Genomic DNA, 70,693 nt, shown 5'->3' on the forward strand with positions numbered 1-70,693 from the left:
TTATTATTATTATTATTATTTTAATGAATTTTTTATTATATTATGTTAATCACCATACAGTACATCCCCGGATTCCGATGTAAAGTTCGATGCTTCATTAGTTGCGTATAACACCCAGTGCACCATGCAATACGTGCCCTCCTTACTACCCATCACCAGTCTATCCCATTCCCCCACCCCCTCCCCTCTGAAGTCTTCAGTTTGTTTCTCATAGTCCATAGTCTCTCATGTTTCATTCCCCCTTCTGATTACCCCCCTTTTCTTTATCCCTTTCTTCCCCTACCGATCATCCTAGTTCTTATGTTCCATAGATGAGAGAAATCATATGATAATTGTCTTTCTCTGCTTGACTTATTTCACTTAGCATTATCTCCTCCAGTGCCGTCCATGTTGCAGCAAATGTTGAGAATTCGTTCTTTCTGATAGCTGAGTAATATTCCATTGTATATGGACCACAGCTTCTTAATCCAGTCATCTGTTGAAGGGCATCTCGGCTCCTTCCATGATTTGGCTATTGGGGACAATGCTGCTATGCACATTGGGGTGCATATGGCCCTTCTCTTTACTACGTCTGTATCTTTGGGGTAAACACCCAGTAGTGCAATGGCTGGGTCATAGGGTAGTTCAATGTTTAACTTTTTAAGGGACCTCCACACTGTTTTCCATAGTGGCTGTACCAACTTGTGTTCCCACCAACAATGTAGGAGGGATCCCCTTTCTCCACAGCCTCTCCAACAATTGTTGTTTCTTGGGGATGGCGTATTATTGATGCCGGGAGCCAGATCCCACCTGTGATGGTGGCTGGGCCAGAGGTGCTCTCTGGTTGTTGAGGGCGCCTTCCAGGAAGTTTTCGGTGACTGCTTTCTTCTTGGAGCTGTTTTGAGGGACACACTTTGTTGAAGCTCTCTTTCTATCTTGGTGTGTTTGTCCTAAAACATATCCCAGATTGGCAAGAAACCCCCCCCCCCAATCTCTGTGGCAAGAGCTCTTCTAACGTCCTGTGCTGTAAACGAGAGTTTGTGGCTTTCCTGTTTAAAACACAACTATAAATTTTATAGGACCTTTCTTGTTTTTTGTTTTTTTTTTTTCTTTCTTTTTTTTAGTTCTTTCTCCAGGGCCTGGATTTCCTGCGGGTTCCTTTTTCCTTCCTCATGCAGCTTCTGTTCTTTTCCCTTCCTGCTTGTCTGTCTGTGCATGAACGTGATGTGTTGCCCATGGCCTTCTCAGGGCCTGCGTGGTGCTGCCTTCATGCCCCAGGTGGGCATCAACCCAGGGCAGGGAGCACCCCCTCCTTCATTGCTTCGTGCCCTCTTCCAGTTCTGTCCTGTGGGACGCGTGCTCCTGCGCGGGACCGGAAGGCCGCATCTTTTTCAAACCACTCTCTTTCTTCCCGACTCTGTGTTGCAGAGCCACGACCTGCTGCCGGTGGCCTCCTGAAGGCTTGTGTGATGTTCTTCTCGATTTTTGGGTAGTGTTTGAGCCATACGCTTTCCTTGTTCTTCTTGCTACGGCCTAGTGATACGTTCTCCCCTCTCCTGGTGGAAGAGAAAGAGGCAGCCCCTTTCAAGCCCGTGTGGACAGTATTTTTGTCTTGGGATGAGAATGATCTGACACGATCTTCAAAGTTTGTATTTTCTCATCTTGGCATTGCACTGCTTTCTGACTCCTGGCGCACTGGATGCTGGCGTGGGGGTGAGCCGCGGTAAATGGCCCGAGGAAGTGGGCGTGTTTACACCAGCGGACTCCTGTCCAGTCTCCCTGGTGGAGGGATGTGGTGCAGGTCTCAACTCTCCAGAGCTTTTGGAGCCTCCTTACCTTTTGGGGCCAATTTCTTTTGCCTGTGGCTCTTCAGCTCCTTACCGTTTAATCCAGCTGTGGCTTCAGCTGCGTCGTCTTTGATGAAATATCCTGTCTTCTGAGGAGTGTCTCCTGACTTCAGTGATTTTTCACGAAACCAGAGGCCGAGAAAAAGTGACACCCCCCCCGAAAGGGAGTCGCGAGCAGCAGCCCCCCTTCTAGGGACAGAGGTCACCGTTAGAGTGGGGCAAAGACTCTGTCCTCGAGGCTGTGCACCCCTTCAGCCTTTCCTTTCTGTGTGCTGACAGTACCCCTGGGGGGTGTGCTGCCCAGTCCCCACACGGCCCCAAAGCCAGGGTGCAGCTGCTTGGGGTTTTGTGATTTAGAGTGTGGTTTTGTTGTGGGGAAGAGGAGCTCTTCAAAACTTCACTTTGGTTTTTAAAATTACTGTGGAAACCTTGCTTTTCCTTTAACCGTTTAGGTTCTGTTTGCAATTTCTGCTCTAACAAATTTTAGCGATCCCTTTGAAGGGGGAGTTAGTGAGATTCTGGGTCCTGTTTGGAGCGGTTAGTGGTGAGAGCTCATCCCCTGCTCGTGGAAGGACAGGCTGACGGGTCACTGACCCGCTGACCAGGCCTGGGCGTTGCAGGCCAGCCTGTCCTGTTGGGTCTTGGGCTGGTGGTTAGCAGCTCATTAGTCTCTCCATGTCCCAGAGAGGTGGGGGTAGGGTGGGGCGGGGCTGGCTTCAGGAACTTGCGACCTCTGCTTGGTTTAATGCTCTGTTGTCATTGTCTTGAAATTCTTCTTTATTTTTGGGAGAAGGAGGCCATGTGTTTTCTTTTAGCACCGGGCCCCACAAATCACTGACCTGGTTAGTCCTGAAGAGGGGCAGTCACAGACTGGAGTGTGTCCCTGGAATATTGGTGAGGGCAGCGGGGAAGAAGGGACAGCTCACTGAGGGAGTTTTGGAGAGAGGCTGGGCTGAGGAGCGGGGTTGAGGCTGGGTGCGGATGGGAAGGAAAGGAGCCATCTTAAAATCACTGGGATGAGGAGGATGAGATTAGGCATTTTGTATGGGACTCAAGGCAAGAACATCCTGTGATTATTGGCCATCTCATCAGACTGGGAGCCCCAGGCAGGCGGGGATGGATGTGCTTGGGTTCTTCACTCTGTGACCCCCAGGATGGGTGCAACACAATTCAGAGCCTGTAGTTAACCCTCCAAAGGATAGTTGTCAGACAATGACAGACTTCGTAACTCATTTGAATGACAGTGGAATGTGCTTCTTTGGTAAGTGGCAAGTTTTCTCCTGGTCAGGGCACTGTTTAAGCAGAAACCAGCTCCTCATCTGATGTTGATCGTTGATGGTTTTCATGTTGGTCTAACGTGATGGAGCATGCACGCACTCTTTGGTACATACCTCCCGGTGGCCCTGAACTCGTGGACCACTCTGTGCCTTTTGAGGAACTTTGTTCTCTCAGCATCTGGCCCTCCAGTCAGGATTCTTTGTGTCTCTGCTGGGTTCCTTTTTCCTAACCCTCACTGCCTCCCTGGATGGCCACCATGGCACTCTAACTCATGCACCTTAAAAATGTCCACTTAATGGGATGACGGAGCCTTCCTGCACGTGTATCCCACCCAGCCAGCACTCCCACCCTCATCCCTGCCACTGAACAAACCATTTGGTCACCAGTGAGGTGGTCTGAGCATAGTAAAGATGCTCACGTGGCCTCTGAGCTCTCTACCTACGCCGACCTGCCTTGCTTGTCCTGCAAGGAGCTCCCTCCCAGGCCATGGGTGCAGATTCTCCCCTGTTCCTTACTGTGCCTGAATTTGCTGGAATAAGTCCTCCGGGTGAGAGGTCTCCAGGAAGGAGATGATGCTGGGATCTATGAGAGGGTCTGTGTGTGGTCTTCGCTCCATCCTGGGCAGCTGCAGCTGGGTGGGGGAGCCCACAGGTACTTTCTTTTCGGTGAGGGGAGGCTTGGGGACTCCCCTCCCCTATGCAGAGGGTGAGTTTAAGCACATTCCTCAGTCCCTGGCAGGTCATTATCAATGATCTATGTGGGGTCCCTCTCTTGGTGTTGTAATCCCTTTGGATGAGATTTCCCATGGCCATTCCTCTCCCTCAGAGACAATCATTTGAGATGCTCAATGGGTGTCTTTTTTTTTTCTTTTCTTTTTTTAATGCTCTAATGAAACACCATTGCTGTCTTGTGTATAAGCACTTTTAATTCACATAGATGGTGTTGTTATGCCAGTTCTTACTCTGTTTCCTTCCTCCTTCTGCACTGTGTTTTAAGATGCGGTCTTCCCCTCTCCATTCTTAAAACCTATTGAGATCACCCAAAGAGCTTTTGTTTATGTGGGTTAAAACTATTGATGCTCGCCACATTAGAAATCAAAACAGACATTTACAAATATGTATTGATTCATTTGCAAATAGAAATGGTGAACACATTGCAAGTTAAGATAAATAATATTTTAGCATTATTATGAAAATAGTTTTGACCCTGCAGACTCCCTGTCCTGGAGTAAGGTGTCAGTTTGTTCCAGAATGCAAAAGGATACTGTGAAGGATAAAGTTTGGAAAGTGAATTTTATTTGTATTGCTTTATAAAACCTGGATCTGAGGAGAAACTGTGAAATATATTGTATTTTAGCAAAGTTTGCTCAGGTTTGATGGGCTTGCCTCCTTGGCTTACTGATCATTGCCTGCAGTATGGAAGGTTATTCTAGATAGCAGAGACTCTGGGTCTTACCAGAACAATTTTTGGTGCTTTAAGTTGAATTTGTCCTATCCTAGAATAGGTGATTTTAAAACACAAAGAACAAATACTCATCACTTATGAACATGCCATATGTATATATATGTATATGTATATAAACAGGCATTTCCTGTTTATTTTACTTATTTTATAATCCATACCTGCCTAGGCTTTTTCTTTTTTTAAGAAAATGAAGATGATATGCACCTACGGGTCAGTGGTTTTTCGTATATTATTAGGTCGTGCAACCGTCCCCACTCTCTAATTCTGCCTGATTCCAGATAGAATTAATTCCTAATTAAGGACTTCCTCATTGGTAAGGCCCTAATTAATCCCCAGTTCCTAATTTGAAAATGGGCCCCCCTCCCCCCCCCCCCGCCCCTGGCAACCATTACTCTACTTCCGGTCTCAATGAATTTGTCTGTCGTGGCCATTCGGTAAACTTGGACTCACCCAAGCTGTGGCCTTTTTTTGTCTGGCCTCTTTTACATAGCGTCATGTTTTTGAGGTTCATCTATGTTGTAGCACGTGTCAGCACTTCATTGCAATTTGTGGGCGACTAATCCCATTGTAGGGATGTATTTTGTTAACCCATCGGTTGATGGACATTAGACTTGCTTCCACTCTTTGGCTATTATGAATAATGCTGCTGTGAACACTGTGTGCAAGTTTTTATGGGGACAAATGTCTTCTAAATACTCCCGGCTCCATTTACTTTTAACAGTTGGCACTTCACGCCCCGGGTTGTTTCTCAGGCACCTGTGATCATATGTTAATCAAGTGTCCAAAGCTCTTCTGACAACTCTTTAGATGTTTGCCTTCCCAAATAATTTAATAAATGTAGGGGGGAAAACATGAAAGGGAACTTTTTAGGATATCTTTTACACCTACGGTGACCTTCAAGATGTCCCAGAGGAGCCCTGGAAAATCACCAAGATTTGGTTTTGCTCCTTATTAAAAGAGAGCCGTTAGAAATAATTAGGTTGGTGATGTGTTGCTGTTGTAAAATTTGCACAAGAGGACTTGTCAGATGAGAAGACATGTTCCGCTTTCCTGAAGTTAAGCTTATACGGATGAAATGTGAGTGTAAGTATTTTAGGAAAACCGTGTGTGAGTATGTGTGAGTAATGGGAAGTCCCTGGAGATTTGTCAGTGCCCTCACTGCCCACCTGTGTGTACCCTCAGGGGAAGCACCCACCTAAAGTTTTAGGAAATAGTTCTGTACTGTCCCCAAATAGAGACATGTCCTCTCCTCCATTCTGGCGATACTGGTGAGAGTAATGGACAAACCACAGCTATGCAGGCTTCATCATCCTACAGGTGTTTAAAGTCAAGCTTCCTTGGGAGGCTCTGCTCTAAGCCCCAGGTTGCAGTTTGTATGTCTGTGACAAAGGACGGTCCTACAGCCTCATGAAGAATGACTGTACCAGGTACTTCCAACCATCCTGCCTTTAAAGAATAGACTCTTGGGTGTAGGCTTTGGAGCAGACGTCACTTGAGCACCTCTCAGACTAGCCCTGTGGGCTGCGTCAGTATTTCCAGGACACTGTTCGTTCCAGAAGCAAGACAGCGTTATGAAAGCCAACTGCTGATCCACGATCCAGGGGAACAAGAAGGAATTACGGAGGACTGCATGAAATGATGTGGGAATTTTATTGTGGTCTTGTGTTTAAACTCCTGGTAATGTTTTATTGCTCTATTTTCTGGTTTTACGGGGAAGCCTTTTCTCTTCCTTGGGCTCCCTGTAATCCACGCAGTTTAGTAGAACCTGCTTTTGGAAACAGAAATAAGGCATTTAAAAATGATACTTGGTTTCCACTGGTGTGTGAGGGTATCTCATTTCACTAATGGCTAATGACGTCAATCTTTTATGTGTGTGTTCACTGTTCATAGACGCTTTTCAGTGTCTTCCCTGCCTCTGCCAGGGGGTCAGTGTGCGCTGCTCAGCTCCTCAGCCATGGCAGACAGAGTTGTCCCCTTGGGGTGTCTGCCTGGTTTGGAGGACTGCCATCCCTGCATGAGGGGGCAGTGCACCAGGTGGGCACCTTCTCTGAGAGCCGAGTAGGTCTTCCCAAGTTTGGAACCAGCTGAGTCCCTGAGAGTCCCGGGGCAGCCGCGGAACTCCCAGTTGGGAAGTTAGAGGAAGCCGCTGGCACTGTGGCCCTGGCAACCGCGGTAGCTATGATCCCACCGCTGTCATTTGGTGACACTGTGGTGCCGGACAGTGTGCTGTGTGCAGCTAGGATTATCCCCGGCCTCCCAGAAACACTGAGGAGGATAGGATCTTACCCACATTTTCTTGTGTGAGTGGGTGGCCCGTGTCTCTGCTGGTGTATTCATCTGCTACTGCTGCTGTAACCAGGTATCACAGACTTGGTGCCTTAAAACAGCACACACCTACTATCTTACGGCTCTGGGGGCCAGAAGTCCAACATGGGCTAACATCAAAGTATCAGGGGCTTCTGCAGGCTCTAAGGGAGAATGTTTTCACGCTTTGCCGAGTTTCTAGCTGCCTCCTGCTTCCACCTTGAAAGCCAGTGGTGGCTGGCTGAGCCTTTTTCACGGTGCATCACTTGCCCTCTGCCTCCCTCTTTCCCATCTAAGGACCGTTGGGATTACTTGGGGCACCGGGGTAACCTCCCTAAAGTCAGCTGATTAGCAACCTTAACTCCTTCTAGGACCTTAATTCCCCTTTGCCAGGTAAGAGAATGTGTTGACTATGTCCTGACATCTTTGGGGGCCCATAATGCTGGGGAGTGTTGGGGCACTGGGTAGGGAAGCTGGGAGGAATGGGGGGTGCGGGTGGAGCAGGCATGGGCAGGACCTGTGCAGGGGAGCTTGCCGCCCTTGGGCTCTGGCTGGGGGAGCGGCCAGAACACGTACCAGGTCAGGTGCTCATGGTGCCACAGGTGAAAATGCTGCCAGGGAGGAGCTATGGGGTGATGGGGTGCAATGGGCTACAGTTTAATCAGGGTGGGCCTCACTGAGGAGGTTCTTTATATGAAAGTAGGATCCATCGCATAGGATTGCTGCGGCATGAAGTGAGGTAATGTCAAAAATGCATCCTGTAGACAGTGAATGATCGCATTAAAAAAATTAGTTATCTATTCTAGGATCTCAGCTCTGGGGACCCATGGGCCAGGCTGGTCCTCTGCCGCAGGGCATCTGATGAGTGGTGGGGTTAATTCGATTTTGAGGAGGAGAGGTTACATTTGTGGTGGTGGTCTAGACCTCCTGGTTGGAGGTGCCCTCTGCTTGGAGGACATCAGTTGGTCCCACTGTTGCCACACCCAGCGGGTGTCCCTACTAGAGCGAATGTCGATCCAGTCTGTGGGATCCATGCGCTGGCTTTGCCCCACACTGGCCCTGAGACGTGGGGCTCTCCCTTAACCTCTGCAATCCTGAGTTTCCTTGTCTGTGCAGTGGAGGTGGTCACAGCACCTCTCCGAAGAGTGAGGGATATCTCAGGTCAACTGTGTAGCGTAATACCTGGCACTCAGTCAGCCTCAGTGAAGGGATCGCTGCTGTCATTATCTCGTAGGCGGAGGAACACACGTGGAGCAAAGAAGGGACAGGCTGACGAAGAGAGAGGCCAGGAATGGCGAGGGAAAGCCCAGAGTACTGGGGTCCTAGCCCCTGCTTTTTGTGGTTACGGCCCTGCTTTTTGTGGTTACTCCCCCGCTGGGTGGTCCCAACACCCCCCGCCCATAGAACAGGTTCTTTCCTTGTCAAGAAGTGCTAAGTGCAGAGAGAAGTCGACCACTTGACCAGAACTGGGTGAGCTTCCACGCAGAACGTTTCCACTTTATTGTCTGTAAACTCTTCTTTGGTAAACAAGGAGACAAGGAACCCACAGAGCAAAGGAGCACGCTGAGTCCAGAAGACAAAGGGCCAGCACCCTACACGAACAGGGGCTCTTGAGAAGACAGCTACGCCATTAGCAAGGTGGTGGGTGGAACTCGGGAGTTTGGGTGGGAGGTGGCATGGGAGAGAGGGGAGGGGAGTGGGAAGGAAGAGTCAGGCTTGGTGGGACCCAGAAGCCTAGATCATACAGCAGAGGAGCTCATGCAGCACAGCGAAGAGGGGCAGGGAAGCTCCGCCCATGCCCCGCCCACCGCCCACGCGGGTGGTGACCTTCTGCGGCAGAGCGGCAGTGCCGGGTCAGGTCAGGTCCGGGGAATTGGGACCGGGCTCCCGGAGGCCCGTCAGCAACCCACCCTACATCCCTTCTTTCCTGCTCTGCAGGCTAGTGTGTGCAGGTGGCAGGGGCGGAGGAGGGGCGCTCACGATCTCGGGGTCCGGGGAGAAGTGGCAGGGCAGCGGGGGCAGGGTTTGGGGGAGACGGAGAAACAGCCCCCGCCCACCCTTTACATGGGGGGCTCGCTGCAGAGGACGATCTCCAGGTCTTTGCGATAGAGCTTCCCCGCCTCAGCCAAGGACATGACGCTCTTTCTGTAGTTGGTGAGCTGTTGGATATTCATTTCCTAGGAGACACAGGGAGAGAGTTAGAGCCACTCACTGGATGGCTCCCGCGGGGTGTCCCATCTGCTCATTGATAAACACGTCCGCCAGAACCTTTCTCTTCTCCCATCCCAGCAAACATGGGCTTTGGAGTCAGAAAGCCCTGCGTTAAACCCTCTTTCTCTTACTGGCTGCATTGCTTTGGGGAAGTATTCAACCTTTCTGAGTCTCATCTCAGCTGCCTCATCTGTAAAATGGGTACACGAACAGTATCTTCCTCATTGAGGTGTTAGGAGGGTTAGCTGAGGGAATGAATGCGAACACGGGGTAGCACGGCCCCTGACACATAGCATGCACTCCAAAATCGGCTAGTCCCTATCTCTGCATGACTTGTATCAACTCCCCACCTCCCTTGGCCTCCGGCAGTCGGTGTGGGTCCTTGCAGGTGAGGAAGAGAATGTCGGGGAAGCTCCCTGGTCTTGTCTGTGGGCCCCATGGACCATACTTCCCTAAACCTCACCCATTTAAACGAGGAATCCTAACTCCTGCCTCCTCCAGCAGCAAAGCTCACCTGCCTACTTCTTGTTCAGTGGCTTCTGTGGCCCTTCAGAGGCCACAAAGACAGGTGACCCACGGACATAGGGCCACCGTCTCATGTAAAATGGAGGCTGACATTAAACAGAACATCAATACCTAATATGCTTTGTGTTGAATACATGCTTTACAGTAATTGTTTTGGATACAAATAATAGGTCTGAAATACAGCGAAGCCATCAATCACTTGTACTATCTTTTTGTCTCCTTTCCTTCCTCTCTCCCTCCCTTGCACTCTCCCTCCCCTGCCCCTTCCCTCTTGTCTTCTTGTCTTGAAAATGTTGGCAGATCTTTCTTTCTCCTTCCTTCCTCCCTCTCTCCCTTCCTTCCTTCCTTTTTCTTTTTTTCACCTCCCCTTTCAGGCTAATGGTCTTTATCTCTGTTCAGCTAATGAAAAAACTGAAGCAAAAACTATGGTATTTGCCAGAGGACTGGACCAAGTCTGCAGCCACAAATACCCTTAGTCTCCCGAGTCCTGAAGTCTGTCTAATTCTTTGCCTGGCTCACCTGTCCTCAGTCACCTCTTTTTTTGGCGCGCAAAGGTCAGTCCTTTTTTGTGTTTCAGGACATCCCCTCACGTTACTGATGCCTGGTTTTGTGCCAGCACCCACCCCGAGGGCACTCTGCAAGCATCGCTAGCTTTGGGGAGCATCTTCCCTAAAGTTGTGAAGTCCCTGGAAATATCACCCAGTTCGTAATACCATTCTAATTAGGAGCCAAGGAAGGGATCCCATCGATCATCCTGGAGCTGGAGAACCACTGCAGCCCCCACCCTGATTCAATGTGGCAGCAAGAATCTTAGCAGCATGAAGGGAGAGGGCTGCTCACTTTCTATGTCTCGAAGTTCTGCTCGAAGCAGAGGAACGCTTTAGTGAGCTGCAGTGGCCTCAGGAGTGGCGCGAAAGACTGAGGTTTGATCTCCCCAGCCTGTCCCTCAGGAGCCTCAAACATGAATCTGCTCAGAATCCGTATCACAGAGCTCACACCATCCAAATGGAATGCGTGTCTGCCCTGTGCGTCCGCAAAAAACAGCCGCTCCCTTCCCAGCACACGTGCTGCTGTTTCTAGTCCTTGGCTTGCTCTAGTGGTTCATGCTCTCCATCCCCAGGGGCCTCATCCTGAGCTCAGTATAGGTGGAAGACTCCCAGGTAAACGACTGTATTAATATCCTTGTTCTCCAACCTTCGGAGTTGCTTCCTAGCCCCAACACCTGACTGTTTTTGTCTCCACATCTGAGTGAACCTGTGCGGCCATAGCAGTTGTATTTTGTGGTAACTAAGAAAGAACCTGGGGGCTCCTGGATGGCTCAGTCAGTTAAGCGTGTGCCTTCGGCTCAGGTCATGATCCCGAGGCCCTGGGATGAAGCCCCGTGTCGGGCTCCCTGCTTGGCGAAGAGTCTGCTTCTCCCTCTCTTTCTCCCTCTGCTCGTCCCCCCCCACCCCTCTGCTTGTGCTCTCTCTCACAAATAAATTAATCTTAAAAAGAAAGAAAGAAAGAAAGAAAGAAAGAGCCTAGTTAGGTGATAAGCAGAAAATTCAGGTCACTCTCCAGATTTATGTTTGCCTTCAGGGTCAATCAACCTCAGATGCAGAGCGGGGCCATATGGAGAATAATGATGCCTCATTAATACAATTACAGTTAAAGATATTTTCCACTAGAATGCCCAACATTCCTTGGACACATAAGGGTGCATAGATCACTTTCTCCTAGTTTGGTGCCAGGAAAGAGCCTGTCAAGTTCAAATACCTGGTGAAGACATCCTTCTTTCTAAGAAGTATGTGCTTACTTACAATTTATTTTCTGCCTCTTTCAAAAAGCACTTGTAGGTAACAAAAAAAAAATAAATGTGGGATGAAAGAAATGAAGAATGATATTCAGGACAAAGATGAAGTGGTCAGAAAGCAGCTGGAAGGGCAGACAGAAGCTGCAGTGAATTTTTTCCCCTGAAATTGAGCAGTAAATTTAGCTTTTGCCTGGCAGCTAAAGTGGTTAGGCAACTCGAGGAAGTATGGAGTGTTCATCATCTAATTAAAACAGCAAAACCATTTGCTCAGAGAAACGCATTTTCCAGGAGGTGAAGGAAGGCGGCTGCAAAGACAACTGCGGGCTCCTGGTCCCCCTGCGGGCCCCCCGCCCCGACCCCATGCCCCCAGACGGACGAGCCCGCTGCCGCACGAGGTCTCTCTGGGAAGCAATGCCACCAGGCAAAGTTAATAGTTCAGTTCTCCACCTTTTGCCTTTTCTTTGAGGGAAACAAATGCTTCCGTGACTCCTCTTAGCCTCTTGCCCACCTCCAGACTCTGCATTTATTTTTATTTTTTTAAAGATTTTATCTATTCATTTGAGTGAGTGAGCATGCATGCACAGGTGGGGGGAGAGGCAGAGGGAGAAATAGCTTCACCTCCCATCGGCCCCTTCTTTCCCAAAACTTTTTTTTCCCAAAATTTAAATTCCATTAATATATAATATTACTAGTTTCAGAGGTTCTCCCAAATCTCTCCTTGTGGGAGAAGTCTTTTCTGATGGCAGTCAGGCTGCCAGTGCCTTGTCATCGCGTCACTCCAGAGAGCCAAAACGTGGGAGCACCCCGAGTAGCTGTTGATGGATGAACAGATAAAAGGTGGTGGACACAAACACTGGAATATTACTCGGCCTTAAAAAGGAAGGACATCAGCATTGCTACAACATGGACGAACCCAGAGGACGTTGTGCTCAGTGAGGTAGGCCAGTCACAGAAAGACAAGTCCTGAATGCCGCTGTTTCTAGAAGGTATCTAGAGAAGTCAAATTTGAGACAAAGTAGAATGGTGGGGGCCAGGGGACCAGGGGAGGGAGGAGTGGAGGGTGGTTGTTTACTGGGCACAGAGTTTCCGTTTTGCAAGAGGAAGAGAGTTCTGGACGTGGCGGTGGTGGTGGCTGCCCAGCAGTGTGGATGTATTCAATACTGCTCAAGGTTCGCTCAAAAATGGTGAACATGCTCAACTTTGTGTCATGTGATTTTACTACAATTAAAAGAAACCAACCAATCCACTAGTCATCCAGCCAGAAACAAAACAACAGCCCCCAAACTGCCATTGCCTAGTTCTGAGTGATCAGGGGAGAGCAAAATGCACCCCCCATTCCTTTCCAGCTCCCCCCTCCCTCAGGAGACTTTCTCCTGCCCTAGGGCCACCTGCCTAGGCCTGCGGGCTCAGTTAGCTTACCTTCTTGTTTTTCTCATACAGGTCCTTCAGAAGGGCGTCCAGCTCATTCTCATCAATGTAACCACTCCCGTCCTGGGGGGGGGGGCAGAGGCAGCACAGAGCTCTAGCTTCAGGCCCCACCACCCCTGACCTGGCCTCCCGAGTCCCCCAACTCTTCCCAGGAACCCTGCAGGGGCTGACCTTCCCCCTCCTCTGTGCAGAAGGCGTTCACACTGTGTGGTGTCAAAGTAACACCTCACTGCTGACTTCCCCAGCCAAGGGAGGAACGGTGCATGTCAGGGCAAATTTGGCGTTCTGGGGTTTTTCATTTGCATTGAAACTATGAGGTTCCAGAAGCATTTAGCTAACTCCCTAAGATGTCAGGATGAACGTAGGGGCTATGTAAAGCTTAGTCCCCACACTTTGGTTATAAGGAAGACTTTCGGAGTCACACAGGTGGGGGCAGCAAAGGAAGGGGTGATGGGTGGTAGGGAGGTCCTCTCCCTCCCAGCTTCCTAGCAAAACAGTTGGCTTCAAAGCACATTTATGAGCTGGCAGTGAGGGAGCAGTCCTGAGCCCCTCCTTGCTCTGAAAGACAAAGCGAAGCCATGTGGCTGGGGCACCCCTGCTGAGGGGGCCCCTGCCTTTCCCTCCCACGCTGTTCTCGCTCTTACCTTGTCATAAAATGTGAAGATCGCGTTGAACTCCTCTGAAGTCAGCTTCATGCCCTGTAAGGCCCGAGGTATTAAAGAGAGAAGCAAAAGAGAGAGAGAGAGTGTGTGTGTGCGCGCGTGTGCAAGTGTGCGTAGCGAGTGAGTGCAAGTGCTTGTGTGTGCATGAATGAATGCATGTGTCTGTGTGCATGTGAGTGAGCGCATATGTGCGTGTGTGCACATGTGTGTGCGTGTATGCATGCGTGTACAGGCGAGTACATGTGGCTGCATGTGTGTGAGCGAGCCTGTGTGTCTGCGTGTGTGCACGTGTGTGCTGGAGGGTGGATGGGAAGGTGGCAGAGTGAAGTGCGTGGGGATGAGGGAAGGAAGGAATTGAAGAAAAGCAGAGTGGCTCTTTTACCTGAAATTTAAGCAGGAAGTTTTCCTGTACAGGCAAGAGTCTGGAAAGGAAGTGTTAGAGCAGAGCTTAGGAGACAGAGTAGAGGCAAGAACAACGGGGAAGTGGGGGGATGTGAAGCCCGTAGTTCTGGAAGCCGTCCCTGAGCACTGAGGAATTGGTGGCAAGTTCTACAGGAGGGAGGCGGACACGGAGGTGCTGAGATTCTATCTAGCTTTGTCCTGAGCTTCATGACACCTGACCTGTCACTTTCCCCACCGACTGGTCTTCAAGCCAGGGAGGGTGGCACGGAACGGTCTGCAGAGGTGCTGGGCAAAGTGACCCTGGGGGTGGGCTCGGGCACTTACCGGGACATCTCCGAGAGGCCCAGTTTGCCATCCCCGTTCAAGTCGAACATCCGTAGCTGTTGGGGACAGACAGAGGTGCCTGGGTGATTGGCTTTGACCTCTCATGTGGGACCTTGACCCGCCATCCCCTTGGACTGAAGAGGAAGGGAGATGGGTGGGTGTGCTCTGCCCCCTCTGAGGTCACCTGGAGGCCAGAGACCAGCATGGTCTAAATTTGTCCCTGCCCCTCCCTCCCCTTCTCAGGGCCGGGGCCCCAGAAGCCCGGCAGGCCAACACCTGTCTCCAAGCCTATCCTCTCCCAGAGCTGGGGAGGTTGTCATGGAAACAGATGCTCTGTCTCTTCCTCGCTCCATGAGGATCTCAGACAGAGGGTGTGTGGGGCCAGGGACCGGCATGCCTTTTGCCAGTCGCCAAGGGGAGTCACTTCACTGGGGCCTGAAGAATCAGCCAACAACAGACCCTGAACCCTGAATCCCTCTGGCTGGGGGCCCCAGTCCTGTGCTTCTGGAGGGGGGAGGGACCCTTCTGACCACTCACTATGGTTTGGGTGTATTCTTGCAGCTTGGGTTCATCATAGGGCCGGTTCGCCTTCTTCAGCAGGTCAGACAGAAATCCCTAGAACACAAAAGGTCCCTTCAGAGCTCCTGACTCAGTCAATCAGCCCCTCCCTCATTACTTGTTCCTTCAGTCAGTCAACATTTTTCCGGAGGCCTACCATTTGTATGGCTTACATCCCTTATAATTCCCTAATCCCTGAGGTTTGTGGAATGACCATGAAGGCCTGGAGGTAGCACCTGGATGCAACAGGTAGAAACTGGCTCTGGGGCCTCAGAGAGCCCCCAGGACGCAGGGCTACTCAGTGCCTGGGGATCGCTAGTTCCCGAGGAGTGATGGGGTAGATGTACAAGCCAGGAGGCCGGTCTGCTGCAGTTGCCTTGAAGGTGCCTATCCCGGGCACTGAGGTGCGAAGGGGTGCAGTCTGGTCAGTCTCCATGGCCCTGCGGCTCCTCGCTACTGATTCACATGGCTGTCCTGAACACGCCCACCGAGTCGGAGCCGGGCTTCAGTGTTCCTGAGCAGACCACAAACCCATGTCCCTCACCCAACGTCTCCTCCCTTCCCAGGTTCCCTAAACCTACCACCACTCTGGCCTCAGTCCCATTCTCCGTGCCTTCCATACCCTTCCCAAGGCCCATCCTACCTCGAGCTCGTTGGCTTCAATGTAGCCACTTCTGTCTGTGTCATACTTCCGCCAAGCCTGCAATGGGAACGCCAACCTATTTGCAAAGACCTGTCAACACCTATGAGCCTCCTTGCAATTCCCTTTAATGGACCAGGTTGGGTCTTGATGTTCAAGAGTGTTACCGGGGGATGGGACATGGAGATGGTCTAGCCCATTCCCTTCTGTGTCACAGGTGAAGAAATAGGGGAAAGTGTCTTGGCCAAGGTCACACAGAAAAGGAATGTCTCCCTACTCTAACTGGCCTGGGTCTCTTTTGAATCATTTTGTAACTAGGATTATGGTTTTCTTTTGTTTTTTTGTAACTAGGGTTATGGTTTTCTTTTGTTTTTTTGGACAGGGTTCTGGTGGATCTGATTTTTGCTGTGGGTATCCAGCATGTTCTTCTACTGCTCTGGAAGCTTCTCATTCTCTGGGTGGGGCCTGGGGCAAGGGTAAGAACCTTCTGGAAGGGGCAGACTTAGGCTTTGGTTCATTGTCACTGTGCTCCCTCGTCCATCCCTCCATCATGGGGCACGCAGCATCCACGTCTCAAGGGGAGAATTGGTAGTGTCCTCAGCTTGTTTAGACTATCCCAAGGCTACTCCCCATCTGGTGGTAAAAAGCATTCCTTTCTCTGTTTTCTAAGGAAACCAGCCCTCTCCCTGCTCAATCCAGAGTGCCCCATTTCCCCGAATCTTTGAGCTATGTTGGTCAGCCTGATCAAATTTCTTCAATTTTCTTTCAAGGCTTCTTCCTTTGACTTTTTCTCTCCTCTCCCTTGGCTCCAAAGTGCACAACGCACGCAGGTGTCACCTGGTTTACTAAGAATCAGCAAGCACTCATTGTTTTGCCAAATTTGGATCCCTGCGTCCCTTCCCTTCTCCATGTCATGTCTCCCTTTTATTGTCCAGAGGGTGAGTTTATAGATATCTGAGGATCTTTCTTCCATACCAGCAAGCAAGGCTGTGTAATTCTCATGAGATAGTGGTGGCTCAGGAAATTTGGTAGATTCTTTTTTTTTTTTTTTTGGATCCTGATTTTTTAAAAAGTTATAAGACATGAGCAAATCCCAACAAAAGGGTAGACTTATACCACAGACAACTTGGATAGATGGTATTTGATCAGGGGAGTGTCTTTTCTCTGGGGGAAAAATGCTTTGGTTCCATCCAAATATTCCTTCCTGTGCCCAGAAAGCCTAACCCTGAGAAAGTACTAATACGTGCAGATTTACAAATATGACTTTACCAACCACCGGCATGTACTTAGTGCCTTAGAATTTAGTTCATCTGAGTCTTGACTGGGAAAAAAGGCAGATACTCCCTAAGTTGCCTAAAAGGGGGGTAACCTGGGGTGCCTAGGTGGCTCAGTAGAGTGTCTGCCTTCGGCTCAAGTCATGATCCCAGGGTCCTGGGATCCATCCCCGCACTGGGCTCCTTGCTTAGCTGGAAGTCTGCTTCTCCCTCTGCCTGCTGCTCCCCCTGCTTGTGCTCTCTCTCTCTGACAAATAAATAAATAAAACATATATATTTTTTAAAAAGGAGGGTAACCTGAAGGGACCCCAGTCCTCACTCAGAGCAAAGCATCGCTTTGCTTTTTGCTTTTTTTGGGGGGGAGAGATCCTCCCAGCCGGTCTGACCTCCTGCCCTCCCTGGCCCCGCCCCCACCCCAGGCTCTCGCCGCTCACTTCTCTTCCCTCCAGCACTTTGTGCTCCTGCATCAGTGGGTCATTCTCTTCCCATTCAAGGAAAAGAGTTCAAGGGACCTGGGCTCTGTGAAATCTCAAAGAAATCCTGAGGCGTCACTAAAATTAGAAATTACAATGTTGTGCTTAGCAGTGGGACGGAGCTATCTGCCTGCACTAGCCTTCCAGGGCGGCAGAGGGACCAATTCATGTTTCCAGCTGATAAAAATGGAACAAATGGCCAACCCCAGGGGGGTGGTGCTGTGGGATGATGGGGTCCCGGGAAACTCAGATGGGGGTGTTGGCCCAGCAGTTATACTGTGGATTAAAGGATAAAGACAGATAAGAATGTGGAATCATGCCAACAATGCAGAGAGAAACCACTAATGACTTTGAGAGAGGGGGACAGAGACAGAGAAAGGTATTTTTTGCTTCTCTTTAAGCATTTCCAGCTGCCTCACCCCCACAAACTATCGTCATCCCTATTTTCCAGATCAGAGGTGGAAGAGCGGCCAATCTTTGGCTGCCTCCCTCCCCATCACGGTGGGGGCCATCAGGCATAACGCTCCCTTTTCTACAGACAGAAAAATCAAGGCTCACAAAAGCAGCAGTCTGACAAGGAGATGCAGACTTCCCCCAGACAGGCAAGAGAAGGAGTAAGAACAGAATCCAGAATGTCGATGACCAGCTTGTGGAATCTTGCCATCTTGGAAAAACTGGAGAAAATCCTTTAAAGCATCATAAAATTAAATCCATATCTGATGCTTAGACAAGCTGCCACTTAAAAAATGACTTTTCTGCCCTGAGAATCGGTTTTCTCACCAACTTTCTACCCATGTGGGGAACTCCAAGCCGTGTGGGATTCTTGGCTAACTCTCCATTAGTTTTAGGCAGTAAATCACGGGGAAGGGATTACCGGTGTCTGGACATGGATTTAACACGAGGACAGGCAATTCGAGTCAAGTTGAAGGCCAGTCATTATCATAGCAGGCAGTGTGTGGCTGGTATGGGTTGAGTTTCACTCTGAGGGACACATAATATTGACCAGCTAGGGTGCAGGGTCCAGAAAAATACCAAGAAATAATTGGTAGTTTGCTGGGCATCAGGATTAGTAATGTATTTGGTTGAACCATATGGAATTTCCAATTTTTGTAAATCAAAAATTGTCAAATATCAATAATTTCACATGGTTTCATCTATCGGTTGAATATTCTAAAAAAAAATATGCGAGTTTGGATGGTCTCCTTCACTTGAAGATTTCAAAGAATTTCTGTTGCAAAGATCTATTTTAAAGGGGGGGCACTGACATGTAGACCACAGTCAAGAATCTGCAAACTTTAAGTCCCCCCACCCACCCCGGGCTTTTCCAGCTTTGGGATGGCACATAAATCCATGCTCCCCACACATGCTCCTTGCACCCCTGACTTCAGGGACACCAATGTTATTGAGAACAAAGTATGTGAGATCTGGAAGCCAAATGACATGAAACAGGTCTCTTCGCTGCAGGATTTCTCAGAGAACGTAAGATGTAAATGCCCATGACCAATTCCCGAAGGGGAGATAAGCGTGTACTTGCCCATACTTACTTCTCACCGTATCCTGTACAGTCTTACATGCACGTATCATTTGGAGATCTTGCTGACATGTAGATTGTGAGTCAGGGGGTCAGGGACTTTTTGTTTCTCACACGCAGTCAGGGACCACACTGAGTAGTGGAGCTCTAAGGGGCTTAGCATCGCCCAGGGGACCACTCCCAGGCATTTGGTGGCGAGGGGGGCTGGTGTGGACCTGGCTCTGAATACGGGAGAAAGGCAGCGCCTTGGCCTCACCTCCATAAACTCGGTGCTGGAGCCCACGTGCTGCCTAAAGCACAGAAGGAAGTTTTCCTCAGTCGGCAGGATCTGCGCCAGCTGTGGGGGCCAGAGAGTGACAGAGACATTACAGACAGGCCCACCAGGGAGCGGGGCAGACTTGCCTAGAGGGAGGGTGGTGAATGGCGAGCGGCAAGGCAGCGTGGGAGCTGTGTTTTGCTTTTCTTCCTCAGAACAGCCCTTCAAAAGGGGAGAAGGATGTTCTGAGAAGGGCATCTGGGTCGCCCCACATCTTAGGTGTGAGCCGCTGGAGGGACAGACAGTGATGCCACTTTAAAAATACAAGTACCCAGGGGCGCCTGGGTGGCACAGCGGTTAAGCATCTGCCTTCGGCTCAGGGCATGATCCCAGCGTTATGGGATCGAGCCCCACATCAGGCTCCTCTGCTATGAGCCTGCTTCTTCCTCTCCCACTCCCCCTGCTTGTGTTTCCTCTCTTGCTGGCTGTCTCTATCTCTGTCGAATAAATAAAAATAAAATATTAAAAAAAATACAAGTACCCAGTCTTCAAAAGAATACTTAACAGATGATTCCATTTATATAAAATTCTAAAAAATGCAAACTAATCTGAGATGAGTGGTTGCCTGGGATTCCTAACGGTGATAGAAATGCTGTATCTCGATCGTGGTGGTAATTACATGGCTGTGCACAACATCTAATCTCACAGAACTCTGCTCTTCCAATCAACGCAGCTTACTGTATGTAAATTACACCTCAACAAATCTGATTTTTAGAAAATGCAAAAATACCCTTGTTCAGCAAACACTGCTGGCTGTCCCCCACTTATTTTGCCCCCCACCCCCGCTTCCTTGGGTCACAGGCAAATCCTGATTGGTCTGAGTCAGCTAAATGTGCTAATCCCATTTCCCTTGCCCAGGACTGGCTTACGAGCACGCATGTGATCGAGTTCTGGCCACTGAGATGTGAGGGGAGGTCTGCTCAAAGTACTCCAGGTTTCCTTGCTCCCAGGAGGGGTCAAATGCTGTGTATCCTTTCTGCATCGGGACATGGGTGTATCCAGATGTGATGGAGGGAACAGTAGACCAGCCTGAGGATGAAGCTGTTTTGGGGCGGGGGGCGGGGTGGAGAACTCCAGAGAAGCAGGGCTGGGGACCTGGCCTCCTTCATCTGGAACCATCCCTTCCCATGGCTTGTTGCATTAGGAGCCTCTCATGGATTAAGCCAGGAGTAGGTAAACAATGGCCCGTGAGCCAAATCTGGCCCAGTGCCTGTTTCTATAAATGAACTTGTCTTGGAACATGGCCATGCCCATTCATTTACATACCGTCTGTGGCTGCTTTTGTGCCACCGTGGTAGAGTTGAAAGAATTGTGACAGAAACTATATGGCCTACAAATCCTAGAACATTTACCATAATCGGGATCTTTCCAGAAAAAAGTCTGGTGACCCCTGGTTTAAGCCCATTTGAGTCAGGATTTTCTGAGATTTGCAGCTTAGACATCTATACTCTTGGTGCCCTTCCCAGATGCCCCTTAGCTAGGCTGGTGGGCCATCCCTGATGCTGTGAAGGATGTCTGCTAATGGCTCGGAGCTGCCCTCCAACAAACCCCTGCTGCCCCAGTCCCCCACCTCCACCTCCCCGACCTGGAGGAGGCAGCCTGTGTCCAATGACTGACTGAACTGGGGGTATGAAGGACCACCCCATCCCTTGCCCCAAGGTGAGACCAACTTTGGCACAATTCACACCCTAGAGCTCCCGGTGAGATCAGGCCAAGACCTGGCTCCAGCTGAGACCACATCCTTCCTTTAGCTCCTTCCTCTGCCTTTTCCTGCTGCGCTCTTTCCTTCCTCTGAGAGTTCTCTTTCAAGAGACCCCATCCACTTGAATCTCTGTCTCAGTCTCTGCTTCCGGGGCACTGACCTAAGGCAGCATCACACCCCACCCACCCTGGGAGGGGCTATGCCCTCATTCCTGTGCTGCTGTTGTTATTTGTGAGCCCTGGACCACACACCACACACCGATGGCCAGAGATGTTTGGTTAGGCTGGCACACACGCGTATGTACTGTGTACGTATGAATGTATGTGTGTGTATGTGTATATACATAAGTTGTTTAATTAAACCAGGAAGCCATTAAACAGAGGTGGTCTTAATGCCTTAGTAGCCTATGTGAACAAACCCAAGCTGAAACGGTCAGAACAGCCAACGGGGCATTCCCACATGATGCAACCGCTTGAGCTATAGCCAATCGAATAACCTCCTGGCTCTGCTCCCACCTCTTCTCTGTAAGAGTCTTTCCCCAGCTACTGTTGGTGGGGTGTTCCTAACCGCTTCTGGTCTGGCACTGCCCCATTTGAATCAATTTTTGCTCAGATACACTCTTTACATTTTTAATATGTCTCAGTTTCTGTCTTAGCAATGTGTATTTATGCAAATATAAGTGTATGAGTATGTGTATATATATTTCATATAAATGATACATGCTATATATGTAAATTACACGTTTAAAAATTAAGTAGGTAAGTAAAACTGTTGCCTTTGGATGCCTTTCGGAGGGCATGGAAACTCTTGTTCTCCAGTTGTCATGCTCTTTCCCTTGCAGTAGCTGCTGGGACCCTGAGAGCATGTAAGGTCTCCATCCTTGTCTTAGGTCAGTGTTTGTTGCTTCTTTCCTTGTGAGACAAAGAAAAAGTCCCACCTGTTCTCATTGGTCAGCCTCAGTGCTGGAGGTGGGGTGGGGCTTCCAGACCACCCCCCCATTTAGAGGCCTAGAAGGACACTTGTGCTTGGTGGAGTAGACATGACAGATATTCCCCCCCCCCCACATAGCTCTTGACCAGGACAGGGGGGCTCACCTCTGCCATCTCGATTTTGCCGTCCGAGTTCTTGTCATACTTCTGCATGAACTCCTTCATCTTCTCCCCAAAGTTGTCACTCTTTGACATCTGGGGAAAGACAGAGGGGGGCTGACTGTGCCGCTGGGCCCCACGGGAGCCACAGATCTCTCACCCACTCGGTGAGAGAATCATTCTGCACCCCAAATCTGCAGCCACAGAACCAGGCCGCCGACGCTCTGAGTGGTCAGGGCTGCTCTCTTCTCCTTCCCAAGATCCCTCCAAGTCCAAGCGATCTCTCCTTTGAGGTTCAGTCACATGAGGACATATCCCCCCTTCCCATGTAATTCATGCAATTAAACTGCCCCTCTGCCTTTGAGACGGGATAAACCACAGCTCTTATCAGAACGGCGAGGACTTATCCCCATCACTCAGATGTGAGAATTGAGGCCCCAACATTTTACCAAGGCAGCTTCTCATACAACCTGACTTATTCCAGGACCCGCCAGTAGGTTCTAGCACTGCCCCCGAGCAAGGTAAATCGCACAGTTTCTTCTTTCAGGTCTAAAGGCAATTCGTGACATTTTTCACTCTGATTTTATGCTGGGAGGAAGGTGAGGAGAAAGTGTTCGTATAGCTGAGAGGTAATTTAAATGATCCATTAGATTATTGTGACTACTCCAATGGCCTAGAACTTCAAGAGTTCCTTTAGCCCATCACTGCCTACCTTAAATCTAAGGCTCTCTGAAATTCTCCAACCTTGGCCTGTTTGGGGGGTTGCTAAATGACTCTGTGCATTAATGCGCTCTTCCTCATCCCTAATCGACGGTCAGTCTGCTCAAGCCGCTGATGCCTCTTCTTGCCTTCTCTGACGGCTTCTGGGTGGGCTGGACGCTTCTTCGGATTGGGCCCAGGACAATTCTACCAATTCTGCAGGTTAGGAGTCTTTTCTGTGTACCCTTCTATTGCTTTCTACCTGGGAACCGGTTTCAGGTTGCCAGGATTGATTCATCAGTATTTATTGCCTTACATTTACAAGTGCGCACGGAATGATCCTAGGCCCCTATCACAAATGGGGTCAGCCGATGTAGCTTGCACAACAGCTCCCGTGAGGTGAGTGGCCTGTCCATTCTACACACCAATGCAGGCTGAGGTGAAGTGTCTTCTCCCGAGGTCACCCGCTGGTGTAGCTAGAAGTGGAACTCGTGGCTTGGCTTCCAAGGCCAATATTCCTTCTGCCCTATAACAGCTGCTCTGAACACCCGTCCTGGATGGTGTCAGTTGAGATTGTTGTTGACAGACTTGAGAATCACCCCTGATGCCGTCTGAGGAAGGGAGTGACTAAGATTTCAGACTAGAAGCACTTCATAAAAACACATTCCTCTGCCTATCCCCTGATCCCAGAATCAGTTTTGAAGCCTGTGTTTTCTGTGATCCAGGCTTCATTACCCTAGTAATGAGGGGTGATGGGGGCACAGTTGATAAACAAACCCATGAATCACCACCATCGCCTAAGCCCATGGCTGGACCTCCTGCTCGCTGGGGCGCTCTGCGGGGCTCTGGACCAGGAGCTCGCCAGTGGATTTGTGACTCGTCTCCCAAACTGCCCCATGAGGACTTGCTAAGAAGCAGTGGATTGGCCAAGAGACACACGGCAGGGGAGAGTGGGGAGACCCCCAGAGGACCAGCGGGAGCTGGGGGAAGATAATGGGTGACTGTGTATATCTGAGAACCAGACATGGGAATCCCAGTAAACTGGCTCCAATTACCTCAGCTTTTCAGTATTTCAGACAGTCCTCTCCAGGCTTTAGTGAACTTAATAGTGCCAGCTTGTGACTACAGGCCCCACAGGGACCCTGCCATCAAGGGTCTGGACATGATTTGGAGTTGCTTCAGGCAGGCTAAGAAAGGCAGTCTGACACCCCCACGGATGAGGCCAGTCCATGCCCTCTGGTTCAGATGTTAGCTTGGAGCAATTCTGTTTTCCTCTGGGTCCTCGCTGAGGATTCCAGATTCAGTTGGTCTAGAACAGTCGTTCTCTGATGGGGATTATTCTGTGCCCCCCACAGGAGACGTTTGGTAATCTCTCGAGACATTTAGCCAGTGGTGTTGGTATGCATCCTATAATGCGCAGGACAGCCCTGCCGCAACAAAGAATTATCCAGCCCTGTCAAAAGTGCCAAGGCTGAGAAACTTTGGTCTAGGATAAAGACACTTTAAACCCCTGAGGCATCCAATTGAGTCATGACCCCCCTGAGAATCTTAGATAGGCTCTGGACTATTCCTTAGGAAAAAAAAAATACCTTTTATACGCATATACACAGACACAAAGCTTTGTAGTTTGGGGGGGGGCGTTCAGTCACCCCTGGTATCCATTTGTGAACTCCTCTCAATCCCAGACACCCAAAGATATTGCAGGAAGGTTCTCTTTTTAAGGGATTAGTCCAATTAAAAAAATCCTTACAAGTAAAAGAAAAACTTCGAAGATCAAGACCAGAGATGTCAGGCTGGCTTAGGAGATGCACAGCTTGGGACAGACAATGTTGACCAAAGCCATGATCAGGATGATAGAAAAAGCAAACAATGGGACAGAGTACTGGGCTTACCATGCCAGAGCCTTTTCTTGCCTTCTCCAGCTCTTGGAAAAAGTTTTCTAGCTCTTTACCTTCAATATACCCATTTCCTGTGAAGAAAGCAAAGGAAAAAAAAAAAAAGCAATTGACCTCAGAGCTGAATAGTAAGACTGATGGGGGCGGGGGAGGGACGGGGAAGTCAGGGGCTTCATGGAGAACTTCTCCTCACTGGTAAACAAGCAGGTGTGTGGGTTGGCCTCCGTGCAGCGTTAGGGCCGTGGGTCCTGCTGTCAGGGTGTTTGCAACTGTATAGGGGCAAGATTAGTAACCGCATGTCTTTGGGGTATGCTCTCAGTAGTCAGAGAACACTGGGAGGGACCAGCATCTGGGCCAAGCTGGTAGAAGTGGGCAGAACCGGAACTGTCCACACCTGGCTGGGCAAGGAGCAGGAGCTGGAATGCAACAGGGGGCAACACGTCATCAGCATCTGGGCTTGCCAGCAGGTGGCAGGCCCTGTTCACAGGAGCGAATGAGGCCCGAGACAGAATTTAGGTCTCTGGAGTGGGAGGGTATGTTGAGTTAAGAGTGTCCCCCCGGCTCCCCCGTCCATGTCCACCTAGAACCTCAGGATGTGACCTCACTTGGAAATAGAGTAAGTAGTTAAGATGAGGCCATACGAGATTAGGGAAGGCCCTAATCCAATGACTTGTGTCCTTGTAAGACGGCCACGTGGAGACACAGAGAGACACATAGGGAAGAAGACGATGTAAAGACAAAGATTGGAGTGATGTATCTCCAAGCTAAGGAATGCCATGCATTGCTGGCAACCACTAGGAGCTAGGAGAGAGACCCGGAAGGATTGTCCCCGAGAGCCTCCAGAAGGAAGCAATGCTACCTTAGTTTTGGACTTCCAGCCTCCAGAATACAACCTCTGTTGTTTTAAGCCACCCAGTCTGTGGCACTTACTTAGAGCAGCTCTGGGAAACTAACAGAAGGGAAGAGTGGGAAGATAAAGGCAGGGTGTCTGTCCTTCGGTCTGGGGGCACCTGCGAGTGTCGGTCACGGGATTATGAGGAAGGGAGGTGACCTGCTTCATGGCCATGAACAGAGGAGGCTGTGAGGTCTGTGAACGCAGAGTAAAACCCTGTTCTGCTCACTCACTGCCTGTAGGACTTTGGGAAAGTCATTTAACCTGTGTCAGCTGCAAAATGAGTTATGACACTTAAATGGGACTTTGTATGTAAAGCTCACCAAGTCGCACCCATTATGAGTGGACCGTAAATGTGGCTGTTGTTTCCAGTTCATTGACCAGAACCTGTGTAGAAGATGGAATGAATCCGGATGAAAACTGCAATGATCAGGACCAGGCCCCAAGGCCAGTGCCTGACTTTGAAGATCATATAAGTGGTGAGAGGCCCTTTAGGTTCTCAAGTCTTGAACCCAGAAGGCTTACAGACTGGGTGAGCTGAGCCCATGGCAAGGTCACTGGTCCCTGCTGTGATTGAGAGGAGGCATTTGTGGGTGGGAAATCGGGCTGAAGGCAGTGCTTCCCCAAACTAGAATCTCCTGGGATCTTTAAAAAAAAAAAATAGATGGATGTCTGGCTCCCACTCCCAGACACACTGATGTAATTGGTTTGGGGTGTGAACTAAACGTCATGATTTTTTTTTTTTAAGCTCCCCAGGTGATTTCGATGTGCAGCCAGTTTGGAAACCACTGGCCTAAAGTCAAGTTTCAAATCTGATTTAAAACAATTGAGCAAGGCTGTTATGAAGAGAATAGTCAACTGGTAGCTTCCTTCAAGGGCAAATGGAATTACAAACGAAACAAAGAAAATAAAAAAGGGGCATTTATCCTGGCCTTTGGGGGTGGGATGGGCTGGGGGTTTTTCCCACCCTCTCCCCCTAGCACCCCCTGAGAATTTAGATTCCCAGTAAATAACCGCAGATGCGCCCCCTAGTGGAGAAGATGCGACAATAAACATTGCATGGAGAGACGCCCGTGAGATAAATGATGTATTTTTGTCTGCAGGGAAAAGATGTGCTTATATTTAGGGGACGGGGAAAGGGGACTTGAGCTCCCTTTTTTTCCCTGGCATAGGGTGGTCACCATTCTTGGGATCGTTGGAATTTCACAAGCGTGTGTCTAATGGCCTGTGAGGCCAGCTGGAGAGGGGGCGTGAGGGGAAGCGCCAAGGGCTTTCTAGGCAGAAGGCAGTCTAGCTGATGATGCCTCTGAGTTGAAGGAACAAGTGCTTTTTCTCTTCCTCGTCACTCCCTGCAGTGATCTGGAGGATGGGTTCGAGGGAGCAGCCCGGCACTCAGCTCTGACTGTCCCCCCTCTCCACCCTCAGAGCCGGCCCTGCTCTGCCACTTCCCCACCAGCTCCGGCACCTGCTATGGAGGGGGGTGGGGGCGGGCTACCCACAGTTCTTGCAGAGGCACCCACACCCAGTTCCTCTCCTGCCTCTATTACTCACTGCTTCGCTCTGGGATGTCACCTCTCTGGAACTGTTTCCTCACCTATGAAACAGGGATAATGAGGGTGCCTTCCTCCTATGGTTGGCGGTGAAGACTCCATGCGGGTAAGAACACATGGACTGTGCTGGCCCACGGTGAGCCTCCAAAATGCCTGCGGTCATTACCCCCATGGCTGGTGTTTCTGCCGGCTGCGCAGGCCGGGGGACACCTTGGCCTTGAGCTGCTTGCCTTAGGCCGGGAAGATGTGGGGTGCAGGAGGCCAAAGCAGGTGAGGCCAGCACTGAGCCATGCCCCAGCAATATGAACAGGAAGAGGAAAAGGAGAAGAGTACAGACCTGTATGACCCACCTTTTCCTTGGGGTTTCTCTGAAACTTACAAAGAATAAACGTATTTATGTTTATTCTTGTTCTAGAAGGGTTTTAAGGTGGTTTAATAACCTCCCAAACCAGACAGTCAGCCAGCGCCTTGCCCAGCAGGAGAGCATGGACACTGGTGAACATCAGTAGCGGCTCACAGATAACAACACTTTCAATTTTTCAAAGCATATTTGCTTCTTTCTTTGTTTCAGGAGATAATTTGAAGGCTTACTATGTGTCAGGCCCTGTGTAGGTTGCCACGGAGGGGGGATATGACAATGTACAGGATCAAGCTCCCGTCTTCCAAGTTGTCACAATCCTTCCAGACACACAGGATCACAACAGGGCAGAGGAGAATCCTCTTCTTGTGACAAAGAAACTTGAGGCACAGAGAAGGTAAGCAATCGATTCAGGAACACACAGCAAGGCAGGACCAGAATTGGAGTATCCTAATTCCTGATGTAGGTTTCATTCATTCGTTCGTTCATTCACTCAACGTTTCTTGAGCATCCTCTTTGTGCCTGCTCTATGCTATACTAGGCACCAGGGGTGTAAAAATGAGCTAGACAAGGTCTGCCAGGGTGGGGCTTATGTTCTAATTGGGTGGGGATGGGGTGGGCAGGGAAGGCCTCTCTGAGAAGCCCCAGCTACTGGGCAGAGGAGGAGAAAGGGAGGAATGAACGGGGGGGGGGGGGAGGGGAGGAGCAAGGAGGGTGCCATGGTAGAAAGAGTTCCCCTCCCTGAAACCACCTTGCACAGCCTAGAAAGCGGGAGCGTCTCAGAGGCTGGCAAGCCCCTCGCACCCTGCTAGGAATCCCACCACCACTTCCTCTCCGTGCTCCCAACAGAGACAAAAGTGGCTCAATTCAACAGACCTATACTGTTGGAAGTAAACAACAGTTCAACTCTGTGCCCGGTGCTCGGGGAGCGATAGACAAGTCCTAGATGTGGGCTTATTCCCCAGGAGCATTTCATGGTCTAGTGGGGCAAAGCAGCCTAACAAGAAATACCGGGATCTACCAGCTGAAGGCAGAGGGAGAGGGGCAGAGATGGGATAGGGAGCCAGGGGCTGTGGGGCCCAGAAAAGGCATCCTCCATCACTGGGGGAAAAGGCCGTTGCTACTTGGTCTCCCTCAGAGCCACCCCCATCCATCCTCCAGGCGGTAGCTGCTATCCCCGTCAGGGGTGGAGGATGGGTTGACCTACATCCTTCCAGAGCAGACTTCAGCACTAGACAAATGGATTGCTTTTTCTCTGACCCTTGTATCAGGGCGTGGGGTGACTGGCCACCAAGCAAATCTCCTGTGGACGGACACTGATAAGAATGTGGTTACCATAGCAACCACCACTCCTTACCTTCCTATCAAACCACATCCTGAGAACATTAGGAAGAGGGGGCTGGTGGGAGTCAGGGACCCTGTGTCTTTCCTTATTATACTCTTGCTACCATTCTTCACCACCACTGTGCCTCAGTTTCCCCCAGTTGAAACTGAGACAACCCTTCTTGCGGGTCCCCAGGTGGCTCAGTCAGTTAAGTGTCTGATTTTGGCTCAGGTCAGGATCTTAGAGTCCTGGAATTGAGCCCTTTGTCTGTCTTCTTTGTGCAAGCTTAGCGAGAAGTCTGCTGATCACAGGCACCTGGAAAGCCTTGATCAAAGGATGCTCTGCCCCCCCCACCCCCGCTGGAAACATTGAGATTCGTGTGTACAGATTTTCTAACAATTGAACAGGTAAGAGAAACCGGAGTAAGAGGTAGAATTCTGCTAGCAAGTCAATCTCTCTGAGCCTCTATTTCTTGATCTCTAAAATGGGAAAACCGTTTATGCCCTTTCTACTTTATGGAGCTGTTGTGAGAGCCACACAAGGTAATGTTGTAAGAACATTCTGGAAAATGTAGAACTCACATGAATGGAAAGCATCATTTTTAACCTCTGTCCTCTGACCCAGTCCATGGCTGTAAACTCTTCAGCTCAAAGAGTAGAGAGTACTGGTGTTCAGCCCAGCCTGTCTATGAGGGGCACCTGGGAAGCTTTTAAAACAACACCATTGCCTGAGCCCCACCCTTAGAACTTCTGATTTAATTGATGGGGTGGGGACTTCTTGTGGGCCTGTTTTCAAAGCTCTCTAGGTGATTCTAACGTGCAGTCAGGGTTAAGGACCGTTTTATGGTGAGTCTCAAGTGTTAAGGTGTCCAAGAATTACCTGGGGATCTTATTAAAGTGGAGAGTCTAATTTAGTAGGTCTGGAGGATAAGGGCTTGCTGTTCCAAGTGTGGTCTGTGGAACAGCAGCATTGGAATTACCTGGGAGCTTGTTAGAAATGCAGAATCCCAGCCCTTACCCAAGAACTCCCAAGGCAGAAGCGCTGGGAGTGAGACCCTGAAGTCTGTGTTTTCAGAAGGCCTCCTACACGTTCAAGTTTGAGAACTACGGGCCTCGCCGCAGTAGCACTCACCAGTCCGTGTTTCCCCGCGATGCACAGGTTAGAGAAATCCAGGACAGGAGTTGCCAAGTTTCAGACTTCTCGTTAAGAAAGTGTTCCTGAGACCAAGCCCCCTGGTTGTCTATCCAGAGTTCAAATGGATGGAAAGGTGAATAGCCCTCTACCCCCCAAGGCTGAGCACTGTTCTGGACAGTCAAACCCCAACCTCTGGGGCAAGAAATTGGCTTCCTCAGATTTCCGCCCTGATATTAATATTACTTTCCGGGGTATGCACCGTTTACAAGGAGCGTCCCCTCCCCACCCCATCTGGTCTCCAGGACTTGGCCAGGTAAGCAGACCGGTGAGGATGCTGGAGAGGAGGAGTTTGAGGGGAAAAGAGATTAGTCACAGCCAACAGCCTGGTGTCCTGTTCATCCCATGGCCGACCTCTGCCCACACCTGCATTTGTCGTGGCTCTCTTTGTCAGTCATATGAACACACACACACACACACACACACACACACACACACACACACACGCTCCTGCACATTCTTCTCCCAGTGGCTTCCAGGGCTGAAAAAACACAGAATGTTCAAACCTGACTTTTAGTCTGTGTTTCTGGGCCATGCTGCTTCAGACACAGTGGTTGTGGCCCTGGGCCTGTGGACATCTGGCAGCCCAACGCTGGGCCGGTTCCCAGGCTTGGGGGAGACCGGAAGGCTGGGGCAGATTGGACAGCAGAGAGCCCAGGAGGAGCGGGGGAGGGCCAAGCGAGGCCAGAGGCCCCAGATGGGCCCGGCTGGGCCAAGGCGGGCATGGGATGCAATGGGCCAGGAGAGCTGCCAGGAGAGGCACTATTTTTGAAGAGCCTCACGCCTGCTCTAGTAATCCGGGCTCCCCAGGTGTTGGAAGAGATTTCCCTGAGGGGTCTTCTTAGCCTTGGAAACCTCCCTCCGGGGTTCAGCCAGGACAGCCACTCATGTCTGGAGGGGAATAAACAAGGTGAGCGGGGAGGGACGTCGGCTCCCTGGGCTGGTGGCTGCCCTGGTGAGGCGGGCATAAGCGTCTTGTTTGTGAAACCTGGTCCCAGGGCTGCCTCCCTGGGGAGCCCCAGCTCCTCACAGACACAGCACCTCCCTGGCTGGTGCAATACCCCCAGAGGCAGGCTGCAGGGCCCAGGGCACACACGCAGGCCACCGGCGCAGGGGCACCCAGCACGCTGCAGACACACCACACAAAAGGGCACTGTTAGCAAAGCATCTGGGGGTTTAGGGGTGAACACGGAGTGGGGGGACTGATTCCTAGGGCTCACCTCGGGTGGGGCAGGATGCTTCTCCCCAAGAACCCCACATCCTGCCATCACGACCCCCAAGCCCATCCCTTGCTGTCCCAGATGAGACACACAGACCCCACAGAGATTCACTGACAACGTTAAAAGACAGCTCTGACCTCAACTCCCCGCACTGGACCCCTCGGACTTTCTTGTGCCAAGAAGTGATTGTTTTTAGGAGTCCTATAATCATCTCAGGGCATAGCACAGTGATAGTGCCTTGTACATGTTGTAGTGTTTGTGTAAATACTTAATATACACCAGGTATTCTGTAACCCTGTTTGGGCGAGTCTTTTTTACTGTCCAAGAGCCTTCACGTAGTATCCCAGGGCAAGCTGCGCGGACCTCTCTCCACCTTGGAGAGGCCCTACGGCTTTGCTCTCCTCCCCTCTCCCTGCAGGCACACGGACTTAGCAGTGAGGCCCTGGCAGGCCTGCCTGGGTGCTCAGGTCTGGCAGGTGTTCATCGTGCGAGGGTTGGGGGGATGCTTCTGTTACTACCATCGGGTGTAGGAGGACAGACGAGGGAAGACAGGGCGGGGCCTTCCTCTCACTAACTTTCAAAGGTCTCGAGGCCCCCCTATGGATAGGGAAAGAGGCTCACTCCCTGCAAGAGGCTTTGAGAACCCCCCACGTCACCAGGGCCATCTGGAGGCAGGTAAATGCCCAGAAGAGTCTGGGCAGATTCCCACACCTGGAGATATACATCTTTTCACATCTTTACTGTTTTGCAGATTCACCCAAGAAACATAAGCTCTTATAAAATTTTCAAACACTCCAGGAATTAACTTAGTCAAAGCAAATGCCTTTTAATTTTTACCTCATCCCCTCTGTAGAGAGAACCACCATTGTCTATTCCCTATAACATGTGATATTCTTTCAAATATCTTCCAGCGTACGTGCTTCGTGAATAATGAAAATGGGTTCGTACAGTAATAGTGTGCTGGTACCATTAAAAAAAATATCTTAATAGTACATCTTGGACATTTTCCCACATCGTGGAAAAGCTCCACCTCCCTCTGCTTGGTTGCGTAATATTCCCCTGGAGAGATTGGTACAATTCATTTTTCTCCTGCCTGGTGAAGCATGTTTCCCTTCAAATTTTCAGTATTCCCAAGAACTCGGTAATAGACGCCCTTGTTCATCTAACTGTTTGTACACGTAAGGGCATACGTATGTCAGATAGATTCTGGGGGTGAGTGGCATTCCCTGTTTGGATCCAGAATGTCTGCTGGCCTCTGGGAGAGAACCCATCTTATACCTGTGATTTCAGTGGCCTCTAAAGTCTAAGGTGTTTTTTTCCCTTTTGAGCCACACCTTGGCTCTCCATGGAAATTCCTACTGGTCGTCAGTGGGACAGGAGCCTGGTGGCCCGTCTGATCGGAACCACACGGACAGGCCAGTGTGGGCTCTGAGCTGGGCATCCCTCAGCTGCTCGGGTCTTGCAGAGTGAGGACATTCCTGAGACAGAAGTGACCAGGCAACACTGGAAAGCAGACTCAGACATGAAGAGCCATGCAAGGGTCACTCCAAGCATGGAGGTGGTATGTGGGTCATAGCGTGGGCTTGGCTGCTGTCTTCCCTACCTCTGCCTTTGAGAGATGACATCTGAACCCTCCCAGATGTGTGACCTCCGCTCACTGCTGAGGGAGAGTCCAGGGATGGAACAGGGCACTAGGAGATAGGATTCCTGGGTGCCCCCCCTCCCATTTTGCCGTGTGATCTTGTGAAAAGAACTTTACCTCTCTGAGTCGCAGTTTCTCTCTCTCCAAACACCCACTCCTTCCTTTCTCCACAAGACTGATGAGGATTTTTGAAAAGAATCTAACTCTTAGGGCAAAGTCACCGGGATGACTCTTCCTCCTGGTTAGGAACAGGCTGAACGAGGATCAGAGCCCNGGCCCCCCCCCCCCCCGCCACTGGTCCCATCTTCACTCTCTTTGGCATCCAGCTTCTCCTAAGGTTGCCTTGTCTTTGTTTCCTAGAGTGTCCAGGAGGAGTGGGGCAGTGGCTCCCTCCCTGGGGGGCTGTGCCTAATTGGCTCCAGGGAGCTGGAGGGCTGCAAAGGAGAGTCCTCCCAGAGCTCTTTAAATTTGTAAGCGGCAGGGGGACTCCGTATCTGGAAGAAATCCCCCAGATGAACACAGAAGCCAGAGTTAGTAAGGGGGAGGCCCAGTAGGGCAGGGAGTGCCTCAGGGGAGAGGGGTGAGCTCCCAGCAGCCTTTGGGTGTGTGGGAGGGGTTGGGTAGGGAACTACAGAGCAAGACAGTCCACAGCCTAATTCCGGGTCCTTCAATGGAGTTCCAGTTTGTCTGTGTCCTCATTTTCCTAAATCACCTCTGTGATTTCTGTGTCATCTCTGGCATCGTTAAGCCCCTTTGTCTTCTTTCTCTGTTAGGTCTTAGGACCTTAGGACCTCCTTGAGGCATTGGCCAGAGAGGGCAACGGGGTATCTGGTAGACAAGGAAAGGAGCAAGCATTCAGCTCCCCTTTCACATGGGAGCAGGAGGAAGCCCGAGGCACAAGGGCTTCGGGGGTGGTTTTTGGACTCTTGAGTCTAGTGCTAGCTTAGCTGTGCCCCAGCCGACACGAGGACCCCTTTCTGAGACTAAAGCAACGGCTCATCACCTCCGATGCTGGGGCTGGTGGAGGCTCTTCTGTGGGCAAGTGGGAGGGGAAAGTGGTGCCAATCATCACAGAAAAACCCCTCTTCCAACCCAAACATATGTCCCCAAACCAGGGAATAAACACTGGCCAGGAGCCAGCCCCACTACTACCTTGCTCTACAGCCTCAGAGAACTCGCCACGTGGGCCTCTGTCCTCATCTGCATGGGGAGCACCTCACCTGCCCAGCGGCCTCACGGGGACTCTAGAAGGTGTGCTTGTGTTTGGAACAGCATGTGGTCTCAGATAAATGTAAGGATTTGCATGATTATGGAGAGTGCTGTTGGTTGTCCCCACGAGGACAGGGGGAAAGTAGAAACTATGGAGTCTTCTGTTTATTATAGCTGACTCATCTGGCAGGAGGCCGGTGGTATAACCTTGGCCACTTGGTAACTTTCCTTGAATCCTGCAAGTCTCTGGTGCAGATAAACGGGCAGAAGCATCCTTAGGGAATGTGCACGTCATCTGGAATGCTAAGAGGCTGCACCTTACGGCCCTTTTCACCAAGGCAGTTTCATGGCACAAGCTGGGGATTGGCAGTACAACCCCTCCTTAGCCCCATTTTACAGATTTAACAACCTACCCACCTCCTTCAGTAATTCACAGGCAGATCACAGTCCCAGCCCGGGTGTTACCTGCCCAGTCCTCTGCCTGGCTCCCAACCCAGCTTTCTCAGGTGGCTCCAAGGGAACAAAACTTGACTCATTAACTTTACTGGACATTAACCCTTGCCTCTCCAAGCACTCTGGGCAGAGGGCCTCTGTTTAGCCACTTGCATGCCCTGAGGAGGTGAGGAAAGGAGGAGGGAAGAATTAAGTGAGCCACCCCTGGTCCTCCCTCTGGTTCCCATCCCCCTCACTGTCAATCCCAGGATAAACACCCGAAGCCGTCACCCTGCCAGTGGTCTGAGATGCCCGAACATTTGGGATACCCATCCCAGCCAGGACCTCAGGGAAGGGAATCAGAGCACTTCGGTTTTTTTGGAGGGGTGGGGAAAACGTCTCGAACGATACCAGAAGCTCCTAAAGGGGGGCCTCCCTTTATGCCTGATTCAGACCATCATAGACTCTTGGAATGCCAGCATTGGGAGACACCCCCTAAGGTCATTCAGTCCGACCCTCGATTTTTGGGTGAGTCAGTGTCTCAGTAGGCATTTAAGATTGTGCCTCCCTCCACCCAGAGATGTCACCCAAAGCACCCAGGACTATCACCGTGAGGGAATATGTCAGGCTGGTCCCCCAACCCTGCCTCCACCACACCCACCGCTACTGTGTATGGGACCCATTTACCTAGGGAGGATGGGAAACGGGCGAAGGAAGCCCAAGGGGTGTTCAGGGCCCCAGGGTCACTCTCCACTCCCGCTCCCAGCCAATTCATCTGGGGAGGCCCAGGCTTTCCCTTCAGTATCCCCCAGCTCACCCCAACCTCCAGGACAGTGGAGGGGGGCCTAAGCTGGTTTTAAACAAAAGGAGAACCCCAAGAAAGAAGCGAGGGGGCTTTTGAGACCTGTGGCTGCTGCAGCTGAAAGCAGGCCACTACCTTGAAGAGAAAGGTGGGGAAGGTAAGATGGCAGGGGGAATCATGGGGAGCCTTGCCCGCCCAGGCCTCCTCTCTGGGAAAGCTCCAACTTGCCCAGAATGAGGCTGCAAAAGCTGGCGGGCTCTCTGCCGTCTATGTCAGAGAAGAAAAGTTGCTGACAGTTGTCACCTGAGCAGCCGGGTGTCTCCCAAACTCCAGACCCCGACCTCGCCAGGCTTTGTGACCCCAACACCCCCTGGGGCAAACGTACACCTGCCCGTCAGCGCTGTCCCCTTCCCCTCCACCGCAGGTTCCCTAGGGGCGAAAGGGCACGGAAGTTGAGAGATCTACTGACCGTCTGCGTCAAAGTGCTTCCAGATTTCCAGGAACTGGGACGCCGTCAGCTCGGCCAGGTGCAGGTAAGGGGGCTGCTGCTGTGAGCTAGCCATGGCGAGCGGCTCGGAGACCTCAGGCGCACAGCGTTGTCCCTGCGCCCAGCTCGGCTCCCGCACTCGGCCAGGTCCTGCGCGCCACGCTGCCTTTATATACGGTCCGGAGGCTGCGCCCGCGCCCAGCCGCCGGCAGGGGGCGCGCGCGCTCAGGGAATCAGCCCGGGTCTCGGCGGGGCGGCGGCGGCCGCGCGGGCTTGGCTGGGGGGCGCCGGGGAGGGGGGCACAGGTGGGCACGGAGACCGCTTGGCGCGCGGGCAGGGAAGCAGACGCCCCTGGGTGCGGAGATGGCGGGAGGCTGCTTTTGCCTCTCTGACCTTCGCGAGCGCAGCCACCCGGTATTGTTACTAGCAGGGGCAGTAGTAATTACACTAGTAACAGCAACGCCAGGAATAGTAATAATAATACGAGCTTGACAGGTAGTTAGCACCTGCACTTCGCGGTTCACTAGGTCCCTCTCAGGCCTCCTCTCGTCTGAGCCTTCCACAGCAGGAAGAACAGGGACCACTTTTCTGAGGAGGGGACTTGAGATTTCAAATGATGACTTGACTTGCCCAGCAACGAGGGGCCGAGCTAGGATTTGAATCCAGCTCTTCCCCATGCTCTCATGGTCCCTCAGTGCAGCCCATACTTAGGGAGAAGCTAAGAGTTCTCCAGGCTTTGTTGGGGGGGGTGCGGCTGGTATCAGAGACACCCGGGGAGGGTCCAAATGGAGTGGAGGAGGGGCTTCCATGGTCCCCTTGGGTCTTGGTAGTTGCCCTCCCCTGACTATGTCCCTCTGTGGTCTCGTTACCTGCCTTACCCTGGTTGGGCTCTGGGGGCTTTTAGACAGTTGTTCAAGGAGTGCCTGAACTACCTCCCCTACCGGGGCTTAACCGCACCCACTGAAGGACATCATGGGACTCTGTTTCCACCAGTGGTCAGAGAACATCCACTGCTGACCTAGGAATGTTCAGTGCTGGTCTCAGAGAAAACAGAAGTAGCTGCTGAGGGCACAGTCCTGAGGACAGCCGACTGCCCTCCCCAAGCTGGTCTCTGGGCTCCCTCCCCGTTCTCTCCAGGAGCTCCAGGCCATGTGCACCCATTACCCCAGGAGCAGCCCTCCTTTCTCCCCTCTCCTGCAGAGCGGCTGAGAAATGAATTGATGCTCATTAACACGTGCTAATGAGTGTTAGCTGAACTGCCTTCTGAAGGGAGAGCGAAAGGGAAGGAGGTGAGTGAGAATCAAAAGAAGGTCGCTGGGGCAGAAGAGCCGGCAGGAGACAGAGGGGGAAGGTTGTCCCTCAGAGGGAGGGACAAGCCTAGAGCGAGACTCAAAGGGGCAGTACAGAGCAAAGGCTCCAAAACCACTTGATTTTGCTTAGAGCAAATGTGTTTAGAGTTTCTGGCAGGAACACACTAGGGGAGAGAAGGAGTCCTAAAAAGCCAGAAGCCCGAATGCATTCCCCTCCCCCTTGTGCCAGAGAAGAGCCCTGGGCTGGGAAATTCACTGGAGCTGGAGCTGCCGGGTTTCTCTTGCACTGTTTGGGGGGGGGGGGCGGAATGCACTGCTCAGTGGTTAAGGGTGGACAGTCAAGAATCAGGTTTGAATCCCAGAATAAGTTGTGTGACCTTGGGCAGATTATATAACCTATCTGTGTCTCAAATGTTCTCTTCTGCAAAATGGGAACGTGGGTATTTATCTCTTACGATTGTTCTGAGGTTTAAATGAATTGATGTTCCCACTGCCCTTCATGGAGCCAGAGATCAGCAGTGATTAGCTTGGCAAGAGATTCCTTGGCCAGCCTCCATCCCCTTGGGGTAGCGATGGCTCCCGAAGGGGCCCATCCCAGAGGGAGGCCAAAGGGAAGTCTAAACACAAGCTCTTCACCGAAGTGCTGCGGAGCCCCTCAGAGGCCAGGCTCAGCCCCTTCCAGCTCTGACACTGTCATCTGGGCTCCTCTGTCTCACCTCCTGCCCCTCCCCTGGCCCAGATCTGTGGGGCCAGTGAGCTCGTCCCTGGTTCTCCAAGGACCAAAGCCAGTACCTCCTTGCTGCTTTGGTTTTCCTGGTGAGGAAGAGAGAGTCAAGCTGTTGCTTCCTCCTTTCCAGAGCTGCTGAGACGGGGGTTGGATGTGTGTGGGGGGAGATGTTGGCTTGCCTGGGGGAGGTCCTGGGTATGATTGCAGTGTGGCCACAGTGACCTCCAACTCTGCTTTCGGACAACCTTGCAGCGTTCGTTTTAGATGCACGATTGGGGTCTTTCTGGGAGGCCCAACCCTGGGCCCATCTCAGACACAGAGGGCTGCAAAGCCCAAGCCAAGTCCCTTTGTCCTGTGTCCCCAAGCCAAACACTGCAGAAGCAGGCGTGTTCAGGAGTTACAAACTCTGCTCAGGGGTCAGAAAACTGCAGGTTCAAAACCCACGTAGTAGTTTTGAGGCCGTGAGCAGGCTCTTTAACTTCTTTGACCTGTAGGAAAAAATAGAGGCAACAGAAGTCATATTGGTCACGCAAAGTCAGTGTAAGGACCAAAAATAATGTAGTTATGGAGTTAGCTAACAAGAATCCTGGCAGTAGTATGTGCTTAATTAAAGCGTAGTTATTTTTTTTAAAGATCGTATTTATTTATTTGACAGAGAGAGAGGGCACAAGTAGATGGAGCAGCAGGCAGAGGGAGAGGGAGAAGCAGGCTCCCCACTGAGCAAGGAGCCCAATGCGGGGCTTGATCTCAGGACCCTGGGATCATGACCCGAGCTGAAGGCAGAAGCTAATGACTGAGCCACTCAGCCGCCCCTAAAATGTCATTATTATATGAACACAGGATGTTAGGGGGAATTTTTCTTGTTCTGCAAAGGGGCCAAGTACCTCACTTGTAAAGCTGCTCCACAGAGCTGGTCACCTCCTGTCTGTGGGCTCACGAAGCCTGCCCTTCACTTCCAACCAAGGCCATGGCTGGATAGAGAGAAGGCTGTGGGGTGGGGGTGGGGGTATATGGAGGGAGCGTTAGCCTTTGGGGAATGCAGCTCCTCTGAAGCCAAGTTTTGTTGGGGGGTCTCCAGAAGACCTTTCCAGGTCATGAGGGAATGCTTGCCGTGAGGGGACTCTGACCAGCCCGGCCAGTCCGGCAGCAGAATTCTGGAGTCTTGGCCCCATGTGAAGATAGAAGTGGTGCTGTTTTGGACTTGAAGTTGTCTGAAGGCCCACACTGTCCCACCCAGCGCCTAGAAGGGTTGCACCCCATCCCTGTTCCACAGCCTTTGGGGGTAGCTGTGCCTCCTGAGAAAGGTACATGGAGTTTAAGGTGGGGAGCGGAAGCCAGAACTGCTGGTCAGCCTTTGCTGTTGAAGGAGGTCAGGGTGGGAGCTGAAAACTGCTCTAGGAAAAGCTTCACTCCGCTGTGCTGGACCCCCTGACTCCCCACAGACCAGCTCTTCCAGCCCACGGCACCAGATAGGTGAGAGGAGCTCCTCCTCGCCTTCCTCTCCTGGGGAGGGGGTGTCTCAGAGCCAGCCCCGCACCTCCCTGTCACGCTTAGCCTAGGCAGGAGCTGAGGCCCTTGTCTGGCTGCAGTGGGGGGGATGGGAAGCGTTGAATCAGAGAAAGGACTGGGGTTTTAGGCTGGACTGGACCAAGTTTAAATAACTAAACATGAGGAGAAAACTGTGGACTCAGTACAGGAAATCACTAAGGGGTGGGAAAGAGATTTGAGGAGCGTATTTGAAAGCAGTGATGATGCCTGTATCTCCATGCATGGAGATTCTTGTCATTCATTTAGATGTCTGAGATTTTGCTACTCTCCCAGGACCTCCCTCTCACATTTTATAGCACTAATAAGGGTGATGACCCTGAGGGTACCCATAAATGCTTTTATAGAAGGCGTCGATACGTCTTGTTTGTTTTAGGCCTCACAACTAGCCTATCGGCTGAGCAATGCCCATTTTAAAGACAAGGCTACCAAAGCTCAGAGAGATTAACACCCAACCCAAGCAAGACCCAGCAGGGGCGGGATACCGACAACACTCTGGCTCCCGTGGTTTCCAGTTCCCGGGGTATATGGAGTCCTTGGGGACCAGGTGCCAAGCCCCCCCTCCCCAGTGTGTGCAACGCAGGAGTGATGCCATGTCCACCATTTCCAGGATGCTCACGAGTTCAAGCTGCTGGCTGGCTCCCCCCTTCCCCAGGAGGGGGAAATTGGGTGCCATTCTCCTTTTTGCTCCCCCAGCCCACCAGCTGCACCCCGAGTGCTACAACCCGATGCCATGGATCGACAAGGAGGCTTGCTCGACTTGCCCTCTGCCTCGGAGCCCAGAGTCGCTTCCCGAAGGGAGGGGGGCCTGCTGCCGGTGAGGTGGTGAGAGGCTGGAGAGCAGATGACAACTTTGCAGCCAGCACCCACTGGGCCCAGATAATTGGCAGGGCTCCTCAGAGCACCTGGTGTTAGTTTGGAGCACATCAAAGAGAAAACCAGAAGCCCGATCCGGTTCCTCCCTCTGCCCGGAACTATTTCTTCCAGATATTGCTTCTTTGGTCTTTATAATGGTCAGGCCTGGCTACCCAGGTGCCAGAAAGCATGCCTTACTTCCTGGGATGGAGGATAAAAGGGATGCAGTAGCCCAGCAGTTTCCATGGAAACGGATCAGGTGGAGGAGAATAGAGTCGAGAGGAGCCCAGAGGTGGGAGCAGGACTTTTCAGTAAACTCGGTCTGAAGCCTGAGAATCTATGGACAAAATAGTTGCCTCTGAGGAAGGGATTTGGGTCACCAGGATAGCAATGGGATGTGGAATGACAATAGCTGGGGCTGGTGAGTGATGCCCTCCCCCTACAGGGAGGGCAGGGGTCTGAGAGCTTAGGCTCCAGAATCCCATAGGTCCCTTTCAGTTTTTGCTTCTGCTGCTAATCAGCAGTTCTGCCAAGTGATGGCTGTGTGACCCTGGGCAAGGTGTCTACCCTTTCTGAGCTTTCATTTTTTCATTGGTAAAATGAGGATAATTCTAGTAACTTCCTTGTATGGCTTTTGTGAGGGTTAAATATGGTAACACATGTAAAGGGTGAGGTAGGTCCTGGAACATCATAAGCACTCAAATGTTATTATAGATGGGAAAACTGATGGCAGTTGATAAGTCTTATCCAATCCGTGTAGTCCATCCCCCTGGCCAACATGATGGGTTCAGGGATAGGTAATGAGAGATTGTATTTCAGAATGTGAAGGAGCTACAGAAAGGGCTCCTCTCCACTTGCAGATGTTCTGGAATGAAGCTGTGAGGTCTGGCATTGCTGCAGCCATCTTGACACCGTGAGTGAAGACTCTAGAGTAGCCTAAGATGGGAAGGGCACAGAGGATGAAGCCCATATTGCAAAAGGTGGGGCAGAGAGACTGTAAGAAATTGGGGTGATGTGATATTGGGGTCCCGGAGCAATAGTCAAGAAAGAATTCTTAAGACATTTTTGGTACAAAAAAGGTGGTTTTGTTATAGCACAGGGACAGGAGTCATGGACAAGAAGAGCTGTACTGGGATGTGAGGAGTGACTAATTATGTAATTTTTAGTTATTGGGGATTAGGGAGAGCATAAGTCTCTAAGGAATTTGGAACAAGGCTTCCAGGACCTTGAGGGGCTAGCCACTGTTAAATAAGATTCATGAGACCCTTCAGATGTATATCTGTGGGCCAGGTGTTTGAAGGATGATTGCTAACATATATCTTGGGGGGGTAGAGATAAGGGAAATTTCCAAAGGGATATTAATTAATTAATTAATTTATTTATTTTTATTTTAAATCTTTTTTAGAGAGGGAGAAGGAGAGAGAGAATCTCAAGCAGACTCCCTGCTGAGTGTGGAGCCCAATACTGGGCTCGATCTCAGACCCTGAGATCATGACCTGAGCCAAAATCAAGAGTCAGATGGTTAAACGACTGAGCCACCCAGGTCCCCCTCTAAAGGGATTTTCAAAGAAGACTTACAAGATCCTGGAGGTCAGGCTAATGTCAAGGTAAGGCTGCTTTTTGCATCTAGCAAAGTATTAATATGAAGGCAGTTGAGTTCCTTGAGGAAGGTCACCTGCCTATCAGAAGTACCTGTCAACGGGCTGCAAGTTGTAAGGAGATTTTAATTAATTTTTTTACATTTCTCTGGCCTTTGACATCATTTGAGCTGTTGGATCAAGCCAAGCCTGAAGTACCTTTGGACTTCTCTGTCATATGAGTTGATATATACCCATTAGTGTTTAAGTCTGTTTATGTTGGATTTTGTTTCATTGGCAACCAAAAAGTTCTAACTCCTAACCCAAGAAGAGGGCAGTTGTTCTAATGGAAGCTGGACTTGGGAAACCTTTTGGAACCAAGGCTGCTCTCTTTCCTGTTTTCTTAGGGTAGCATGGCCCCTCTTTCATAGATTCTGTCTCCATCTGGATCCTTCATCCATTTTCTTCTCTCACACAGCAAGTGTCCTCAAATCCTGCCTTTTCCTCCCTACGCATAGCCACCCAGCGTCATTTTGTCCTCCAGAGCTCCCCACAGCCTCGGCCTCTCTGTTCCCCTATTTCAAATTCCCAAGGGAAGAATGTGATTGGTGTAGGTCATCTTTTTGCGTCGGGCCATTCAGATCCTAGGTTGCTGTCCTGCTGTGCGTGGCACCCACCCCTTGATCCAGTCAGCTGTGGCTGGGGGCAGGGAGCCAGGGCAGGGCAGGGAGGTCTCTGTCTCAACTACTCAACTCTGCCATTGTAGCACGAAAGCAGCTACAGACAACATGCAAACAAAGGAACATCACTCTGTTTCAATAAAACTTTATTTACAGAAACATGTGGTGAGCTGGGTTTGGCCAATGAGACATAGCTTACTGATGCCTGATCTAGTAGAAAGAGTTCTAGGCTCTCTCTAACCTCTCCAAGTCTCAGTTTCTTCTACGAACTAGGGACCGTAATGGAACCTGTGTAGAAGGACCATTGTAACACATCAGTAAAATGACATATAGAAATTATTCAGCACAGCGTTTGGCAGAGAGTGATAGATATGGCTGCTTTCATTCTCTTGATCGTTGGCTGGGATTGCAGAATAACTGGATTGTAGATCCACCAGCTTGCTCTGTGAATCTAGAAGAGTCCCTTCTTCTTCTCTGAGCCGAGCTGGGAGCTGGTCATCTCCTCTTTTCAGAAGGTGGAACGAGATTACTAAAGAAAGGGTGGGAAGACTCAGGCAAGGAGGGCAAGAGCAAGTATGGCTGCGATGAATCCAGATCTGTGTGGCCTCCATGAGAGGCTGGCTTGGCCTCTGCTCAGGGAACTGGCAGGGAGCCCTGGGCTCCATTTGCAAACAAACCTGCTCTGTTTCCTGCCAGTGTGGGACTTCCTGGTGGCCAGGAATTTGGAACGTTTCACCAAGGCTGGGAAAAGGGTCCTTGAAGGAGCAGTGTCCCACTTCCAGGGAAAAGGGTCCCTGAAGGAGCAGTGTCCCACTTCCAGGATTTCCCAGGATGCTGCAGAGATGTTGGAATGAAGTGCTCAAAGATAAGGGCTGCATTCCACTCATGAATGAGTTCATTTAAGATTTAACTCATCCACACCGAGGTGGGACCCGTGGCCAGGGAAGGGGATGGGGGTGCCCAGTGATAGTTTCTGCCCCGCAGAGATGACCGGAAGCACCTGAGCGGTCCAGGCAGGAAGAGGCAAGGCCAGTCATCGTGGGCCAGTGGCCAGTGGGGGGGGGACCCGGTGTTTCTCCAAGTGACCTCCACCCCCCACTCCACCACTAGTTATCTGGTAGTCCCTGCCCTCCCTCACCCTCAGACACTGTCCTGGAGACAGAGGCAAGAAAAAGATGGAAGAGACAGCATTTATCCCAAAGAAACTAACTCCTCCAAATTTTCCTTCTAAGCAAAATGGCATGGTGGTGCCAGAAATGGGCAGGTTTAAATTGTGTTCCACCACTCCTGACCCTGCTTCCCAGCAGGGCGTGAGCAACTGGAGGGTGATTACATCAAGTGTGGGAAACAAAAAACCTGCATATTCCTTGTGCATCTGTCTGACTGATCTGGGACCCTGCTACACTCAGTTCTTTGTTACCCCCACTGGAATGGAAGTAGGACCCGTCTGTTTTGTTCCTATTTTCCCAGCTCTCATAGGCACTCAGTAAATAATTGTGGAATGAATGAATGAATGAATGAATGAATGAGGGGCAGCAGAGTGGAAGAGGATGTTTCTGTGTATAGAATCAGGACCCTCTGGAGGCTCTAGAAATGACCCCAGGCACTGACCTGGCCAGCTCCACTCCTGGCAATCAAGGGCCAGGGCAGCTGCTCGCCCTGCTGGGGGCTGCAGCACCGGCTGGTGGGGAGGAGCCGGCTGGCTCTCAGCCTCTCCCCTCATTCACTAATCCCCAGGCCTGGCTCAGGGCTCTTGCCCTGCCCTCCCTTCCTGATCACGTCACTGGGAATCCCCTCAGAGGCAGGCCACAGGATGGGGCTTGTGGGGAGCAGGTCTAGGCTGGAAGAGACCACAGTGGGACACTTCCTGGAACCTTCAGCTCCAGCTGGGATTACCGATGGTCTGAGACAGGTGCCAGAAGCCCAGGCCAAGCCCAGCCCAGCTGGGGCTGGAGGGTGACAAAGGAAGAGGTCCAGAAGGAAGAGAGGAAGAGAGGGAGAAGGTTAGAGAAGGGAATGTGGTTTTCCAGAAGTTGCAGAGCCAGTTAGTGAGGTCTGGGCCTCCAGGGTCACCCGCTTATAGTAGATGCTAATGGCGCCCTGCCAAGGTCCTTCTAACAATAGGACAGCATTCTCCAGCAGCTGTGAGTGTTGACTGCTAGGGCATCGTCCTCTGCAGAATTGCCACCCTGTCCAGAGATGCTCCCCGTAACCCCTCAGGAGACGAGCCCCAGCCCATGACTGATGGCATCATGGGCTGGCCCCTTGCCTCAAGGTGAGAGAGCTCTGAGGTACCGTTCATGCTCCAGAACTCCCTGTGGGATCTGGCCAAGACCAGACCCGCTGAACCTGCGCCATTGCCTGGCTTTTCCCCTTGTCCCGTCCTTCCTCCTTGCTCCTTCCAGGTTCCTCCTGGGCCCCCTCCCCCCTCCCTCAATAACTCATCTGCATAAGAATCCCAGTCTCGGGCTCTGCTTTCAGATCGAACCTAAGACATAGTCTCAGACTAAAATCTCTCTTCCATTTGCTGGGAAGCCCAGCTCCGCTGTCAGGACCCCAGTTTCTGACGGTGTCTAGAAACGTGCGTTTTCACGTGAGGGCAAGGTGGTTTCCAGAATCTCGGTGTGTCATTGGTTCTAACACAGAGCTCTAGCACCACCACTCATTAGCTGCTTGAACTTGAACCAAGACCTTATCTCCTCAGACTGTGGCACGTGGGACCCTCAGGGCCATGCATGGGGTGTGGGCTGGGAAGGATAGGTGGATGGAACCCCTCCTGGCTCACTTCTCAGTCAGCCCACGAACCCCGAGGCCATGGTTCTGCACGCCAGCCCGTTCATCACCCCGTCATCTCCTCCACACTTGAGAGCAAATTCCCAGGGATTGTGGGCCGAGCACGCAGAACAAGGAGCCACTTTCTTCTCTAGGTCTGGAGAAGGAGAAGCAAGGATGGCGAATAGCGAAGGGTGACCAAGGGCTTGTTCTTGCGGAGAGGACGGTTTGGTGGGAAAGGTGCTAGTTCTGCCTCTCCTGAGGAGCGGGTGTCCGCGAACGGTGGCTTTCAGGCGCATCCAGCCACCTCCTGTGTCTGCAAGGCTGCAAGCCAACGGTGGCCTTTTTCATTTGTAAGGTCTTGGAAACAGTGCAAAGAAAAGTAATATTTTTATGAAAATTATGTGAAGTTCCCATTTCATTGTCCATAGTAGTTTCACAGTAGTTTTCATCGCTGTCTGTGGCTGCTCACGTGCGACGATGGTACAGTGCAGTGCTCCCACAGAGCCCCTGTGGCCTGCAAAGCCGCAAACGCTTGCTGTCTGGCTCTTCCCAGGACAAGCTGGCCGGGCCCTGACTTAGAGCACCAGGCTGATCCAGAAAGGTCAGAAAGTTAGAGAAGCGGAAAGTACGCTGCTTCTCCCCTGCTCACATTTGATTTTCCTCTGCTTCCTCTCTTCAGTAACCTTTCCCTTCTAATGCTCGTGCTTTCCTAATGCCTGGCTGATGCAGAGCGAAGGAACTGATTAATTAACTCACACTAAGGTGTTGGTGACTTAATGCCTTGCACCCTTCCTCTCCCAGGAGATTGGACTAAAGGAATACGTGTTGGTGTGGTGGAATTTTGGGAACTGTGGGCTGCGTGTGTGTGTGTGTGTGTGTGTGTGTACGTGCGTGCGAGAGACAGAGAGGGGAAGAGAGATGTACCAAGAGGGCAGAAGCCGCTGAGTCCTGGCCCAAAGGAAATGGCCAAATAGATTCTTTGGGAATGAACCTCCCGGGAACGAGCAGGAGGAGCTCACCTTAGCAGCTCCGGGAACCTCGGAGGACAGGTTAGAGCAGGCACCGCCTCTTCTGATGTGAGCTCTAAACCTGTCTGGTTCAAGGCTCCTTTGATGGCCAGAGGAGCTGGGAGGACATGGAATCTGAGAACAAGTTGGGACAATGGGGTTATTGCCTTTCCCCCCAGGCTTTGCCCAGGAATTCAACCCCCCATGGCTTGGCCAGGGGACAGGTAAGAGCTGGCTTTGTGCCTTTGTTGGCCTCCACACTTGCTCTGCAGGCCTTTGGTGTGCCTTTGTGCGGCGCTTCTCTTCTCCTCGTGGCCTGGATCTGAAGGGCAGTCCCAGTGGGAGAGGGCGGTTCAGCTGGCCTACTGCTGCTTGGCCATCCCGCCGCTGAGCCCCCTGACTGCAGGCTCTCATTGGCTGGATGGCTGCAGTGGGGTTCTGCCCGGCCTGCCTCCTCTGCTGTTCATTCTCCAACTTGCCCTCCCTTACCAGAACCAGGGCGAGGTTTCTGAAATGCCAGATGTTGTAGGCTGGATTGTGTCCCCCCACAAGCTCATATGTTGAAATCAGGTATGACTGTGTTTGGGGATAGGCCCTTTAAAGATGTCATTAAGTGACAGTGAGGCTGTTGGGGTGAGCCCTGATCCAATCTGGTGTCCTGAGAAGAGGAAACCCCCAGAGAGATACCGGGGTGTACACATGGAGTGAGAGGGTCCCCACTTGCAAGCCTGAGAGAGGCGTTAGAGGGAAACCAACCCTGCTGACACCTTGATCTTGGACTTCCAGCCTCTGGATTGTGTGAAAGTAAATTTCTGTTGTTGAAGCAATATAGCTCATGGCAGCCCTAGAAGACAGACACCAGCTTACCTCTCCGTCTAAAATCCTTGACTCTCTATCATATGCTGTGCCTTGTGTTGGAAAGCTCTTTCCCCAACCGGGCAAATCCCTCCCTCCTTCAAGATTCCTTCTGGGTGCACCTCCTCTTCCGGCCTCCCCGAGGGGAATGCCAGGTGGGGCTCTGATGGATGTTCCAGGGCCGGATTCCCCAGCGGCCAGTCCAGGAGCTCCTGGAGGACAAAATCCGCTCCTCATGGATCTCGGTGGCCCTGGAACTCCATATGCGCCAGACCCGTGATATGCGTGGCTCCTCTTGGTGAGTGGTTGTCGGAACTCGGTGCTGGGCTGAGTCTTCATCTGCATGATCTCATTTACCTTCCAGCTGTAAAGTGGGCATCCTGCACTTTCCAGCTTCTAATTCTGCAGCGAGTGGTAAATATTATAACGTACCTGAAGTGCGGGGCACAACGACGTGGGCCTGGATCTGAAGGGCAGTCCCAGTGGGAGAGAGGGGCGGTTCAGCCCGTTCTACGGGCTTTGCTTCTACCAGCTCACACCTGCTGCCTTCTTCAGGGACCCCCTGAGCTGCTTCACCTGCAAGGGAACAGGAAGTGCTCATATAGGGTCAGGCAGAGGCCAAGACTTTACTTGATGTCACACCCTGGCTTGGCCTCCTTCCCCTCTGTCCTGCTCTCTCTGCCCCTTTCCTGGTTCCTCCTGTGGCAGCATTTCCTTGGTAAATCATGTGCCCCCAAATCCTTGTCTCAAGTTCTGCTCTGGGAGAGTCTGATATAAGACGGGGTTGGCAAACTTTTCCTGCAAAGGGCCAGATAATAAACATTTCATAAATATTTCAGGCTTCGTGGGCCAGATAGTCTCTGTCCTAAGTACTCAACTCTGCCATTATAATAGGAAAGCAGCCATAGACAATATGTGAATGAATATGCATGGCTGTGTTCCAATAAAACTTTATTGACAGCAAGAGGAGGGGGGCCAAATTTAGTCTGGGGACCATGGTTTGCTCAGCTCTGGCTAAAGACAACAGCTCTAGAAGCTTGGTGCTCTGTCCCATCCTTGCAGATGAGAAAATTGAGGTACAGAGAAGCTAAGTAGCCTGTCCAGTGTCGCGTGGGGGTCACACACAGTCAGGGCCTGTGGAGCTGGTCCCTGCAGCCGAGGTCTAGTAAGCGAACGGCTCCAGGTGTCTAACAGGGAGGTAAGAAAAAGGAGTGGCAGGGGAGAAAGTTCTCGTTGGCTTCACTCCCTTCCACCTCCCGAAGAAAAGCTGGCAAATGTGTGCTTGGGGCAGGGTTGCAGGGACGCACCTCCCCTAAAGTTCTGGGCGATTGCCGCTGAATTATCAGTCTGTTCATTTGCCTTCCTCAAGCACTGGGTGCACTGAGAAGGACTCCTGAAATCCTTTGCGAAACCTACGTGTTGGAAAGATTTTAAAAATAGCACCAGGCCCTTTGACAGGATGAGCGTTAATTACCCCATGCTCTGGCACCCCAGCGGCGTGCAGCGCAGCCGAGGCTTGGAGCCCTCCCCCCAGCCCCGAATCCCTGAGGTCTTTGTGGAGAAGTGAGGCGGAGGCTGTCAGTAGGCCCCGAATTTTCCGGCGCAGGCCAGGGGGCTGCTTCATTTATAAGGGTCTCCAACCCGAACGTGATTCTAGCAGCCAGGAAGCCTTCTGGGCAGCTGTGTGTGTGTGTGTGTGTGTAAACTTCCTCTTCGTAAAAATAATTTATATTCACTGTAGTAAATGTTGCTAATGAACCATGAGAGACTCTGGACTCTGAGAAACAAACTGAGGACTTCAGAGGGGAGGGGGGTGGGGGAATGGGATAGACTGGTGATGGGTAGTAAGGAGGGCACGTATTGCATGGTGCACTGGGTGTTATACACAACTAATGAATCATCGAAATTTACATCAGAAACCAGGGATGTACTGTATGGTGACTAACATAATATAATAAAAAAACATTAAAATAATAAAAAAAAATGTTGCTAAACAAAAAGAAGAAAACCCATCCACATTCCCCCCCACCCCGGGTTAGCGATTTATTAACATTTTGGTTTAATTCCTCCCAGTCTTTTGTCTGTGCTTATATCTATATATTATTAATTTATTACAAAAATGGGATCCTTCTGTGCACATGGCTTAGTGTCAGTGGCCTATTTTGACCATGGCATTGTATCCTCGTCTACAATGTCTTTTGAAATGGCCACTCATGATAATACTGTGCACGCACGGACCCTAACTTCTTTACTTACCAGTTCCCTGTTATTAGGGAAAAGGCATCAATTCCAGTCATTTTACTGTTATTTATTTATTTTTTAAAAGATTTTATTCATCCATCTGAGAGACAGAGAGGGAGAGAGAATGAGCAGGGGGAGGGGCAGAGGGAGAGAGAGAAGCAGCCTCCCCACTGAGCAGGGAACTCCGTGGGGGCTCCATCCCAGGAGCCTGGGACCCCGCGATCACGACCTGAGCAGAAGACAGACACTTAGCTGACTGCTCCACCCAGGCACCCTTAGTCATTTTATTGTTATAAACAAAGTAGCTAAGTCTTTGTTTGAGTCCTTGATGATCTTATGTTTTTAGGTGTGGAATGGCTGAGGCTTGGGGTAACAGTTGGGGAGGTCGAAATCTCATCGATCTATTATAAATTATCTACAGCTTCTTTTTTTTTTTTTTTTTTAAAGATTTTATTTATTTATTCGACAGAGATAGAGACAGCCAGGGAGAGAGGGAACACAAGCAGGGGGAGTGGGAGAGGAAGAAGCAGGCTCACAGCAGAGGAGCCTGATGTGGGGCTCGATCCCATAACACCGGGATCACGCCCTGAGCTGAAGGCAGACGCTTAACCGCTGTGCCACCCAGGCGCCCCTATCTACAGCTTCTTGACAAAACATTCTAAGGGAGCAATTAAGGGCACATGTTCTAAAACTCGAACAGCTGGGTTTGAATCCCAGTTCTGTCTAAAAAGGGTTTGGGACCCTGGGCATATTACTTAACTTCAGTTTCTTTATCTGTAATGTTGGGACAATACTATCCAACTTTGTGCTACTGGGATAACAATCTGACTCTGCCACGCTCTGGCAGGGTCCTCTCCTGCTTTCGGCTTGGTTCTGCTCCCGTAGCCTCACTGAGGAAACACATGAGTGGCAAGTCCACCACAGGGCCTTTGCACTTGCTGTCCTTTCAGTATGATACATCCTTCCTCCACATTTCTACATGGTTCACTTCCTCACTTCCCTCAGGTCTTAACTCAGATGATCCCCTTTCTGACCATTCTCTCTCCGTCATTCTCTGTCATTTCACGGGGTTCTTTTTTTCTTAGACCATCATAACCTCCTGATGTATAACATGTCTTTTTGCTTTTGTGAATTCCCCCCCCCCACCCGAGAATATAAGTTCCTTGAGGGCAGGGAGTTTGTTATCTGAATTATATTGCCTGTTGCATAGATTGTGCTCGAACGTAATTTTGGGCATGGATGAAATTTTGCCTGTGAAGAAGCACTGAGCATGGTGCCGAGCCCAGGCTGGTGCTCAATAAACTGTTATTCGCCTACTAGAAGCGCTGAATGGAATGGTTGGAAGGTTGAAATGGTGTTTTTCAGGGGGTCTGAGCAGCAGTGTCACTGAGGGGATAAGCGGTGGGAGGTGAGAGGGATGTCCTATTTGACCACTCATCCAGCTCTTGGTTGAATGGGGTTTGGGGCTGGGGTGCTGGGCACTGGAGAGATGTGGCCACAGTGTCCCCTGCTCTCGCCTCTCTGCTCCCTTCTCAGGGGTGCTGCCCCTTCTTCCCCAAACACAGAGCCTCCTCTTAGTGAATCCCTCCTTGGGCTGTTTGATTTTGAAGGGGAGCCAGGTGGCTGGAAGCCCAGGAAAGAACTGAGGGCCCTTCCTCATCCTGAGCTCACTCTCTTCTGGGGCTGCATTTCCCTTCTCACTTACTCTCATTCTCTGCTGCAGCGGCCTGGAATTGCTTGCTGCCCTGAATGCTCTCCCTCACTCCAGGGCTTTTAATATGCTGTTCTCTCTGCAGGGAGGACCTTTCCATTCACCCCCCACCCAAGGCATCCCACTATCTTTTGCCCATCCTTTCAGGGCTCAGCTCAGGTCTCCCCTGAGAAGTACCCCTGACCCCCTCACCCCAGTCCGGGACCTTGCAGCACCCCCCTCCACTTCTGTCCATATTGCTTTCCTCACACTGTATTTTCTTCCTGGCCTCCCCAACTCAGCTGTCCAGGTGAACACAGGGACTCTGTGACATTCACTGTGTGTCCTCAGAGCCTTGCCCGACACAGAGAAGATGCTCATATTGTTGGGTGAATGAATTAATAATGATGAAATAGGCACCAAAAGTGTTGAGGGCTGGGGGGCCATCTTCTGGGTGGGACACCTATCGTGGTTGCGTAGTGACTTGGTGCCGGGGTCTGGAGTCTTGGGGTCTGTCCCAGGCTAGGCACTTCTGCAGTGTTTTGGCGAAAGCATCCTTACGTGTTTGGGGGAGTGACATGCTCTGCTTGGTGTCCCAGCCCTGTCGGACTCAAATGCTTCAGCCAGTTTCTATAAATGTGAACATTTCAATCGGGCAGCAGCTGCCATGGTAACAGGCTGAATCTTAGAACTTGGGGACTGGGAACAGACCGGAGACCTGGTAACTTTCAAGAGGCCCTTTTTGAATTGTGCTGGTGTGTGGAAGCTCACCCAGGAGAACTCACTTTGCCCAGGCCCTCCCCGATGCCCACACTCAGTGCTTCCCTCTCTCTGGGAAGGGGTCTTCAGGGGTTTCACAGGCCGTATTTGTGCTATCTTCAGCTTATCCTCTTGGGTGCCAGGTTGTTTGGGGCTCAGAGGAGGCAGGCTGAGATTTTTCTTGCTGTACTGAGGTGATAGGCCTGGGGAGAGGCATAGTAAAGCAGGGAGAGGTAAGTCACCTTCACCTTTAATATTCTGCTCAGGTCAAACTTGCAAGTAACAATCCAGGCTCAGGGGCATATCCTCCTCCTGGAGATTTCTCAGACAGTAGGACAATGCTTTTGAAACATTAACTGATACTATTTTCCCCATGGCATTTTTTTCTTCCCATTCAGACTGTACTGCTTTGTGGTCATTATTTTGCAACACATACAGCTGTGCATATGCATACAGCTGTTCAGGTTGTGCACTGTGTAAGTCCATCCAGGCTGTGTGCATGATGCTCCCTAAATTGTATAGTGTGCTAGCCCTGAGAAGGGAGGTAACAAAAGAAAAGGGAGGCACTTCAGGGGTTTTGCATTCAAAAGCCTTGCCCTTGGGGCCATGAAATGAACTCTAAGTATAGATGAAAGGATGAGAGAATGGTGGATAACCAAGAATAAGGATTCTTCAGCCCCAGTCTAAATAAAGATTCCTTGAGGTATCAGAGGGAGAAGAGAGGTAGTGGCTCATTGAGTAGAGAACCCTGAACTCTGCACCCTGGGCCAAGTCCGGGTCAGGCCAGGGGGTGTGTGGCAAAACCCCCATCAGTTTGCTGCATCCAGGAGTCTCAGAGACCCATGCCCCATTTCCGAGATGGTGCTCCAGAGAAGAAAGTGTGCGTGGTAGATCTAGGCCTCAAAAGACGAGGGACGGTGGGATGATTTCAGTGCCGTGGCATAGCATCCGAGCCTGCTGGGTTGCTGCTGAAAATGAACGATCCCGTGGCCAGGATGGGCCGTGACTGAGGAGCCTTCTGTGTGGACCAGCATTCAGGGAGGATGGGGTGGTGGCTGAATCAGGAGGCTCAAGTGGATGGGGATTGCAAGAATCGGACCTCCCTCCACCTCCGCTCCTCAATGGGCCTGGACACCTAGGTGCAAGTGTGTGGGGACATGGGAACGGGGATCCTCAATTTGGCCTGGATTTAGTGTCTATTCTCGGGTGGGATGAGGAGTGAGAATAGAGACTGAGTTGCATTAAAGACAAATAAGGTGATGTTTCTTCTAGTCAGTCCTGAGTCTTGGATGCAAGATTTATTCCCGCAGCACGTTGCTCTGAGATTCTCAAAAAGGAGCCTTGACTGGCTGTGGTTATCCAGCTGGGCTGTTGTTAGCCCTGGGGAGCTTGTGAAAACACACGCATGTGCTCTTAGACTTAAGAATCAGAATATCTCGGGCGGAGTGGGCGTGTGGACTGCGCCTACACCGCAGCCAGTGAGACGCTTTCTTAGCTGAATTCGCTGTGTGCTTTGGAGAAGTTTCTTCCTTTTTTTCCTGTTTCTTTATTTATAAAAATGAGTAAACCCCCTTTCTGTGAGTGACTCCGAACCCTCAGAAATTCTCAGATGACAGATCTTAAAAGAAACATATAGCAATGCTGGTCATTAAAAAGCATTCCATGATTATTGTTTAAAAAGGGAGTCTTTGGGGCGCCTGGGTGGCTCCGTCCAACTCTTGATCTCAGCTCATGTCTTGACCTCAGGGTTGTGAGTTCAAACCCCTCCCTGAGTACTATGATAGGTGTGGAGTCTAGTTAAAAAATAAATATATAGATAAGTAAATAAAATAAAAAAGGAGACTTTGTCACTTAGAAATTCATTCTTTAATATTAACAGATAAAATAATAATAATAATAATAATAATAATACCCTAGTTACCTATAGGAGGAGAGAGAACAGGTGGAGGGGACAAGGACCAAAGCTGAATTTAGTAGAATGTAACCTTTTCTGTAGATTTGACTTTGAAACAGTGTAAATGTTTTCTGTGATTACAAAACAAAAGTAACTCAAAAGTGGAAATAGCAATCTTTGTGGGGGTTTTTTTGTTTTTGTTTTTTTTTTTAGGATTTTTTATTTTTATTTATTTGAAGAGATAGAGACAGCCAGCAAGAGAGGGAACACAAGCAGGGGGAGTGGGAGAGGAAGAAGCAGGCTCTTAGCGGAGGAGCCTGATGTGGGGCTCAATCCCATAACGCCGGGATCATGCCCTCTGCCGAAGGCAGACGCTTAACGACTGCGCCACCCAAGGAAATAGCAATCTTTGAACAAGGAAAGAAACACAAATGATGTGAGCCTAATTGCATGTTAGGCTGGAGGCACACAGAAAGGAAATATGTTATCTGACTTGTAAAACACAGTATTTTAACTGTACACACTTAGTGAAATATATCCCAAGGGCATAAGAACTGAAAAATAGATCTTAAAGTGTTTTCAGTAAAAATATCATTAGAAATCATATGGATATTATTATTCAAAACTATTCCATACACACACATAGTAAAATAAAGCAAATAAGTAATGATGTCATTAGAAAGTAAGATTTTTCAACTTGAGAAAGGAGAGGGAAATATCAAATTAAGGGCTTTAGGAAAAATTCTATAATTTAAAATTTGAATTGGGAATATCAGTTTAAATGTGATATACTTTCTTTTTTGAGATACACACAAACATGTTTGTATTTCCTATATCTGTGAACCCCAGAAGCCTAGACCAATGACCACCCAACTCCATAGCAGTGAAAAGCCCAGGGCCCAGTTCATGGTCTTCCAAACCATTCCCCACCAGATGGGGGCTATTTTTTTTCTTTTCCTTTTTCTTTTTCTTTTCCTTTCTCTCTCTCTCTCTTTCTTTCTTTCTTTAGATTTTAATTATTTATCTGACAGAGAGAGCGTGCAAGCAGGGGGAGTGGCAGGCAGAGGGAGAGGGTCAAGCAGGCTCCCCGCTGAACAAGGAACCCCCATGCTGGACTCCATCCCAGGACCCTGGGAATCATGACCTGAGCCGAAGGCAGATGCTTAACTGATGGAGCCACCCAGGTGTCCTGGGGGATGGGGGTATTTCAACAAAACACAGTATATAGAACCTGGTTAGATCCTGATTTGAACAGAATAACTGTAAAGAAGCATTTATGGGGGCACCTGGGTGGCTCAGTGGTTAAGCATCTGCCTTCAGCTCAGGTCATGATCCCAGGATTCTGGGATCGAGCCCGCATGGGCTCCCTGCTCAGTGGGAAGCCTGCTTCTCCCTCTCCCACTCCCCCTGCTTGTGCTGCCTCTCTCTCTGTCAAATAAATAAATAAAATCTTTAAAAAAAAAAGGAAGCATTTATGAAATGATTAGGAAGATGATTGGGAAATGTTTAATGGAATGAAGGAATTATGGTAATTGTATTTTGGCTGTGTTTTTTAAAAGATATATACTGAAGTATTCACAGATGACAACTCTTGGTTTTGCTTCAAAATAACCCAGTAGGAATGGGGAGTAAAGTGGGTGGAGACTAGAAGAAAAAAAGATGGGCAAATACCAGTCATCAGTGACATGGGGGTGGGTTGTACTTTTCTCTGTACATCTGTGTGTGTTTGAAAATTTCCATAGAATTTTTTTTTCTTAAGTAGGAGGAAAAGAAGAAGCAGAAGGAGGAGGAGAACAAAGAGTAGGGGCTATTCTGTAGATGTCCCAAGTTAAAGGAATCTCAGGTTGTCCTCAAAGAGAGAAGTCCTGGCCTCCAGGGAGTTTAGCCATTTCTCTCTGCCCCAAGGGTCACAGTGCCTACTGGGCAGAGAGACACATGACTGGTGACCTAGACAGAGGTTCAGAAATCAAGCAGTGAATTGGATAATCCATTTAGAGGCAGCTGGCTGAGCTGGCTTGGTGGAAGGGCAGCCGGGAGCCTGGCATAGGCAGAGAGACCTGGGGAACAAGGAGCTATGTGCCCCCAGGCTCCTAAAGGAAACAAATCCCACTTTTTAAGGTGGCATAGTCCTCCTTAGAAGGGATCACCCGGAAGGTATCAACTGAGGCTGTGAGGCCCTTGTGTGAATTTTTTTCAGATTATGAAAATAACAGTCTTAATGAGATGTTATTAAAGAACATGACGAAAAATCGTAATGTGTGAAAGGAGCCAATACAGAATACAAACTATAGTATTTCATTTAAATCAAACTGAAAAAGAACAGAATTAAACTATGTTGTTTAGAGATACAAGATTAGGTGGTGATTTTAGGGAAAATGAGGGATGTGAAGAGAATGGTTATCTCTATGGAGGGAAGGAGGGCACTAGGGTCAGAGAGGACGCAGGTGGGGCTTCTGGGGTCCGATACGGGTGGTGGTTACGTGGGTGTTTGCCCTCCAATTTATGAAGCTGCGAATTTATGTTTTATGCATGGCCCTCTAAATGTGTCATGTTTCACAGTATGAATCTAGAAACAATATACTTTGCCTGTAGAAAGTTAGGAAAATAGGAAAAAGTACAAAGTAGAAAACGAAAAGTCACCTGTGATCACTCTGCCTAGAAGCTGGCATTTTGGCGTGAACCCTTTTGGAAGGAGTGGAGCTTGGTAGTTAAGGAATGTGCCTTGGAGTCTAGCTGGCCCAGCAGGGTTCAGATCTTGGCCTTGCCCCGTACTAAATGTGAGACCTTGGACAAGTGATGGAAGTTCTCAGCTGCCAAGTAAGGGATCCTGACAACACCTGTCTAGGAGGGTTGTCATGGGGACCGAATTAAATAGTGCACGAGGAGCACCAAGAATGTAATAAACGTTCAATGAGTGTTAGCTATTTCTAGTTCATTCCACTCTTTTTTTTTAAAGCATGTGTATACGTATATTTAATTTGTATGTTATATGCATATGTTTGTAATCTATATGTTTTTTGAAATTATGATCACAGTTCTTAGTAGTTCTGACTTGAGACAACTAAAAAAAAAAAAAAAGCAGTGATCCCTTATGGAAGGCCTTAGGGGGACAATTTGATACAATAAAGCCTGAATACTCTGATATGACATCCAAAGCTGTCTGTAACCTACACTACTCCGTCATTCTCCAAAGACGGAGTATGGGCCCATGCCTTTCCTTACACCGCTCCCTTTGTCTGACATCCCTTCTCCTTTTCTGCTGGTTGAAATTGGACTCATTCTTTGGGACCCAGCGCAAGTGCTTTGCATGAAACTCTCGTTGATCCAATGAATTGGGGTGGAAGAGAGTAGTCCTCTACCTGGACACATCTTGTGCTACGGAGGGCGCGGGACGGAGAAGCCCACACTATCTCCGACCTCCGAGGAGCAGGTGGAGCCTTCGTCAGTCAGTGTTTACCTACAGGGGTGATGAACAGATCCCCAGATTGCTACCTGCCAATTTGAAAGTCACAGGAAAGAAGTCTCAGGTCAGGGTTCAGGGTGGGAATAACCTACCCAGAGGCTAGGGCCTTGCACAGAATTTTAAACAGTTCAAGCTACTGTGACTCCTTCCCATCGTCTAAAAGCTGAAAAAGATCACAGACTCAAACATAGAAGAGACTTTCTCTCATGTCGAAAAAAATCCAGAGGTGGGCGGCTGGGCCTCATCCTGGAGCAGTGCCTTGAGGCCAGCTGTCCTCTCTCTGCTTTGCCATCTCCGGGGCACAGCCATCCTTAAGTCACTTCAGGGCCTAAAATGACTGCCAGTGCACCAGCCATTAGATATCCAGGCCAGGCCATAGGGCCAGAAGGTAAGGGGGCATAAAAGGGGGCATGTCTTCCTTTTAAAAGAGTCCTTCCAAAAGTCCCATCTGACCCTTCCATTTACATCTCACTGGCCAGAACTTAGTCACAAGGGAGTCTGGGAAGTACTGCGGCCCAAACACTAGTGGCATCCTGTTATAAAGAAGGAAGGTGAGAACGATTTGTCGATTTGTCAGGAGAAACACCCAGCAGCGCCTGCGTCTGCCGGAGGCTCTCCCGACAGTGTTAGCTACGTTGCTCTCGGATGTGAGGGGAGCTGGCACGGAACAGGTGTTTCTGGGGAGGACAGTGGGCTAAGGGGGCACATTGGTGTCCCAATCACATCAAAAGGCCCTGCAGTCCTAGAAAGTCACCTGCCCTGCACGGCACTGGTTCCCTGGGGCCTTCTACAGCTTCTGGCCCTGGTGTGTCCTTCTTTTGACCCCTCCTTGAAGGACATCCTCCCAAACCCCAGCTCTGAGGTGTGCTGGTGTGATTTCCAGAAACTTCCAGAGTTGGTTGGTTGGTTTTTAGTACACTGTACTTGTCAAAGTCTTTCATACACATGGCTCTACTTTATTCTCACCAAAGCCTCGTTTGGTAGTAATAGGTGCTGTTTGTGGGTCTTGCCATGGACCACGGAAATGCCAAACACTTTTATATGCTTCATTCTCAACAATGACTGAGGGGCCAGATCCGCTGGAAGCCCATTTCTCAGATGAAGACATGGAGGCTCTGAGAGGTGAACTGGCTCGTCTGAGGTCACAGAGGATGTGGTTGAGTTTGAACCTGGTTCTGTCTGATTCTGAAATCCCTGCTCCTTAACATAAGGGTAGGTTAGCTCTTACTCTTGATAGGTGGGAAAAAGTGGCTTGTAAAAGCTTTTGAACGAAGCGGGTGGTGATGCCAACGCCAGGATGCAGGCTCCTAGCCCTCTCACCTTGGAGCTGCATGGTCCCATTGCTCAGGACCGCAGAGCACAGCCCAGGACAAGCGGACTGATATGGCCCAGAATTATCCCTAGGATCCCTGCCCCTTCCTCACCATTTCCAACGCAGGCAAGAATCAAGGCCAAAGGGGGATTTGTGAAGTGTCTGGGAGAGGCTGCAGACATAGCAGGAGGGAGCGATAAGCATCTTCTGAATTGTGAGCTGAACCTCTTTGATGTGAAAATCAGTAGGAGTAAATTGGTTAGATCCACCAAAGCCTTTCCCTGCCATGCCCCGTGTGAGGTAGCCCCTGCACTTGCAGCATTGTGACGCCCTCAGGACGGCCCCTGCAGCTGCCCCTGTGCAAAAGCAGGCATCCGATGGAGCTATCCTTCTGCCAGCACCAAACAGGAGGGGTTTTTTGTTGTTGTTTGTTTGTTTTGCTGGTTCCAGCCCATGCTGTGCCTTTGACATGTCTTTCCCACTGTTTGGCAAGCACTGTCCTCAGAGTCTGTAAGACAGCCAAGATTTAAGAGACCTTTATAGAAAATGCCAGCTGGACCCTAGCACAGCATCCTGGAGATCCCACAGGGAACACCTTGGGGCTATTTCACGACTTCCCAGTATCGTGCAAGGGCTGAGCACTGTGGCTAGCCAGGCATTTGGGGTGCATGCACTGCTGGTTTGTCCTGTTAATCGCTCTGAGGTTTTCTTTGGCCCCCTGAACAGTTTCAAGAGCACCCAAGATCGGCGTACCCAAAGCTGGAAGGGAATGCCATGGTCATCTTGTCCACTCCTGGCTCTCCAGGCTGAACCAGATATCCTGGGAATATTTGCCAGTTGAAAATAATTCAGCAGAATAATTCCTGCCTTAGTGCCGGAAACATCCTAGGTACTCAGTGAATAAATACTGAATGAATGAGTATAGGAATAAATTGCCCCTGTAACTAATGACTTTTGAGCCCAGAAGTTCTGCCGGGAATGCCGAGAACTCTTGTTTACTCATTAGCTGTTCGGCAGTCAAGACAAGTGTGAGCTCAAGCAACTAGCTCAAGCAACTAAAAAGAGGGGACAATAACAATAATTATATATTAAGATCTTACTGTTTCCTAAATGCTTTACATGAATCATCTTTTTAAATATGCACAAAAACCCTACAAGCTAAATATTATCCTCCTTTTATTTTTTTTATTTTTTATAAAAGATTTTATTTATTCATTCGACAGAGAGAGAGACAGCAAGCGAGAGAGGGAACACAAGCAGGGGGAGTGGGAGAGGAAGAAGCAGGCTCCCAGTGGAAGAGCCTGACGTGGGGCTCGATCCCACAACGCCGGGATCACGCCGCTCGATCCCGTAACGCCGGGATCACGCCGCTCGATCCCGTAACGCCGGGATCACGCCCTGAGCCGAAGGCAGACACTTAACAATTGAGCCACCCAGGCGCCCCAATCCTCCTTTTAAATATTATGAAGCTGAGGGCCAGGGAGGTCAAGCAACTTAGCCAAGGTCAAACACCTAGTGAGTGGCAGATCCAAGATTCAGATCAGGATCTTCTGATACTAAAGTCCGTGTTCTTAGCCAATGTACTTAAGAAAAAAAAATCATTGGGCTCTGAAACTAATAATAACCAAAATATTTGGGGAGTTCTCTCTTCTCTTTCCTTCATTTGCTTCTTTCCTCTTCAGAGAAAGTCTTTCAAGAAATAAGTAGAGTGTGGGTTGATAACCCTTTCTCTGGTTGGACAATGGAGCCACTATATTTCTCCTGAACCACATTAACAAGGCAATAGTCTCTGATGACTTTGAGGTGCTCCGTATATTTCTCCTCTCAAATGGGGCCTAAGATCTTTCCATCCATCCATCCATCCATCCATCCATCCATCCCAGAAATATACTGATGCTCTGAATATGTTCCATGCTAGGGATACAATAAAAATAAAATGGACATAGTGAATGCCTGCTCTCATGAAACTTACCATATCCTCTCTGAGTACCTTTGGACAGAGAAGGCCAATTCTATGATGGGCAGTGAGAGTGACCTTATACTATCCTCTGGTCTCAGTAGGTAATGGAAGGAAGGCAAATCGTTGGGTATAGTACAGTAAGATAAGTGGCGGACTCTGGTTAACTAGAAAGTTCATGGCCCACCTAAAGGGGACAGCTGGTCCTGAGTTCCAGCTGAATGTGGTCCTGAGGCCCAGTGTGGTTAGATATTTGTATTTTGTCAAAAGAAGGTGGATATTTACATATTTACGTATGTGAGAGCTCCCAATTTTAAGATGTGGTCTATTCGTTCTAGTACATCTTCACCTGCCCCCCCCACCCTCCTCCGTACATATTCTCTGCCCCACTCTCCCCAACAAGTCTGATCAATCTATGGGATGTTGATTTGCAATTTTTGCTTTATAGACACCGAGTAGATTACATAAGAGTGGCAGTCCGCATTAAATAGATACTATTTCCTCTTTGCTACTCTTTGATCTTTTTAAAAATTCAGGGTTGGCACTTTAGCTCTGCAACCATTACCTGTTAAGAATAACTTCTCTGAAATATGCCTTCTAGCTAGTAGGATTAGGGAGGTGTCCCTAGAGGATGCGGCGTAAACATACGTTTCACTATGTGGGTATTACTATGATTGGTAAAGCCACTTTATTTAAGGTGGTTGAAGGAAAACTCTTCGGTCTTTTAGAGCCCGCTTCGATACGAAGAGTAAGAGCAGAGGGACAGGACAATTCAGCTGAGAACCCAGAACTGGGACACAGACAGTCTTTCACGTCTAGGTCACTGAATTGCATCCAGCCCGAGGCAAAACTGTCTAAAACGTGTAAGCGTCAACAGCTGCTTAGCGGAGCGCGCGTGAGGGATTCGGGAGCTCAGTTTGCTATGACATTTGGGTTTTCTCTCCCATTTGGTGGTGGTGCTTAGGTGCCACCCTCCAGAACGGACACGTGCACACGGCCAGCACTGTTGTTCCCAGCTGAGTGGCTGTAGAGACTGAGGTGAGGGGACTGGGCTGCTGTGTTTAGTGAGCTCAAGACGAAGCCACACTTCCAGGGGCGATCTTGACTTTAGATTATTTGCCTGCTGCGTGCAATAGAGTGTTTCCTAAATGTCAGGCGTTCTTATGTTGCCATGATGATTCTTACCAAATCTTTGTACCCCCTCTGCTCTTGTTGACACAATTTAAAGCAGTTGACCCATATTTTTTGCTTAAATAATTTCTTCTATAAGAAAAATTTATCTCACCGCCATTAAGCCAAAGCCATTATTGCTTGCCGTAAATAGAAGGTAATAATGAGGTCTGCTGCATTACTCCAGTTTTATGAAGGTTTATCTGCGTGTTATACATCTCACATGCCATTTGCGGAATGTGTTAGGTCTAAATACTTCTGTGTGGAAAGGAGTGTTACGCCGAGCTGTGGGTTATACATAGGTAACAGGCTCGGCACACCATTCTCCTCTATCTCTTTCTGGGAAGCTGTTAGTTCATTAATTCATTCACTGGCTTGACATTCCTTAGGTCTCTGTTCCCATCCCCATGATCCGTCTTCAGTAAGATTATTTCTGTGGGTCATGAATGCCAGGGTGTTTTGTCCTGGGTTTTCGTTGGGCTTCTTTGGCTGCAAACTGGGCTGCTCGTTAGCCTGCACACACCAGAACAGTCATCCACGTTGTTTATGGCTGATGCCTGCTCCGACTGCTCAGTGCCTTGCCTTTGGTTCAGGTGGGTTGGTTGTGAAATATTTTGAATATCACTCTTAGTGGCAAGCGACAGAAACTGATTCAAAATCACCAAGGGGGCATTCATTGGAAGGAACTGAGTTCTCAGAGAACTTGCTTGGAGGCTGAAGAACCAGGCTGGGGATGGGGCAGAACCAAGGTCAGTCTGGAGTGGTGTGATGCAGGAGACAACGCACGGTCAGGACCCAGTGCTGGTGAGGACGGACCCCACAGGGCTCAGTCTCTCTGGCTTTCTGATCATGACTAAGATCCAGAGACGGAGAGTCTGACTGCTGTAGGCTGTGGTTAACCAGACACAACTTGAGTGGCAAAGGGCAAGGCCCAGATTATTGTATCCCAAAGAGGTGAATTCTCAAAAGGAAACAGAGGTGCTGGGTGGTCAGAAGGCGACATGTGTGGGGCACCTGGGTGGCTCAGTGTGTTAGGTGTCTGAATCTTCATATCAGCTCGGGTCCTGATCTCAGGGTCATGAGTTCAGGCCCCATGTTGGGCTCCATGCTCAGCATGGATATATTATATTATATTATATTATATTATATTATATTATATTATATTATATATAAATAAATAGGCAACATGTATCCAATATATTGCCGGTCAGATCTGGGGGAGAAAAACTTAGGTCCCTTGCTCATTAGTGGAATAATTGTGGGATGGGAAGAAAGATGAGTTTTGCTGTAAACAATAAGATTGGAAAATAATGACAATATTTACCCTCTAACCATTTATGGGAAAGAAGTGCCTTTTTTTCTTTCTCAGAGATTTTATATTTCCACACTACATGATTGTACTAACCAAACTTGTGTATTTAATGAGAAAAATCATTGTAGCTAGAGTAAAAGGTTCTTTTTTTTTTTTTTTAAAGATTTTATTTATTTATTTATTTGACAGGGATAGAGACAGCCAGCGAGAGAGGGAACACAAGCAGGGGGAGTGGGAGAGGAAGAAGCAGGCTCATAGTGGATGAGCGATGTGGGGCTCGATCCCACAATGCCGGGATCACGCCCTGAGCCGAAGGCAGATGCTTAACTGCTGTGCCACCCAGGCGCCCCTAGAGTAAAAGGTTCTTATCTTGCTTAATCTAGGTAAAACTCTGAGCTTAATATGTGTAAAACAACGACAACAAAACCCCACAGATGTGGGATTTAATGAGTATATGAATAGAGTGTTTGCCTTTGACTGAGTAATTTGTGAGAAGAGATCTTTGGCAAAATGCTTTCTAGGAAACTTTTCTGTGGCCTGAGGCCAAGACAAACCTCCCAGTATCTCTTCTGGGTTGATATTACCCAGATTGGAATTCTGAGGCAGGTGAGGCTGTGGAGGCCTCCCTAATTCAGAAGCACTTTTGCTGGTGCCTCAAAATGAACCCTCTTGTGGGTGGTACACTCCAATTTATCAACCTTGTGTGGGAGGAAGTGGTAGTTAACTATTGGCATCAAGTAGATCAAACCCCAAATGTCTGACTAAAGACTTTATGTATTTATTTGAGAGAGAGGGATAGCTAGCAAGAGAGAGCATGAGCGGGGTGCAGGGTCAGGGAGAGGGAGAAGCAGGCTCCTTGTGGAGCAGGGAGCCCAACATGGGGCTCAATCCCAGGACCCTGAGATCATGACCTGAGCCGAAGGCAGACACTTAACTGACTAGGCCACCCAGGTGCCTAGTCAATATTTTGAGTCAATATTTTTGATATTTAGGGTGCTACCTTAAGTTCCCCATGAGTGGGGTTGCTTTGCTGGGCCATTGGGACTGCTTTATTCAACGTGGCTATACCAGGAGAAATGGCATACGTAACTTTACTCAAAGGGAGACACCACCAGTCAGTCAAGCCAGAAATAGTTTGAGAGTAGATTTTTTTGGAGAAAGTGATCTAATGGATCAGTGGTTTTCCAACTTCTGACACGTGCATGTGTATTTTTAAAATTTCCGAATATACACCCACGGAGAAGCACAAGGTTTATGAAACAATACTTAGCCTGACTATGTCTAAGTCTACAGTGTATTGTTTATTTCATTCTTTCCTTTTCAAAACGCTGGTCACAGCCCTCTAGTATGGATTTCGCACAGTTCCACAGTTTTAAAAACACTGATGTAGATGGTCCAGGTTCAAAGCCAACAACTTCTGCCCTACTTGTTGGACAGGTGGAGCTGTCTGCATGGTTGATTTCTGCCTACTGGATTGACTTGTTAGATAGGAAAAAGTACCCTAAAACCTCTTGAGTTAGCCAGCCGAAGAGGCACTTTTATGCTCAGTTTGTCCTCTTTCCCACCCTGAAAAGATATTCTCTGGCCACAGGGCTGGATATATCAATGCAGAACTGTGTGTAATGAAAACAGCCCTTGCTAGCAGTCGGCCACTGTTCCGAATGCTTTGCACATGTCCTCTCTCTTAATCCTTGTAATAACCCCATTTGTAAGAAGTAGACCTAATTCTTAACACCCTTTTCAAATAAGTGGATTCTCAAGGAGATTTTATAAGTTGCTCAAGGTCACACAGTTATGGAGAGGTGGGGTGGAGATTTCAGTCCAGACCCCTCTGACTTCAAAGATTTTTCATAAAATTTCTCCTGAAGATGTGTAGGTAGGGGAGCTGAATAATTCAGATCAATTCCACAGCCTAGTATTTACTTTTTCACAGAAGGTCCAAATAACAGCGTTCACCCCGGGGCCCTGGGCTGTGGCGGATAGTCAGAGTGCACAACTATGCGTGATGCTTAGCGCGGGTGACTGGCCAACACGGATGACTAAGCCTCACTGACGGCCCAAACCGCATTCCTCTGAGCTTCAAGCAGCCTGCCATCTGGAGAAAGCCTTCTTTTATGAGGAACTGCTAAACCCAGGAGGCCCTCCTGCAGCAAAACATACCTTCCACTTGCCTGGATGTTGGCTTCCCACAGTCCAGCCAAGGGAACGCAGCCAACTCGAGAGAGCAGGAAGGGAGCGTACATATTCAAAATACGTCTATTTGCAATCCGCATGAATATACTCCCTAGCTCAAACCAGAGAGTTGAATACAACTAGGTAAATGGCCAATATTATACCAGTGCGAGCTTCCCCAAGGTCACCTGGGCGTTGCAATATTTTGCAGTCCAGACGTCTGACGTGAACCAGATGGCTCCCTTCTTTTTTTCATAATAACGTGTTTACTTCTGCTCATCCTCTGTCTGACATTTATGGAGTACCTGGTCAGAGGGGCAAAGAAAATAAGACAAGGCTCATCGGCTAGTGAAGTGATGCTGCCTCCTCCCTTCCACGACTGCCTGTTTCGGGCCATTGTACCTTGCCCGAGGCGTCATCTGTCTCTTTCAGTTCTTCTGTTCTGTTTTTGCAAACTCCTCCCTCCTTTCCCCAGAGATGAACACAAATTAATGTGTGCCTTGGAGACCAGCACATGGTGACATCAGGATTTTAAGAAAGCCAGTTTTCCCTGTTGCAGATGTGATAGGCTCTTTCCCCCATGGTTCCTTAACTTCTAATCAACTATGCTAATTTGAACCCCATAAATGAGCAAAGGCTCAGAAGAGGTGGCTTCAAAGAGGCTAAGTGCGGAAGGCTGTTCTGAACTCTGCTGATGTTGGGGCTAATATTTCCGATCCTTTGTTCTTCATCCATAAGTATTGTTCTGCTCTCAACCTGCATTCTCTCACCTACTGTAAGGATTCCTAAGAATATTTTGCCATCATTTTTATCATCGTTAACAAGTAGTGCATACATAATTTTGGTGTTTGATCGATTGATACTCCATAAGAGTAGGTATTGGCATCTTTTCTGATCTCCTTTTGACTGCATATGGTAGGTCTGAATACACGTTTGTTGAATTAATTAGAAAGTGATATGAACCAGTATCCATGTAATGATGGTCTTCGTGCCAAGAAGTTGCATAAAGCCCAGGTCCATCTAGAAATGGTTTTCATTGTTCCTGGTGGTATAATATGGAACATTCTCAAGAGAAAATACTTCTAAAATGAAAACCCTGGGAGTCAACAAACATCTCTGGATTGGAGGCAAAGGCCGTAGCAGCCAACTTCAACCACCATCTTTTCTGATGGTGCCCTTTTGATTGTCATGGGATGTGTCTACAGGCATATCGAAGACATAAGAAAGCTAAACCTAGGAGTGGGCCATTAGGTATTGCCATGAGAAAAGTTTTGGGGACATTTGCACAAAATGGAAACATGATTAAAACCTATCCCCATAGCTGGGCAAACATCAGTTATCTATAAGATCTCCTAGAATTCCACAATCCAGACAGACCTCTCTCTCTTCTGTATATTGGCTCAGGACCCCAAGATGCCCCCAAGGTTTTGGAATTTTAAGCCGGATATCATCAAATCCAAATGATTTTGTTCCATAACTGTCTCAGGCTAATTGAAGTCCTTCGTTTACTCATTGATTCAACCTCTGTGTCTTAAAGGTCTACCAGATGCTAGGCACTGAGCTTGTGTTACTACAGGGGCGTAGTAGTAAAAAATCGGGAAAGTTCTAACTACACTCTTCGCTCTTGTATCATTTACGTTCCAATGACACAGAGAGAAAAGCAGATGAAGAAGTAAATGAGCAAGATGGTTTCAGATAGCAGTGAACCCCGGGAGGGAGATAAAGCAAGGTGACGAGACTGTGATTGGGAGAGGGGCTGGGTAGGAGAATGAGGAAACATGCCTCTACAATGAATATTTGAATTGGGATCTACATGACAAGAAGGAGTCAGCCTTGCAAAGTTCCATGTGAAGAATTTGCAGCTGCTTCCCTGGCAAATACCACAAGATGAGAATAAGTCGTGAGATTCAAGAACAGAAAGACCAGTGTGACGGGATCACAGTGACAGAGGGGGAGGTGAGAGATGGGCAGCCGTCATCTCACGCACGGCTTTGCAAGTCATGGCAAGTGGTTGGATTTCACTCTTGGTGCAGTGGGAAACCATGGCAAAGCTTTAAGCAGGGAAGCAAAGTGATTTGATATTGTTTTTTCAAAGAGCTACTCTAGCTGTTTAAGGAAAATAGTCCTTTGGAGCTGGAAACGGAGAAGCGTGATCCAAATACGTGATACCGCCTTAATCACACAGTGCCCTAATGGCAGAGCCGGGGTAAAAATACTAGGTTTCTTCCAACAACAAATGGATTCAGTTCAGTTGAAAAAATGTAAAAATAAAAGAGTAGTTACCATTTATTAAAAGCTTAGTGTTGCCAGGCTCTGTGCGGCATGCTTTATATGCAACATTTTATCTAATAGTTGTCCTAATTATCTAACGTGGGTCTCATTCTTCTTCTGTTTTTATGAATGAAGAAACTGAAGCTTGAAGAATTTCAGTATAGTGCCAAGTTCGCACAGAAAGCAAATGACAGAGAGGCGGAGTGAGGATTAAAATCCAAGCTAACTACCATAGAGCCCATATGCCACAAAGATCAGTCTCATTATTTGCAGCGAGGGGCACTTTAGCCTGGTGTTTAGGCAGGTGGGTGTTGGAACACCTGTTCTTGTTCACATTCTAGCTCTCTTGCCTCCTAACTGTGACCTTGGGCAAGTCACGTCATCGTTTGTAACGTGGTTGCAATTTTTGCTCTATTGCATCCCTCTCCCCACCACTTCCCATGATGGTTAGTAATAAATTTCTGGAAAGAAATATGACCCTTGTGCTTTAGTCTTTGCAAAGACTGGGGAAGCTGGGAAGACTAGGTCCCATGTTATAGCTACGGCTTACAGAGTGGATGGTACCGGTGCCTCAGGGAAAGGAACAGATGCCCATTCTCTGGATTCCCAAGAAAAAGGAAAAGTGGAGGATTCTGAATTAGTCCTAATAAGCAGTCTTGGAGCTGGAAAGGCAGAAAGGCCTTATGGGTTCCTTGGTACATGTGTGGCCTGGCGGTCTCTGAAACCCGAGTTCACGGTTGTCACGAACTGTTCAGAGTCTGTGCTCTTCCACGTGATGGTCAGCAGGGGGCAGTGTAGCCAATGTATTACTTGTGAGTGAGGGGTTGTCTGCTTTTAGCTGGGGGGGGGCGGGGAGGGGTCTGGGGAAGAGTTTATGCAGCTTGAAACTGTAAGTGTCTGGGCAGGTTCTGGGCAGAGAACGCCACCTTCTTTCTCCTCCAGGACCCTATTCTTCCCTCTTTCTTCTTGTCTCCTCTTCTATTCTGTATCCTGCGCTCTGCCTACATCCTCATGTCTCACCTTTTATCTTTGTAAAGCATACCCATACCCATGGCCTCCTGGTATCTTCCCAAATATTCTTTGAGAGAGGCAGGACCAGGTTAGCTATTTATCCTTTACAGATGAAGAAACAGAGGCCTAGGGAGGTGCCTGGTCCCTAGCCCCTGTTCTATCCAGTATGCCTACAGGCCCTGAAAGCCAATGGTCAAGGTTTATCTTGTCTATCATTCTAGAGAAGGCAGTTCTATCGCCAGTACTCCACATTCACCTTGGAATTAGAGCAAAAGCTGCCAAAGCTATAAACTGGGAGGGGCTCGTTCAGAGTTGTGGGCCGTGAGGGACTGTCCCTTTCATGAGGGCCTCCGCTGAAAGGATCACAAGCCAAAGGGCGAAACCCTTTGAATACACACTCAGGTCAAGTGGGTATAGATAGTCTTTGTGTTTTTTAAGAAAGGAAGCTGCCGGAGTCCCTGGCTCAGGACCCAGCTGGTTGGACTGAGCCGCTGAAAGCTAAGACGATATCCTTTGTGCAGAAACATTGGACTGTAAGCACATGTCTTCATCTCTTTAAACCACGTTTCTCCTCACAGGAGGGGCCTTCGTAATGGGACAGTCATGACAGAGTCTACACACACTCTGGTTTCAACCAATATGACTGTTGGTGTCGAACAGGGGCTTTACTATTTTCATAGCCACTCATTGTGCAAGATTGATAACACTAATGGTTCTAATTACTGACTCCCTGTATCCATATCCTTCGCCATTATAATTTCTAGACCTGCCCTCTCTGGCTTCAAGCTGGCCTGTATCTTGCCTTGGCTCGTAGGATGTGGCATCTGTTAGTTTCAAGCCCGGGCCTCCAGGAGCCTTGCCCTCTTCTGCAATCTCTTGCTTGCTGTTGAAACCCTGTTGTGACTCGATGAGAAAGCCCAACTAGCCTGCTGGAGGACGAGAACCACACACATGGCTCAGTTGTCATAGCGGGAGACATCAGACTGGGCTATAGCCCGTAGACCCCCAATCACGTGAGAGAGCCCAACCAAGATCACCAGGACTGGCCGCTGCACTCACACTTGACCTCAGGTACATGCTTAACTTTGGCTGGAACCCAGAGAACTGCTCACCTGACCTGTGTGTCAAGAGCAATAACAAGTACTTATCATTTAATGTTGCTTAATTTGGAGAGAATTTATTATGCAGCCATAGCTGACTGATACACTACAAATTTTATGTAGGCTAACTGTAGGAGGCTAATGCTGAGGTGACACTATTTGGAAGGTTACAAACTATGTTACTGAACACTTAAAGCAGTATGATATTGTTAGAGTCTCAAGTTCAGAGATAGTGCATGGTGGTTCAGTGTAAACACTGGAATAAAACACACCTTGTTCCAAATCCCTGCTCTACCACTTACTAAATGTGTACCTTTGGTCACATTTCTCTATGACTCAGTTTCCTCTTCTGTAACATGGGGATAATAATAGTTACTGGAAAGGTCGTGAGGATAAACTGGGATAACATATGTATTTAGTATGGTGCGTGGCAGGTAGCCAGTGCTGAATAAACGGTGAGCATCCTTACTGGTGGTATATTTAACCTCCAAATGACATTGCTACATATAGTCACACAGTTGCTGCAGGCCCCACTGGTAACCCAGGACAGGATCTTGCAGTGAAGACTTCCACAGCTTTGATAAAAGAAGAATTGCGATTGCATATATATTATTCCTCCTTTCTTTAATTATAGAAGTAACCTATATTGTATACCTTAATCAAAATCTCTTCTAGGGCAAAGTTCCTGAGTCAAAGACAATCTGTATTGTGAGCTATGACTTACAGTTGTGAATATTGAACCCTACTTCAGTGCATCATGGTAGACCTTATTTTCGTAGAAAGGAAATGTGCACCCCATGCTCAATTGTGAGGCAGGGCATAAATCTCTTTGCTGCAAGTTGCAACAACCTACCTCCTATTTTGTTGAACAAGGAAACAGAGCAATTATCCACAATATTGAAGGTGGAAAAAATCATCTACTCTATAGCACTCGTGTAAAGGCTTAACCTGACAGGAGATCTGAAAAGGAAATCAGATGTAGGTTTAATGTCTGGGGCAAAACTTCCTTTGGTGATCAATTCCTCTCCGGCTTTCAGATACACTAGTTGATGTCTACTCTTAGTGGAGAAGGACAGTTGTGAGGGAGATGGGGAGTCGGGGTGGAAATTCTTCCCAGAATAGAGAGGAAAGCTCTGTCAACTTTTTGGTCCTGAGCAGAATTATTAGGCTGTTGACTCTCAGTGGATTTAATTTTAAAAATAATTGAAAAAAAAACTTGACCTTTTCCCTAAACACTGGCTTTTAGCTTTGTTTTGTTTTGTTTTGTCTTGGTCATGTCATTGGGGTATCTGATGTTAGCTGTATACCTATGAACACCCAACACTCTGGGTATACAGTCAAGGGGCTCACAGTCCCTCAAGTTCATCAGGGAGCTCATGGTTCTGTTTTAAAGGGAATGGCAAGTGCCCCAAGTCCCATTACCCAGTGATGGATCTTTCCAGCCCCTTCTCACACAGATTGGATGGAGGCATTTCATCCCTGTATGTTCTTCCAGGGATCACAGTGAA

The 70,693-nt window shown here is 49.4% G+C and overlaps 1 protein-coding gene across 1 annotated transcript; it reads right to left on the reverse strand.

The window, feature by feature from the left end:
* Positions 1 to 8,367: 8,367 nt before the first annotated feature.
* On the reverse strand, positions 8,368 to 35,633 carry CALB2 (calbindin 2). The gene is made up of 11 exons (XM_002920946.4): positions 35,485 to 35,633; positions 24,393 to 24,469; positions 21,808 to 21,897; positions 18,952 to 19,032; positions 15,421 to 15,477; positions 14,757 to 14,834; positions 14,220 to 14,275; positions 13,876 to 13,915; positions 13,476 to 13,529; positions 12,823 to 12,894; positions 8,368 to 9,049 (listed from the first exon to the last, which is right to left on the reverse strand). Exons 1-11 carry the CDS (start codon positions 35,576 to 35,578, stop codon positions 8,933 to 8,935), a joined length of 816 nt encoding a protein of 271 aa, XP_002920992.1. The 5' UTR covers positions 35,579 to 35,633; the 3' UTR covers positions 8,368 to 8,932.
* Positions 35,634 to 70,693: the final 35,060 nt, after the last annotated feature.

The sequence above is a fragment of the Ailuropoda melanoleuca genome, chromosome 12, assembly GCF_002007445.2.
Source record: "Ailuropoda melanoleuca isolate Jingjing chromosome 12, ASM200744v2, whole genome shotgun sequence".
Lineage (NCBI taxonomy): Eukaryota > Metazoa > Chordata > Mammalia > Carnivora > Ursidae > Ailuropoda > Ailuropoda melanoleuca.

What these genes read in the sequence shown, in the direction of transcription:
- CALB2 (XM_002920946.4), bottom strand. Translation starts at nt 35,578, where the DNA reads ATGGCTAGCTCACAGCAGCAGCCCCCTTACCTGCACCTGGCCGAGCTG. An exon ending in CCAGCACCGAGTTTATGGAG is followed by an intron (nt 15,478 to 18,951) that starts GTGAGGCCAAGG and finishes TTCCCATTGCAG; the next exon opens with GCTTGGCGGAAGTATGACAC. An exon ending in ACTTCCTGCTTAAATTTCAG is followed by an intron (nt 13,530 to 13,875) that starts GTAAAAGAGCCA and finishes CGGGCCTTACAG; the next exon opens with GGCATGAAGCTGACTTCAGA.